The sequence below is a fragment of the Dipteris shenzhenensis genome, chromosome 19 (assembly GCF_047967505.1).
Source record: "Dipteris shenzhenensis isolate YYH24624 ecotype China chromosome 19, Dip_SZ_1.0, whole genome shotgun sequence".
Classification (NCBI taxonomy): domain Eukaryota; kingdom Viridiplantae; phylum Streptophyta; class Polypodiopsida; order Gleicheniales; family Dipteridaceae; genus Dipteris; species Dipteris shenzhenensis.
This window is the reverse complement of record NC_141614.1, coordinates 38,986,344-39,058,432: the sequence shown is the minus strand read 5'-3', so window position 1 is coordinate 39,058,432 and position 72,089 is coordinate 38,986,344. Positions and strand designations below refer to the sequence as shown.

The window sequence follows — 72,089 nt, the reverse complement described above, 5'->3', positions numbered from 1 at the left end:
GCTTGCGGCTTTGTTGGGGCGGTGCTTCCACTCGCTTCATACGTGATTGAAGTCCAAGCTTCACGTGCCAAGAAATCGGCAACTAAATTTTGAGCTCGAGGGATATGCTGAATTTTCACCTCTTCAAATTGTTGGCAATGTTCCAATGCTTGTTGATGTCGTGGAACCAAGCCTTCGTTCCGCACCTTCCACCTTTCACTAACTTGTTCACACACGAGTTGAGAATCTCCTTGCACCTCAAGTTTCTTGATGCGATGTTCTTGCACCTTTTGTAGCCCAAAAATGAGTGCTAAGTACTCAGCTTGGTTGCAAGTACTTGCTGGTGTAGACTTGCTATAACAATACACCTCACCCCCTAGTGAAGTGAGCTTCACACCCACACCAGCAGCGTTGGTCGAAGGTTTGTATGCACCGTCAAATTGGAGGAGCCACGATGTTATCACATCAAGATTTAAATCCGGACATCCCAAGTTTCTCGGTAGTCCAAGATAGGTAGAAGAAGAGGGTGGGGAGAATTCAATACTTGAGCAAGACGTTTAGCACCAAATAAACTTGCAATCCTTTGTTGATAGTTTATCTTTAGACCAAAAAGAATTACAACTTGAAGCTCAAAGGCACAAAGGGTTAATTAGGTACAAAGGGATTCCTTGGTCGAAACATTACCAACCATAGCTGAGCCCTAGAAACCTTTGTAGTGAGATCAAGAAGAAATCATTCAAGACGAGCTTATCCATAGGAATTAATAAGAAGATGCGCCAAATCTCCCCCCAAGCTTGGGGAACATCCCACCCTTCGAAGAATGTCACCCTTTTAATTACCTTTGATGCAGCAAGTAGCTCGATCACCACATAATGAGTAGAATTGAAATCAAAGTCCTCCCAGTGTATCACTAGTTCTTCACCTTGAATAATCCACGGTGTATCATCCGACCCATCATCTCCTTGAGCAATGGATTGTACAATCAGTTGTTGCAGATCGACATGAAGATCAAGAAAGAGATCTTGCCAATTGGTAGCCGTAATGAGCGGAGGACCAAGCACCAAATCCTTGAACTCATCGAGAAGTGACATAAATATCCACCCTCCTTGTGTGGCGTGCGTCCAAGGAGTGAACTTGAAAAAGTTCAAAATCTACGATCTAGTATGAGATATGAATAGAGCACATGAAATGAAGTACTTTTGCTTTTTACAGCAAGAGGAAACTCTCTATGGTTAGAGAGTTACAGTTCATGATATTTCACCATATAAGCAATATCATTACACTTTCATCACTTCCTATTTATTGGCCCATCAGTAAGTCTTCCTTTGTGGAGGTCTTGGGTTCAATTCCCACTCCTTAATAAAAAGAGAGGAGAAGGGAAGAGGGAGAGGATAGGGGCACGAGATCTTTTGCAGAAGCTTGGAAAGTCTGTCCGTGACATGCAGATGCGCCAGAAGACGCAGGAACTCTAAAAAACAGTCGCGATCTATCCGCGACATGCAGATGCACCAACTGCAACCAAGGAGCATGCAGGTGTTGCAATTTTGTAGATGCATCTAGTACGATCAAAAGATTCACCAACCAAAATACGTGCACATGCATAGGAACTACTAGCAGAAGGCACACAAACTAGAGGCGCAGAAGCAGAGAACCGCACACAGAAGGTGCTACAGAACTACACCCAGCTGTAGGAGTAATGAATTGTACGCCACTAGCCATGGAGATTTTGATCCCAGCAGCCACACCACTTCTATTTTCTAGAAAAGAAATGAAGGCATGAGGCTAGACACTAGGCATGGTGACGCTCGAGGGCCATGGGGGAGAGGGAACGTGAGGGGAGAAGTGTGAACATGGGTGGGAAAAAGGGATTAATAGGGGTGGGAATGAAGAGGGGGACTCCAGCACAAGGGGGAAGGGAGAGGGGGAAGAGGAGCATGTACATGATGGGAGGGCGAATATAGAGATGGAGACATCAAGGGGAGAGAGTCATGCTTTATTTGAAACGAAGAATGGGGGAAATCAAAGTACTAGCTAGATGGCTTTACAAGAATGAGCGTGTCCCATCAGCCCCCTCCTTTTATAGCCAAGAGAGGGGGTCTCTCCCAATAAATGCATCCTCCCACATGCATGGTGTGTGTGGAAGAGTCTCCCATGTGGGCTAGGTGGGTACACACTCTCAATTGTGTGCGACAACCCTTTGCCTCATTTTTCCACATAAATCAAACCCCATATCCCAAGTCTAAGATACTCCCTTGGTCTCCTCTCTATTTTATAATTCGTTCAAACATCTAGGAGGACAAGTGGAGGGTTGGCACAAGAAGTCTTGCCACCTCATCCTACTTTCCCAATTATTTAACTTGCATTCTTTGACTATCTACACCCCCCCACATGGGCCTATCCTACATGGAGGGAATAATCCAATATAATATCCATCTCCACCTATTTTATATTACTTATCCCATGGTCCTTGGGCCATGGCTCAGTAAATGTAGGCATGGGGCCGCCTAGGTGGAGGGGTGGCACATGGAGGAACCATGCCACCTTACCATTTTATAATATAATTACCATGGATTATGTACAACACACCTTATGGGTCCTCTTACGTGGAAGGGTGGCACATGGTCATGCCCTGCCACCTCAACCCTGGGCCCTATGCACACCATATTTTATTATACTATTGCCACACATACAAGCTTACGCATATATTTATGCCTTTTACCTTGGTCAAATTTATCCATAACAACATGCAGACCAATAGCCACAAGAGGAAGGTTTCCGTTGAAAGAAATATTTGACAAATCTATTGTAAACCAAACCAAGACAATCCACTCGCCAAGTCAAAGAGCTAAATCATAATCATGCAAATCATAATGATACAAATTATATCATAGCATGACATTAATACTCAAAATTATATTTCAACTGAGGATATGGCAATAGATATCTTATATTTTCCAAAGCATGGAAGGGGAATTACATAGAGCGTTCACAAAATCCTTTAGAGAGAGCATTGGAGACTCCTTATGTAATCTATTTGTGACTAGATATACAATTGTGATGGGGATCTCAGTAAAGAAAGAGCATGATGTAGCCAATCACAAGAACCCTTATGATTTATTATGCATCCCAATGCCATTTCCTCATACACTATTGATAAGAAGCTTGAATGTGGTGCCCAAATCTACTTTTTTTCATTCTCAATGTAAGTATGAAGCAAAAGCTTCCCTGAGTTTGAGATTGAAAATGACTAGTAAGAGACATTGGCAAGGTCAGATAAGAACAGATGAGATATACATCTACTAGGCAAAGCAAATAGAGGGACAAGAACATGAGTGGGAGAGAGACAAGAGAGGATGTGGTTTGATGGATAATATGGGGAAAGAGATTCACAAAGTAGATTAGGTAGAAGCTAGCTAATATGGGAATTCAACCTAGATAGCTAGCCTAATATTGCAGTGGGTAAGACAAGGGGAGGGAGGAGAACTCCTCCCTAGGAAATTTTCTAGGCCTAAGGCTTATTTAGGTAGCATGTAAAGATAAACGCAAGCAAGAAAAGATCAAGTGTAGATATCCATTCCCTAGAGTTAGGCTATTTTTAGATATATATGTCTACTCCTCCAAGGACTCTCTACAATACCATCATATGTGGGATACTTGCTTTCATGCCACATGGCACTCTTCTCCTCAATTCCCATGAATTCCTCTTGAACAACATGTGTTTACATCCGTCTAGCAACAAGATAATCCATTGAGCCCCAGAAGGAGTAATGATACCATGGCCAACCATGAGTAGGAGAATGGTCACTAGAACATAAAATTCAAGTCTCTATCTCATGCCAAGCATAGTAAGCTTAGCAATTTGTGCTCATTGATAAAAATAATATTAATGGGTCCCACTAAGACCCTGAGATGCAATTGATTATGAACCAATTGTTTTTAGTGGTGATGCAAACACCACCAATACCTTGAATTTTCTAGATAACAATCCTCATTGGTAACAGAGGCAAATACATGGGCACTCCTATTCATCAGCTTACTAGTTGAGGGCGTGTTGGAGATAAAGAAAAATGGCAAGTCGATGAAGATGACCAGATATGCAGAGGGGAGTCATGTAAAGCCTTTGAGATCACGTATAGAACGGAGGACCATTCATGAATTCCAAAGCCAGTAGTAGCTGGCATTGACTCCTTTTGTAAGAGAGCGACGTGGTTCCAAAGGTGAATGCAAAATGAACCCTGATCTACTACCACGAGAAGACGTCTTCCATACAGGCTGCTCATGTTGGCTTCTTGGGCTACTTAGCCATCAATGAAACCAACCCATCGCCTAGCTTACTCCCCTAGCGGTGGTATAAATGTAAGGAGAGTCCAAACGTGGGAAGTCTAGTCGTAAGAAAAAACAGACCAGATTCTTGGACTAGATCTTTCCATATAGAGCTCGCAACACTATTATGGGAAAATGTTCCTACATATAGAGTTGAAATGTATCCAAGAGGGCTCACAAATGTTGCAAAATAATAGAGATGCTACTCATGCCTCGTGGGAGACAACCTCTTGGATATGGTGCTCTACCAACAACTTGAGGTGTGCATAATCTGAGCAAGGATGGCAACAAAGGGTTGAGAAGTCATGAGCTCGAAGCATTTCCAAGTAAAATGAGATGTGCTCAAAGCTATCCTAGACCGCAACTTATCAAAGGCAAGGATGTTTGGAACCGAGCTAACTGTGGACCTCCCAACTAAAACTGTTGCGCAGCAACAAAAATATAAGTACCTCAATCAGTAGGAACCCTAGGGAAAGTTGTCATAGATCAAACCTGTTGGTATTCCATGCTCCAAATCATGTTGCATGTCCCTAGGTAGCATATCCAGTTAGCCAGGGCAACATCGCATGTAGTGGATGCTTCATAGTCTCTTGTTCTCAATGTAGAGAGACGAGCATTCGATTCTCCTAGAGTACAAGCTCCTTATATTAGGCCACACATTACCAATGCAATATTCAGTCATCTTGAATCGTGAAGACCTCGAAATGGTCTTCAGAGCCTTCCAAGCTGTTCTGTCTTTGTGAAAGTGGCCAGTCGATTTCCCAGGACTCATGCTACCCTCTACGTAAGCCAATGCAAGTCCTAGTAGATGTGAGAAGCCATGAGCAAGATTAGCAATTGTAGAATATGTGAGTCAATCTCGTGAGCTTCTCATAGGGGTTCCTAAGTAGGTTTTGGATTTTGAACTAGTCCATCAGCTTTGTATCTACACCACCGGCTCTCAAATAACAGACACATCTCCATAGCCGAGCTGCAGAATTAGAGGACTTGCGAAGAGAGAGAGAGAGAGAGAGAGAGAGGTTTCGTAGTTGCATGGGAGTACTAAGGCTCTCATGAAGGTAAACTTAGAAGTCTATGGTCAAGTACATCACGTCAATTAATGAGCAATCCTTGGATTCTCCCTCCACTCTAGATATTTCTCCAACATAGATCTCGAAAGATCTCATATCAATAAATCTTTTGAGCACTTACGTGAGTCAACTCCATAGTGCCATTCAGTAGCTAGTTACTATAGAAAGTCTTCTTTTTCCATTCCCAAACTTTACTCGCCAGCTCCATAATGTGATCATAGGCAGCTCAGCATTCAATTACCCATTTTCAATCTTTTTCTCTTTTGCCAGGAATCCTTGTCACACAATCCACAATATCACATGCCAGTCTATGTACTATTATAACGTACATGTCACCAGGATCATAGTTATTACTAGTCTCACTTCTAGCACTTGCCTGCCTTCAAGGAATAGTATAAGGTTTAAATAAAAATAAGAAAGAAAATAGTTACTAAAAGTTTAAAAAATATTTAAAAATTGATCCCCATATAATCTGCTTTCATATTTTGCTTCCTTCATCCATGTACGAGGGGAATAACATGGGCCTCTCATGTTAAATTAGATAGGACATCAAAGCATGTATGGTCCATGCAAGGGGGGGGGAAATAACATGGCCCTCATGCCTAAGCCATATCAAAAATTAAAGGAGGGTGAAGGTGAGGCATGGTGCTTCTGACACATACTCTAACAAATAGAAAATCGCTTAAGCTCCAAGTAGTGGTCCAAGCCTTTTTAAAGTAATGTGCAAAAAATATACAAAAATCTATTACATTTCTTGTCTCAAACCTTTCTTTCATTGAGGTCACTAACAAAGATGAGGCCAGAGCAAGACCAATTAGATTCTATACATAGTCCCCATGCAACGGATCTACAAAAATCCCCAAGGTGTGTGTGTGATTTTATTTTTCGTTTTTCATTTTTGAGCACTACTCCAAGTTCTTATTCTTATAAAATGCTATAATATCCCTTTCTAGCTTATCTATATCCTATTAACTCAACTCTTATAATCAAAGCATTCCAGTTGTTTCACTTTCTTCAGTGTGGCTATATGAGTACTTGCCCCTTGTGTGTTATTTTGAAATGAGTGTCTCAAAGTTAGTATGCCCTCTAGTTCTTCTACTAGTGAAGCATCCTCATAGTCTTGCATTATGCCTACAAGTTCTCTTAAGTGGAGCTCAATGATGATAGCTTGTTTTACTTATGCCATGTTGACCCTATTTCCACCCTAATTTTGCTGTACTTTGGCTTTTCCATTCATAGTTTTCCCAAGATGGTTAAGTAGTCCTTTGATATAGAACATGTATATATGTATATATGTATGTATGTGCATACATACATACATACCATGTTGACCGTATTGCTACCCCAGTTTGGTTTTTTTCATTTACAGTTTTCCCAATATGGTCAAGTAGGCCTTTGGGGTTAGATATGGGAGTTCTAATGCAAGAGATAGTGTTTGAGATGAATTTTTTCTCTAAAACATACCCTTTGCTGTCTCAAACAAGGTTGGATATTATGAGAATGTGCATAACAAACACAATGAGGACATACAACACTTGGCAAAGTTATCACTCAATAGGGTCACTAAAAACCATAGGCATTGTTATAGCATGGCAAAGGTAAATACACAATTCAATATCCTTCGTGCAAGATTGAATCAAAGTGGGTATCCAATAGGATGTCATAGATAATAAATCAAGCTGCAAATAATTTGTACAACTTGTTTGCATTGTACAAACATGTGAAAAACAATACTGACGACAAACCAACAACTTCCAAAAACTCTTGCTACATGACATGCATGTGAACTGGCCAAAAAGACCCCAATGCTAAATTTTAGGGGGATTCTAAGGGGGATCTAAATAAAAGAGCCTCTATATTTAGAATCCCTCCATTTTTTACTCCTCCATAGGGCCTTCCTTCAGTAGACAAGCCTATCACTTTCCTAGAGAAGGATCTAGATCACTCTAAATAATTGGTCTCCTACACTTTACAACTTAGTGTATGAACTAGTGGTACTATACCATCGGCAAATGACACACTAGGCCTTCTATTTAGATTTAAAGAATTTATCAGACCAAAATAGCTAGTGAAGGACTACTTGTATGACAAAATGCCAAAATTACAAGCGGATCAAGTTAGTGGTAGGAACATCCACTAAAGAATAATGAGGCTATGAAATGCTAAATATGGACCCATGAACCTTCAAGTTATTTGTATGGAGCTAGAATGGAGTAAATTAGTCATAATGGTGCCAAAGCTAGAATGGAGGAAGCCATTTGTCACGGATGCCCAAAATTGGATGTTAAATTGTAGAGCCCTGATCTTTGATACCAATAAGATCTTTTGCCAAAGATGAGAAGTAGCATTATGTAAAAAGTGACTTGTAATTGCCACTTGTAGGGATGCTAGAATAGTTGAAAAATGATTGTCACATTTGCTCCTATCAGCAAAATGAATTCTCATAGCTGCTATTAGAACAATGTGATTGGTTTGAGTATGTGTACTTCTATGCAAGGGATCACATGTCTCCCATACATTTCCAATGCTAGACATCTTCTTCAATACCTGAGGGGCAGTTTCTATAAATGCTAGGCAAGGATATACTCATTCACCCAAACTTGTTAGACTCAGTCCTTTTCAAAATTTGGCACATGATAGAGCATTGCTCAAACATCTACACCCATATAATGCTAATAAACTTTGGATTGAGTAGCGGGAGTAGAAAATTTTCCATCAACCAAATATACCTATCCATCATCCATTTGAGGAATTAGTTGAACTTCAATGTTAGGATGTTGTTTAACATGGCAAAAAATGAACCCCAACTTCCCACGTCAAAAAAGCCTCCTATAAGTATTCCTTTTCTCAATGAAATTTGAGTAGATTGAAGGCTTATAAGGCTTTGAGGTGTGCTTGTAATGAACCAAGATCATTGTTTGGACATTCAAGCTTTTCCATTTTAGGGTTGGGGGCATAAACTATTTGTATAAAGCCGTTTTTGAAACACAAATGAAAGTCTTTGGTCCTAAACGATCTCTAGTTGGGGGCTTAAACTATTTGTATAAACTCGTTTTTGGAATACAAATGAAAATCTTTGGTCCTAAATGACCTCTAGGAGCTCTTCTTCCACTCGATATCATTTTTGAAATTCTTTGAGGGAATGCTTTAGATTCTTGTGTATTGTCTACTTGCAAGTGAGCCCTTCATCCTTGCACATGTCTTGCAATAGTGATTGAAGTTTGTGCTAGTTGTTGTGACTCCTTGCTCTCATGTGCGCCCTATCATTGGCTATGGAGCAAAAGGTGCCAGAAGTGGCTAGGCAAGCAACCTACACTTTCTTTGCAAGGTAGCATGGGTGAGCTAGAGAACCTATGGAAGGACCATGCCAAATTGAGCCTTCGATAGTAGTTAGTGTCTTACAACTAGATGGACTAGTATAGGGTGGGGCTTGCATTGTTGTAATAATAGTAGTTAATGTCTTACAACTAGATGGACTAGTATAGGGTGGGGCTTGAGTTTGTTGTAATAATTGTAGAAATGGATATGAGAGAGAGATATATATAATCACTACTAGTAGATGGGAACATTATGATTCATGAAGATATGGAAGACCTTGTTGAGGTGAAGGGATGCTGCCTTGTAATCTTTGGCTGAGTTGTGACAACACATGGTCTTGATTTAGTCGAGTGCTTGAGCCTCATCATACGAGTAAAGCCTTGTTGCTTCTCAACCTCACAAAATGATATAAGCACTATCTGCTTGACCAAGCTATTAATTCTAGGACCATAAGCTGAGGTAGTTGTGTTCTATTCAAGGCAGTTTCTTTTTCACCCATATCTATTAGATCAAGGATAAAGACACACTTCACAAAGAGAAAATTGCTAACTCCTTGCATTCTTGGACAACCAAGATGGTGCATACAAAATGATCTTACACCTTAACATCATAGGTGTGATCAAATAGCACAACTTTTTTTCAAGATCATTATGTTATGTTTTTGTGCATCCAATAATCAATCTATGATAGTACATGCGTTTTTGGTGATGAACACATTTTCCCAGCTTTAGGGATGGTTGAGCAAGAAGAAACTATAGTTGCTAATGATGAATGGTGGTTGACTTCCAACTTGATGATTGAGTAGTCTTTTTTTTATTTTTGAACGCAAAAAAGATAATGACATTAATAAAGAAAAAAGGTAGAGCAATCCTCGCTAAATGCTATGCTTTGAACGAGCAGCATGAGCTAGAAAGAAATCATTCTTTCTCCTATAATCTAATACCCTCAGTAGTTCAAATTTCAACTCCCTAGAGAGCGAAGCTGGGATAGGGACCTTGTCAAAAACCACAACATTACAAGTGACCCAAATGCGATGCACTACAACAGCTCGGAACATGCTCCACAACCTGAACTGTGGCTCTTTATGCCTCCCACGATCACCCATAAGGGCACTTTTCCAACTAAAAGCAATTGAGATGTGACTCTGAGCCATCCAGTTATTAATTATAAACCTCGAGAGGGACGGGATGACAAGGCATCCCCAAAATAAATGAAAATGAGACTCAACCGCTACCCTACATAGTGGGCAGACTGGTGAGACATTAGCCTTCCATTTTGCAATTCAATCCCAGGTAGGAAACTTAGATACCAACAAACGCCATAGGACAAAATTGAGCCAGAAGGTAGACGTCCAGACACGTTGCCGCACCACCCAGATGTTAAGTGAATCCCGAGGGTCGAAGGGTCTCCAAGCTGGCATTACATTATGGGCAAGACTTCATTCTGGAAACTGATTAAAATCTCAAAGAGTATAAAGGTAAACCCGCTTCCCCCTTTCACTGTCCCAACAATGAAGATCTAGAGAAAGAGAGATAGTGTGGTTAGTTGGCCAAGCAGGCCAAATCCTGCTGAATAAAGAATGCATAGATAAACTCTCCCTAGTAGAAAGGTTTAAGCGAGTAGGCATAAATCAGAACCTCATTGAATCTTGAAGCATCAATTGACATTGAAATGGCTACAAAATGCCCATGAGCATTCTAGGCCATGAAAGCGGGCTCGAGATTAGACCGCACCAAAAGCGCAAACACCACCATGTCCGTGTAGAGGGCAGTTGACAAACACCGTATTACTTGGAAGAGAGAGGTCTTGAAAGCCAGATGGTCCCGTCTGCAACTCCTTAAAGACATAAACATGAGTGCGTCGATGACGAACTAGACCCGAAACAACTGCTAGCTTCCACTGGGCAGAAGCACTGCGCACATTCCAACTCAGTAGACTAACTTGCCTAGAATCGTGCATTATATCAACGATTATCAGCCATGCCTTCCTCCTCATCAAATAACTCCAATAGCGGTGCATAGAGGTTGGTGAAAACAGAAGCCTTCCTTGCCACTCCTTTGATTGCTCGAAGAGACTTAGATTTAGGATGTCAAGATAGAGGCACAGATTTAGCACTGATTGCATGGTGCTCTACCACGTGTTTGTTGGTGGAAGCCACATGTTGTGGTTCATGCGAACTATGGAGGGATAGGTTTACCTTACCAAGGTCTTCCTCTCCAAGTGGAGCACCAACGGGGGAGGGTACGTTGACATATGGTAGCAATCGAACCAAGAATAGCGGCCTGAGTCTACCGATCAACGTGGTTACGATCAGTGCCAGCACCAATATTAGCCATATGCACATCAACAATTAAGGCGTGAGGATTCTGGATGGCCCCACTAGTGTCAGCTGGAGCATGTGAAAGGGCATCATTATGGGGGGTGGGGTTATCCTTTTGTAAACATGAAGGGCAATGTTGTGCAACGTGCCCAGTTTGTTTGCAACAATAACACTCATTAGGAAAAGGCCCAAAGGCAACTTGAAGCACGATTTCCTATCCATTGGGATGAAAAGCGCCAAGTGAGTGGGGGGCTTCTCTCTACAATCCCATAAAATGCATACTTTGGGATAAAACCTTTTGGGCTGCAAGGGAGGGATATATAAAACTCGACCCAATGTACAGGCAATGCCACGAATCTCAAACACAAGAGCAGCTCATGAAGACTGTGAAAGTGAGCCCAAACCGAGCAATGGTGTTGCAATGCAAAACCTTTTCAACAGAGAAGGTGGTGGACCAAGGGAGAGAATAAACCCGATTACCCTTAAACCCAACAAAGCAAGAGAGTACTAGTCATGCTCTGCCATAGTAGCAACATATGTTTGGAAAAAACTGTGGCCAACAAGGCAAAAGTCCTGCAATGAGCATTTGCCTTGATAAGCAGCATTGAACAAGCAAGCAAACTCATCTTCGAGGGGGCTGCGTCCCATGAATAGCAAAAAGAAACCACATGAATGGAGACGATTGTATTCGTGACAGGAGAGATGGGCACTTGAGCTTTAAAAACTTGAGGCCCTGCATGCTATGCGCGCTGTCTCTCGTTAAGATCTTGAAAATCACAGGTGAGACAATCAAGTAAAACAGGATCAACCGCATCATTCCAGTCACCATGTTTGGTCACGTTAGCATAGGAATCCAGCACCTGAGAGACATCCATTATAGCGTCAAAAGCATCAATGTCATCATGGCGAGGTGCCTTAGCTAAAGGATAGTCAGATAGAGTAGTGGATGAGGAAGGGTCTGGGTAGCTATGCCGGCCGAGAGGTATCTTCAAAGGATCCTATTCGCTCTATAAAGTGGGCAATAAAGCTTAGATTGAGTAGTCTTTAATCGTACAACCAAGGAACTACTTTTGGAATGTTTTTTGGAATATGTGGTCGAGAATCTCTCTCTCTCTCTCTCTCTCACACATTGAGCTAAAGTGCGCTCAATGCGAGCTCTTTAGGTTGATTTTATCTTGCATTGGGTCATTGAGTGGCTTAAGGTTTCAAAACTTCTTGCGTGCTTCTCACAAGGGAAGTAGTGGTAATTCCGAACCTATTGTCAATGCTCCTTGGGGAAAGGTGTCGAAATAAGGGGGGTTTCAGATGCGCTAGGACAAGTGTGGTGAGTGTCCAAGTGGACGAGTGCGCTGAGTATTCCACCGTATTTCTCAATCTTCACACGTGCACAAACGAGATTTCGTTGGGGCGATGTTCCTGGGCTGGGATGCTGCCACGTGGGTAGGCCACCTGCATGACCTTGGTCGGGCAGGACGTGAAACCTTTGTGAAAAGGTTCATGATCATGGTCATCAATCATCACCACCACCACATGAACGCCCTCAAAAGGTTCATGATCATGATCATGATCATCATCACCACCACCACCATTACCATCCATCACCACCATCACCATCACCATCATCACCATCACAATCACCATCACCATCCCCATCCATCTTCCTCCACCACCTCTATTTTTCAGAACTGGGTTTTAGATCCTGAGATCATCATGGTAAGTCCCAGATCTCCTGTTTAGTTGCACTGCGTAATCGTTGCTGAAGTATATTGTTACCAGATCCTTCTTGTCATTGTGGTTATCGAGTCTCTCTGCTGCCCGCAATCTGCTTGTTTGGATCGATCGACAATTGCTCAAAATGTGCGACTCGTAGAATTGGATCCATCCTGCCCTCGACTCGATACCCAGTTGGCCCTTGTCTCGAATTTGCACCGTCTACGCTTACCCATTTGTTTTTTTTCCTTGCCGATGACTTTCCGTATCTCTCTTTTTCAGTTCGTCTTTCGTTATGTAGTTTCTTCGAGCAATGCAGGTTCTTTTGGCCGTGAATCGGGCACTACCCGTTCAATTGCGTATCGGGCACTACCAGTAGCACAACTTCAATTGCGTTTTACATGCGTAGCCACAAGAAACGATAAGAGAGAATTTTTAAGAAGCTCGGCCCGAGTCATCTAGTAGAAAGCTGATTTACGCAAGGGTATGCAAATTTAAATCATTAACTCAATTTTCTGTCGGTTAACCGGGTTGCAAACATGGGTGTACGACAGATTCATTTTGTATTGCTGATCAGCCGGCAAGGCAAAGTACGTCTTACCAAGTGGTATTCACCATACTCTCAAAAGGAAAGGACTAAGGTGAGACCAGGGCAATATTGTTGTGCTATTTGGGGAATGGTTTTAACAGCACCTGATTAGGCTTTACCTTTTTGAACACGTACTGACTTGGTGTTGCAGGTCATACGAGAGCTTAGTGGACTCGTTTTATCAAGGGGACCAAAGCTTTGCAACTTCGTCGAATGGCAAGGTCTGAGGGTTGTATACAAACGGTAAGGTTCTTGTTTAGATTGTTGGCGAAATCTCTGGTATCTAAATTACCATTCATAAACATCTGGTCCATTTTAATTTGTTTTGGAAGCAGCCTTGTGTTTGTTTTTCCAGTGCGAACATAGTCGACCGGTAGGTCTTTAGCATGAACTTTGGACTTTTGTTTCCGTGTTCTTTAAACTAACAAACGGTCATCTTATTTATCCGGTTCCCAAAATGTGCAAGGTTGCAACAATCTAAAACCTTGGTGTAAATTATCCTAAACATGCATGAGCCTACTCTATTAGAGAATCGCCTTGCACATATGCATAAAGCGGCAGAAAGACAATTTCATGGAAATTGATGAGCGACAAATGGATGAACGAGAGTAGATTTTGTCCTTTGCATGATGCTGTTCCAAAGCAGGCTGATCGTACAGGTGTGATGTGCTCTCCCAAGCCACGCTTTCTCAGCTTTCTACACTGAAGTCAGTACTCTTTGAAGTGAGGTGCAAACCCCTTCTTATAGTGGGGAAGGGAAGCCCCACTGTTCAAGACTATTAAGAGGTAAGCTTCACAATCTGTTCATGGCAAACATACCAAGACCACACTACTATCATCAGTAATAAATTGTAACACTGACTCGTTTACCATTAAGCATCCATGCATCCTCAATAGATCATGGGGGCCAAAGGTCAACGGCCACATGATTGAGAAGTAAAACAACTATGTGCATCATATTAGAGAAACAGGGTCAACGCCCAACATGTAAACCCCCGCATGAGGAAAGCACAGGGATACGACCCCCGATAGAGGTATAGGGGAAAGACGAGGGATAAACAGCCTGCCACATGGGTAGCACATGGGTGCCATGTGAGCAGCACATAAGATATTTGATTTAGACTCACCCATCTTATTATTTCTGTCCATTAGGGGACAGCCATGGTGTTGACTATCCCTGGGACCACACTTCAGGTATGGCATTTGGCAATGGGACATTATTAGGCCATGCCTGCAAGACTGTTGGCCAATACTGGTCAGTCAGTAGGGCAGTCTGTTGGCTGCTGTTCCAGGTTGGCTGAAAAACGGGTAAGTGAGGTCAGCAGACCCAGAGATGGTGACAGATCTGGTCGGCCACATCAGAGGCATTCAGCCCTCTATAAAGCCCTCCTTTTTTTTTTTTTTTTTGGGGGGGGGGGAGGGTTTACACAATTCAGAACATGTATTCCAGCCTTACGCCAGGCACTAGCAAATGTCATTTGGCAGCAAGCACAGTGCAGCAAAAGGCACCAGCAAACAATAGTTCCGACAGGTCCTAGGGCATAGAGCTCAACACAAGAGAGCAAACACCTAGAGCAGAAGGATAGTTCAGAAGGCATTTCAGGCTCCTCCCTTGTGTGTGTGTGTGCGTGCACGCGCACGCACTGTTAGAAAATACCCAACAGAGGGTACGCACAGCGGAAGACTTAAAGTAATGCCCAGGAGCTCACACAGTGTGCGGTGTGGGTTGTGGAATCACAAACTTCTTTACTTATGTGCATTCAATAGATGTGCAGACTCATCAATAGACAATGAACCGGCCAGATAGAGAAACCACCAAAATATATATTTCTGTCCAAAACTATGGACACAATACAAGAGAGAGAGATCCAAAGTCCCACCAATGGTGTGGTCCTCTGATCTTACCACAAGGTCCTTCTCCTATCAGCTGGCTATTTCTAGACTCGAGCCCGCGTGCTCCACCTGGAGCTTCTGTAGACTTTCCGTCCTTTGACCTCAGCTCCTTGCTGCCCTAGAAAACAGCCAAGGTCTCAGCCTCACACTGAGCTAAGTCTGCAGCAACACTGGTACTCCTTCAGCTTCTGGATGTAGGCCCCAAGGGTTGTGCTCTGCTGCTCCTTTCTGCTCTGCTGGAAGCTGCACTGCTGGATATTGAAAGGAGGCCTGAGCCTCTCCTTTTATAGGCCCTGAGGCCTGGCAAAATTACCGACTGGTCAGCCCTATTTTGGCTGATTCAGTCTGGCTGAAAACCGACCTGGTTGGCTGTCCCTACCAGCCCAGCCAGGGCCCTATATAAGGGACTTCACTAGGCCCTTTTCAGCCTTTGTTCCATGCAGGGACCCAGCCCTCTTGACCAGCCTAACCAAAGCCTGGTTGGCTGGCTCAACCAGCCCCAACCAGCTCTACTGTTGGCCGACCTGTTTGCTGATCTGTCCCGCCATATTCCTGCGCCATCTTTAGGGTATGCTGCAGGCCATGTGCCTACCCACACACCTTGCCAGATAGCTTGCCATGTAGGCACGTGTACACTGGGATACCCTGCCATCTCGTGCTGCTCCAGATATGTCTCTTCCAGGCCAGATCTATGCCATGTATGCATCGCCATCTGCCATGGTCTCGACGCCATGTGTTGCAGCCACTTTGATGCGTCGAGGTACTTTCCTTTTTCTCTCTTGGGCACATCCTGCCCTAGGTCTCCCTCCCCCACGCTCTCCTCATTTGGGGGCTTACAGATGGGGAGGTGACCTTTCCAACACCCCCTCTCACCGACACATCTCAGCCCAATGCCAACACGTCGATGACGATGCTCCAGTAACTCCCTAGTTGTAGTCCTCTGGAACCTTTTGGTGTCGAAATCTTTTCTTGGCTTTTCATCCAGTGGCTCCTGCTCCACCAGGTCCGGTTCCGCTTCCGCACACCATCCTGGTACACAGATCCATCTCTGGTAGCACCTCCTGGCACCACCATCTTCTGTCACATTCCTGCCTTCGAACTCGAGCAATCCAGCCGTCACGATCTTCCAGTTGTCCCCCTCATAATGAGTGAACAACCTGGAGTCTTCCAGGCACCATGCTCTGAGGGTCTGTTTCAACCCGTCCTTCCTTTGGCAAGGTCTGCAACCAATGAATATTTCCAGATAACCTGGACCATAAACTCTCGCTGAGTTCTCAAGCAGGTACTCTTCTGGCTTCAGTACTCTTTGTCCATCACCTTCTAGCAATCTGCGTCCAAGATTTGAAGGAGCACCAATACTTCCCCTTCTACCTTCGAAGAAGGCCAATTCCTTCCAATCTCTTATCACCTGAGACAAATGAAGAGTAGAGTCTATCCACAGCATGCTATAAAGGCTCAAATGCAGAATATCAAATACATACCAGACTGTTGTACTGCCTGAATGTTCGCTCTGAAAGCAAACTCTCATTGAGGCATCCACCAAGCGCTTGTGTAATCCTGTACTGTCCCCTTCTGAACTCCAGCATCCATCTGACCATGAGACCCCAGGGCCTTCCATGGAATCCACCCTCGTGTTAGTGTCAACAGCCACACACCTGGAAGGTACCAAGCGCTCCATGCTGTCCTTCACCTTCACAAAGGCATCTGACTCCTCGTCGACCCACATCTCTATGTCAGACATCCTCACTGTGATTTCTGGATCAACATATCTGGCCTCGGTAACACTCGGTGATGTCACCAGGAACAACTCCTCGATTACCACATTTGCTTTGGCCTCTCCCTCTGAATCTGAGTCAGACTCCTTTTTGTTTTTCAGATCCGCCTTTTTCTTTCTGCAGTCCTTAGCAAAATGTCCTGGCGTATCACAGTAGAAGCACTTCTTCTTATGCTTCCTCTTCGAAGTCCCCTCGTCGTCAGAGTCGTCTTTCTTGGACTTGCCACCGTTAGGCTTGCCCTTTCCTTTGCTAGCGGAATCCTTTGCCAGCATCGCCTTGTCGTCTTTGTCCTTGTTGTAGAGCTTCTCCCGAGCTTCCTCTTGGAGCAGTAATGGACACAACTCCTCAAACGTCAGAGGTTTGGTCCTCTGTCCTGCTGTCACAGCCGTAACAAAGCTCTTGAAACTCTGAGGCAGTCTCCTCAGTACCATCAAGGCCAAATGGCATGAGTCTGTCTTCTGACCAATTGTTGCCAGCTGATCCCTCACCACCTTGACTTTCGTCAAATGGCTATGTACCGTATCTCCTTCTTCCATATCAAGATTGTAGAGTGGATGCTGAAGAAGCACAATCCAAGAGGTGTTGTCCATCTCGTACAGATCCTTCAGGGTGGCCCACGCCTCTACTGACGTCTCGGCCAGCTGGATATGCGGAAGCACGGAGTCTGCCGTAGTCCCTATGATTATTGCCAGGGCATGGGCATCTCTGTCTTCCCAAGCTTCAAGCTCCTCTCTGTCTACTGCCATGAGTATCTCCCCTTTCCTGTCCACCATGTCCTCCGGCTTTAACTCCACTCCCGTGGTTAGCTTCCACAACTTCCGAGCCACTAAATGACTCCGGATCTTCACTTTCCAGATCGAGTAATTAGTCCCGTCCAGGTTTCCAGACTCTCCAAAGTTAGGGATAGTGAAAGAGAGAAAACTGGGGGAGGAGTAAGGGAAGCAGGGGCTGTAGAGGTCGACATCTCTGCTGTTTATACCACACAGCAAAGTCAACCAAACTCAATTTCAGTAAACCAGAACTCTGAACGCACCTGACTGAACCTGAGTCACCCTCTTCTCGCAAGGGCACAATCCTCCAGTCGTGGAAGTCGATTCCCTAGAGCTTTTGAATCAGGGTCGTCCTTCAGCAAGGTCCCTGCCTTCAGGCTTCCACACCTGTGAGCCTCCTACTTGGGCTCTGATACCATGTTAGAGAATACCGAATAGAGGGTACGCACAGCGGAAGACTTATAGTAATGCCCAGGAGCTCACACAGTGTGCGGTGTGGGGTGTGGAATCACAAACTTCTTTACTTATGTGCATTCAATAGATGTGCAGACTCATCAATAGACAATGAACCGGCCAGATAGAGAAACCACCAAAATATATATTTCCGTCCAAAACTATGGACACAATACAAGAGAGATAGATCCAGAGTCCCACCAATGGTGTGGTCCTCTGATCTTACCACAAGGTCCTTCTCCTATCAGCTGGCTATCTCTAGACTCGAGCCTGCATGCTCCACCTGGAGCTTCTGTAGACTTTTGGTCCCTTGACCTCAGCTCCTTGCTGCCCTAGAAAACAGCCAAGGTCTCAGCCTCACACTGAGCTAAGTCTGCAGCAACACTGGTACTCCTTCAGCTTCTGGATGTAGGCCCCAAGGGTTGTGCTCTGCTGCTCCTTTCTGCTCTGCTGAAGCTGCACTGCTGGATATTGAAATGAGGCCTGAGCCTCTCCTTTTATAGGCCCTGAGGCCTGGCAAAAATACCGACTGGTCAGCCCTATTTTGGCCGACTCAGTCTGGCTGAAAACCGACCTGGTTGGCTGTCCCTACCAGCCCAACCAGGGCCCTATATAAGGGACTTCACTAGGCCCTTTTCAGCCTTTGTTCCATGCAGGGACCCAGCCCTCTTGACCAGCCTAACCAAAGCATGGTTGGCTGGCTCAACCAGCCCCAACCAGCTCTACTGTTGGCCGACCTGTTTGCTGATCTGTCCCGCCATATTCCTGCGCCATCTTTAGGGTATGCTGCAGGCCATGTGCCTACCCACACACCTTGCCAGATAGCTTGCCATGTAGGCGCCTGTACACTGGGATACCCCGCCATCTCGTGCTGCTCCAGATATGTCTCTTCCAGGCCAGATCTATGCCATGTATGCATCGCCATCTGCCATGGTCTCGATGCCATGTGTTGCAGCCACTTTGATGCATCCAGGTACTCTCCTTTTTCTCTCTTGGGCACATCCTGCCCTAGGTCTCCCTCCCCCACGCTCTCCTCATTTGGGGGCTTACAGATGGGGAGGTGACCTTTCCAACACGCAGGCCCCCACAAAATCAAAGCTTGTGAAAGGACTTCTGGGAGTGATTTAGACCAAAATGTTCAAGTAGCAAGTGTATGTGCTTCAGCCACGTGGCCAACCTAAGTAGGAAAGATAGTAAAGCTCTGACATGTAAGCACACATGTAAACTAGCAAGTGGATGACAAAAGGTCCTTCTGTTGAGCAGCAGAAGGAAAGAGCAGGCCGATTGGCAACAATTGGAACTTCAGATCTAGCACTTGTGGAGTAGCATCCCACTCTCCACATGGTGTAGGTTGTGAGTTCACATTTTATTCATCTTTGGTCCTATTTCTGAAGATATATACTTAACCTCCCTGTCGCTTTCCAGATCTGAGCGTGAAGGTTTATCCATGCTTATGTGCATACTTTGGGCTTCAGTTCAGTCCAGTGAGTTTGTGACAAGTGTATTTGCAGTTTATTCAAACAGAATCATCTTTTGCCAGAGAACGGGACTTTCTATTAATGTTTGGAAAAAAACCAATTATACAAATCAGCTATCCATGTGGTGCTGATCATGGAAGAAAAGCAAGTAAGAAAAACTGGCAGGCAACCATCCTGTTCACAGAGAACCCAGCTCACTGCCAAGGCAATCTCTGAAACAAGGGCTAACAACCAGGGTGGAGGACTGTACAACGAGCAAATGCCTTGCTCCATGATAATGTAGAAGACACCTGCAGGACAAGTCTTGTAGAAAGGCATGTGCCTCTGCAATCACCCGAGATCCCATTGTTCCTCACTCCCATATGACGCACAAGCTGTAGATGATATCCTGCAAGATGGCAACGAGGGTGGTTGCTAGGGGGGGGTGCTGGCAACCCATCACATAGTATAGAGTTTGCATGTTTGATCGATCCCCATTGGGTATGGTTAATTTCCCTCTCAAGAGGTACTTCTCTTTCTTGTGGAACACTAATGCCTATAACTCCGCCGCAAGGGGCCCACTCTTAAACATTAGGTTGAGACAACTAGTATCTGACTGCATGATAAGTAAAAACTTGATATTAATACATAATAGCATGCAGTTGAATTTTCATGGCGGATCGTTCTTTCCTCCAGGTTTTGATATAGCAGGTCCTCTAAATAGTTTGTAGGTTTGAACGTCCCTGTTGGGTATGGTTAATCTCCCTCTCAAGAGGTACTTCTCTTCACGTGGACACTAATGCCTATAACTTGTCACAGGGGTCCACTCTCAAACTAGTATCTGTGTGCATGGTAAGTAAAAATACATAATAGCATACAGTTAAATTTTTCATACGGATTGTTCTTTCCTCCAGGTTTTGATATATTGTTATTTAGCAGATCCTCTTTCATGGGCTTATGGTCTAGTCCTTGGTTCACTTTCTGAGGAAAAATACCCTTTTTGGGTACAAGGTGTGATTTGAACTTGGTCCAACATGGGCAGCAGATCATATTCCTTGTTAGGGTTTATTTGGAGCAGCCCAAAGAGTCTTTAAAGAGTGCACACACGGTCTAGCTGTGGGGAGGGAAAGAGCCCAGCGATGAGCCTGAGCAAAAGGCACAAGGGCTGCAACAGTGCGCAGCAGCAGGAAAGAAGGGCTGTGACCGTACCTGTTGAGCGCAGCTGTACAGCAGGTTCAGCAGCAGGTACAGGTGTCGTACAGAAGCAGCAATAGAGATCTGGGACTCGCAGATGACCTGCAATGGAAAAGGCCTTATATATGCAGGAGGGCACAGTCTGGATTGGCAGTAGGCTTGTTGGCAGACCCACATACCTGGTCGGCTGGTCTGTGGGCATATGGTTGGCTGACAGACTGGTTGGCCAGTCTGCAGCTGATTTGCCAGTTCTAGGCCATATAAAGGCCTCCCCTGGAGGCATTTGCAGCATTCACCGGTGCAGGGGCTGAGCATTCCATGGATACTCCCGCCTCCAGATCAGCACCTTGTTGGAGAGCATTGTGGAGGGCAGGAATGCCCCAGTGAACCTAGGAATCTATCAGCAGTACCATATAGGGAGAGTGTCCTTGCAGGGAAGAAGTCCAGACGTCTGCAGTACACCTAAGTGCTGACCTTCTCACTGTGAAGTTTTTGTCCATGTTGCCTCTTGCTGCTGATGCAATAAATTCTTTCTATCTTAAGTGGCGTGTTGCTCTATCAGCTAGAAATGCTCTTTTGGGAGAAAAGAAGATGAAATTGTATAGTCTTCAAAAGTCGTCGTAGCCCGAATGAAGAGAATGTGATAATTAGACCTTAAGTGCTAGAGTCTACCCTTCCCCTCAGGAGTGCTGACAGAAACTCAGTACACAGATCTTTGTATAAATGGATGCTCAAGTATGTGTGGGTGTGTGTATATGTATGTGTGATAGCATATGATGATATTATGCTCTACACCTACTGTTGGGCACTGATGATGTTTGGGGATGTCATAGTAGCGAGTTCCTGCTATTCATGACTGAGATAATGCTTTTCAATCTTGTGAGTGATTGTCATGAGATTGAAACTGTACTGTTTTCAGAAAATGCATATAAGCTGCTCTCTATGTCTTTGGGCCTCAAGAAGGCAAACTACCAAATGCCCCTGATCAGGATGTGCCAGAATCTATATAAGTAGGCCAACAGTGCTATTAATTAAATAGACAATTATGTCATCCACGGATCTCGTAGTACACATGGCATTTGAATACAAAGTGATCCCCTGTTTTGGTCTCCTGCATATTACATAAAGCATAGATCTATCTCACATGTGGGATGCCCTCTGCCCGTTCTGTCTCAACCTGTCACATGTGTGAAGAAACCTGAATCTGACCATTCTGCATGTGGGAGATGAATCTGGGTGTAGCCTTGACACAATCCCAGCACTCCTGAAACCTCTGATCTGCAAGCAAACACAAGAACACACCAACGTGAGGAAACTGAGAAGGCTGCTCACCACCCAACCATGACATCTACGAGATGTGATCCCGAATCAAGAGATGTCCCCTCCGAGCCACGAGTTGAGCTACTGGCACGAACTCCCAACCAGATCCTAACCAGCCTGGTTTCCCATACCACCAGGTGGTGCTGTGAAGCCTGGGATCTACTGCTGGGCCTTGGGCTACGCTATGATGCAGGCGCGCGTCCGCGACTCAATCCAGGATCAGACCTAGCACCTGGGAACGAGACTTGCTCCCATCGGCTCACTGAGAACTGAACCTCTGGGCCCCTTATATAGACTCGGGCCCCAAGCGCCAAAAATAGCAAAGACCTCTAACTGGTTCGTACCCCTTGCCACTCAACCCGAGAATCAAGCATGCCTAGCTCTAAGCCGCCCCAGGCTACCTGAGCTAGTCTTGTGTGCCCAGTACATGTCGGATACCAATCCGTGCACATGACATACTTCCCCTCCTCTAAGAACTCACTCCTGAGTTCGCTAAAAAACCCGGGAATGTCCTCTGGAGGTTCTGTAATGTCTCCCATGTTGCATCCTCCTCAACACAATCCTTCCACTTGATTTTGTATTCCGTGATAGTTCTATTATGAATCCGTCTTTCACGAAATTCAAGAATACACTCAGGTTCGTGTGGAATAAAAGTCAAATCTGTAACTTCTATTATTTCTTGAGGAGAAACAAGTTGATCATCCGCACCCAATACTTCTTTCAGTATACTGACATGAAATACTGGATGTACTTTAACATCAGGAGGCAATTCTAGTCGATATGCAACTGGTCCAATTCTTTTAATTACCTTGAACAGACCACATTATCTGGGGGATAACTTCGGAACCAAACCAGTACTTAGGCCCTTGGATTCCTTGGGAATTCACAAATATACCATCGTTCCTTCAGAGAACTCTCTAGGTGAACGATGTCTATTAGCATAAAATCTGTCCCGATCTTGGGCACTTCTAATAGACTCCTTGGCAAACTGCAACATTTCCTGCATGTCTTGCAAGAAGGTCTTTGCCACATCATTTTGGATTCCCTTTAACCCAACCATAACTGGTGACTTAGGTTGAAACCCGTACATAAGCATAAAAGGACTGTAACCAGTATCGAATTTGCACTGTTATAAGCAAATTCTATCATAGGTAGATAATCTTTCCATGAAGATTGTCTCTTAGAAACATATGCCCGAAGCATATCTTCAAGCAATTGGTTGACCTTCTCTGTACTACCATCAGTTTGTGCATGATCTGAGAAACTCATACTTAGAGTAGTTTCTAACTTCTCAAAAATAAGTGTCCAAAAGTTACTTGTAAACTTCGAGTCCCTGTCACTGACTATGTCAGAGGGCAAACCATACAGCTTAAACAAGTGGTCCATAAACTCGTGAGCCAGCTGAACAGCTGAAATAGTTGTTCTAGTAGGTAACACGCATCTTAGGCCAATAAAAGGTACGCTTCACAAGAGACAGAGTCCGATGTATACCCGGATGTCCAGCACTAGGAGCATCATGACACTCCCAGAGAATCTTGGATTGAAGTTCCAGAACATCTTGCACACAAATCTTTCCATTCCGGAACAGCAAGCCGTTCCTAATCATCCACTGACCTCCCGCCGCCTGTACCGTAGGGGGCACAATCCCTGAGTCTTGGTCAACCATGGAGCTCCCATCTTGGACTTTCTGCCAATAAGAACTGAAATGACTATCAGTTGCGCAAAGCCCTCTCAAGGATTGAAATAGGTATGAGAATATTTCTGTAAATGACATAGCATTTACAAACTTGACTCGACTTAAGGCATCCGCCACACTATTCAACGAACCCTTGCGATAACGTATTTCAAAATCAAAATCCTGCATTAATTTTGCCCATCTAGCTTTCCGTTCCCTCAATTCAGACCCATCACACACATACTTGATTGACTGATGATCGGTCAATACAAGAAACTTCGAACCATACAAGTAGTGTCTCCAAACCTTCAGGGCATACACTACTGCATAGAGTTCTTTTTCTAGTGTGGGCCAACGATATTGGGTGTCGTCCAGCTTCTTACTCTCAAAAGCTACAGGTCTGTCCTCTTGGAATAAAGCTGCCCCAATCGCAAAATCACTCGCATCGGCCTCTAAAACATAAGGCCGGGTAGGATCGGGTAATGCAAGAATGGGTGCTTCCTTGATAGAAAACTTCAAGGTTTCAAAAGCCTTGTTCAATGCATCATTCCAAGAGATCGGTTGGGTAGACCTGCGTCCACGACCTTTCAATATGTTTGTTAGGGGTGCCGTGATGTGTGAATTATCACGCACAGACTTCCGTAGAAATACCGTAAATCCTAGGAAAGAACGAAGTTGTTTCACAGTCTGAGGGATAGGCTATTCTAAAACCTTCTGGATATGATCCAGATCAATGCTAATACCTTCAGAAGAAATCTTGTGTCCTAAGTAAATGATCTCCTTCATAAAGAAGTCACATTTACTCATCTTAGCATAGAGCTTATGCTGCCTTAGAATAACTAAGACAATCCGGAGGTGTCCTATGTGATCCTCTAGCGTTCGGCTATATACTAAGATGTCATCTAAGAACACTACAACGAATTTGCCCAGAAAATCTCGGAACAAATCGTTCATCATTTGCTGGAACGTGGCAGGAGCATTGGTCAAACCAAAAGGTAATACAAGAAACTCGTAGTGGCCATACCTAGTTCGGAATGCGGTTCTATCTATGTGTTTAGCATAGATACGGATTTGGTGATATCCCGTACGCAAATCAATCTTAGTGAAATACTTCGCTCCGGCCAAACGGTCTATTAGATCATCGGAACGAGGTAGAGGGTATCGATTGTTAATTGTCACTTTATTCAATTGTTTATAATCTATACACATTCTCTATGTAGTATCTTTCTTCTTTCTTAAGAGGACAGGTGCTCCCCAAGGTGATTTACTTGGGCGAATATAGCCCATATTCAAATAATCCTGTAGCTGTGAAGCTAACTCATCCTCCTCAAGCTGGCTCATCCTATAAGGTGGAACACTAATAGGTTGAGCCCCAGGTACTAAGTCTATGCGATGATCTACTGCCCGTTCTGGAGGTAAACCTTCCGGCAGTTGAGCAGGGAATACATCCATGAAATCATCTAACAACGTTCTCAATTCACGATGTTCAAACACACTTAAATCATTCTTGTTATTAACAGAGACAACAAATGAAGAAAGCGGAATCAAAACACACTGATAGACATCGAAATGGGAAGTGTTTAATATATTCTGAAGCTGCATCGCAAATACAATAGGTCCCTGAGAAGAGGGAATGTTATCACACTGAATACAAAATTGGGTGTCCTTATCCAAAAAAGAAAGAGTATGGTCCTTCCATCCAATCCGAATATCGTGGGTTTTAAACCACTCTATTCCGATTAACAAGTCCACATGCTCCAAGTGCATGACATAGCATGTAAGAGCCGTTGTGTAATCTTGAATCCGGATAGAAAGCGCTTCAATCTTGCGATCCCAAAATTCCTTCCTAGTTGGAAGTTACACCTCATAGGTGTGATCGCTAGGTATCGTGGACAGCCCCATCTTCTGCACAAGTTTGTAATTAACAAAGTTGTGAGAGCTGCCCGGGTCAAAGAGAATGTGAACTTTTTGGTCCCTAACTTCTTCATAAACTCGGAAAAGATCATGGGAACCAAATAACGAGGTATTAAAAGTGCAATTACAAGAAAGTGGGCCGGTAATGACATTTACAGAAATACCTGTCATCGAAACTTGATTAGCTCCCTTAGCTTTGGTACCCGGACCCGCCTGGAGCTTCGGTCCCGGCGCTTGCTTCTGGTTCTTGCGCTTAGGACAATCATTCTTAGTGTGGCCCCGCTCCTCGCAGAAGAAGCAACACCCTTCCTTCTTTAGCTTCAAGGTACGAAGGAAACAGGCACGACCATTCTTCGCCTGAGTCAAATGTTTCTTGGAGGCGTTGTCTATAGACTTCGACTCCCCGGTACCAGTGGTAGACTGGAAGAACTTCCTCTTGTTCTTTCCACCCATGTCGGCAATTGTGGTTCCCTTTGCGCTGGCCATGGGATCATCATAAATGCGCGCTAATTCATGGCCTCTTGCAACGTGGTACACTTGTTGTTCTTGATCTGTAACTTGTACGAGTGAGGCAAATTATCCACAAAGAAACCTAACAAGGTCACTGGATCCATCTTTGTAGCTGTGGTGTGCAAATCCCGAAACCTCTGAAGATAAACCTCAAAATTCAAATTCAGCTTGGACATATCGAGGGCTTTGAGCTTGCCTACGATATCATAATCTTCCTCCTTCAGAAACTCTTTCCTGAAGACCCCTTCGAATTCTATCCATGTTGCAGGCTTGGGTTGGAGTTTCTTCCACCACAATAAAGCCTTTCCTGACATAAACCCAGATGCAAGCTGTATTTTCTTGTCATCTGGATAAGGGTGAAACTGGAAGTGTACTTGCCACTTGTGCAACCAAGTGTCAACAACCTCCTTGGTACGAGACTCCTGGTCTCCAGGGAAAGGATATGGAGTAATGTTCGGACCTAACACTGAAGCCATGGCATCCACATGCGTGAGCGCCTAAACAGTGCTAGTCAAAAGTGTGAGTGTAGTTTGAATCCCTTGGAGTTGTTGTGTCAACCCCGTTTGATTCGTGTTAACCTGCTCAAACTTTCCATCAAGAGCAGTGGTGAATTCACTGAAGGCTTTTTTTCGTAATCAGATCATCGTAGAGACCCTGGTCATCCTCCGCATGGTAGTTCATATCTTGGTCTCCCATCGCAAGCTCAGGGTCTACAGAATCAGCCATAAAGGATGTGGAGTGAAGGAGCTCATAAGGCCAAAGGGAAAGGAGAGAGAGTCGTGAGGAAAGGAGGGGGCAGCAGAGAAAACGGAATCCCGAAGCAGGCAGCAAACAACGATCTGCCTGGAGATTTCGTTAGAGGGGAGAGCGTGGAAGCAGAGGAGCAGCAAGGTGGCGAACTGGAAGACTATGAGAGAATGGCTGTTCCAAACTCAGAAGGGTGATATAGCAGCCTGAGCTAATGGGTGGTACTAGGTGAGGGCAGGTGGATGGTTGGCTATGCGCACTCATGGACTGCGAACCAGAGCAGGCGAGATGGCTGCCTGAGCAAAGAGCGCCATACTCCAGGCTTATAGCAGCCTGCACGCCAAAAAAAACAGACCCCTACTTTTAGTAGGACTTTTGCTTTTTTTAGCTTTCCAAGCCCAAATTTGGACGCAGCTTTCCCTAGCCTGATTCGCGCCCAAGCCAGTCCCTCGAGACTGTCATCTGCTGCGCACCTCCATCCTCACTCCAGCCATCAATACCCGCTCCCTACTCTCATCCTGAAGGTTGCCCATGGCCTTCCATTCCGTCCTTGGTCTCTGCTTTTATTCTGAAACTCGCTCCTACTTCTTTCCTGCGCCAACTCCTACGACTAACGAACTGCTCCCAAGCTCTTCCCCTAACTGATGACCTTTCTCATGGCCTCTCTTCCACTCCACCCTGCTACTTGCGAATTCACCCTTTCTCTCTGTCTTTCCTTCCTTCTTTCCCCATCTAACCGCCACCCTTAACCATGAACCATAAGGCACGTGTAGGGTAATAAACATGAATTTCGAAATTAGGGCATACCTGGAGGAAAAAATTGTCCAAAATTCTTGGAACAAAAGTTCCTACCTCAGGAGTTGGCTCTGATACCAACTGACACAATCCCAGCACTCCTGAAACCTATGATTTGCAAGCAAACACAAGAACACACCAACGTGAGGAAACTGAGCAGGCTGCTTACCACCCAACCATGACATCTACGAGATGTGATCCCGAATCAAGAGATGTCCCCTCCGAGCCACGAGTTGAGCTACTCGCACGAACTCCCAACCAGATCCTAACCAGCCTGGTGTCCCATACCACCAGGTGGCGCTATGAAGCCTGGGATTTGCTGCTGGGCCTTGGGCTATGCTATGATGCAGGCGCGCGTCCGCGACTCAATCCAGGATCAGACCTAGCACCTGGGAACGAGACTTGCTCCCATCGGCTCACTGAGAACTGAACCTCTGGGCCCTTTATATAGACTCGGGCCCCAAGCGCCAAAAATAGCGAAGACCTCTAACTGATTCGTATCCCTTGCCACTCAACCCGAGAATCAAGAATGCCTAGCTCTAAGCCGCCCCAGGCTACCTGAGCTAGTCTTGTGTACCCAGTACACGTCGGATACCAATCCGTCCACATGACAAGCATGGCGGTTTGGTAAACCCCTCCTTTGAGAAGAAGCTGAGTTTAACCGAAAGCTTAGTAGGTGCTAACCAAGTCTTGTATGTCTCTTCAAGAGATCCTCTCTGATTACCTCATTCACCTCCTGGTAGGTGAGCAGAATGAGTGGAGCCTCAACACTATACTGAAACGGTGGCATTTGTCCATCTGTAGTCCCAAGCTTGCAAACCATTTGTGTGTCCGAGCATAACAACTCCAAATGCTGGTGGAGGCCCTCTGGTGAGGAGAGTAGGACCACATCATCTGTGTATAATGGGGGAGGGGGAGAGAGAGCGAAAGAAAGGAAGATGTCTTCGGGAGGCCTCACGGCCTATTAGACAAGGTACAATAAGAAAAGAAACTCATACAAGCCACTATGGGCTGAGTCAAGGGCTCGCTAGGACCCTTGTTGAGTGCAACACTAAGAAACTTAAAGAACTAGAACTAGAACTCAAAATTAAAAACACACAAATCCTGAGAGAGCAGAAGATGTGATGGACTTTCAACTATGATCTTGATGCCATGGCAGCCTTTCGGTGGGACACGAAGAGAAAGAAAGAAAGGTGTATTACGTCTTCAGGAGGCCTCATGGGCCTATGAGACAAAGTACAATATCAGAATTATGCTCAGAGCTACTACTGGTCGTTGTCTCATTCCACTGATCCATGCTCCCCTCATGTCGTCGATTTTTTTCTCTAACCCAACATGCCTAGGAGCAGTCTCTAATGTGAAGAAATCTATGATGTGTCACGAGCTTGGTTTATCCCTGTCTCCTGCGGCACTGCTCTTTGTGATATGACACAGAAGGATCTCTCTATGTCTCATCTCTATCAATAGAGATTGACGCAGACTTGGTCCTCGAAGTGAATCAGACGGAAGAGGCCGAAGCCATGTCCCTCCTGGAAGAGGTAGTGATAGCGTCCTTGGATCTCATAGTAGACCAAACAAGTACATAGGAAATGCTCCTTCGTCTCTATCTCCTCTAGAGTGCATAATCTGCAAATCCGTTGCTACTTGGGTGTACCTGTGGCTCTCCCTGTCTCAATCCTCTAACTGATGGGATGAGACCCGCATCTGTCGAATGGCAATCCTCAGGGCATTTGAAACTCGCCTGTCCTTCAAATACAGGGGTCTGATGATAACTCCTTCGACACACTCAAGAAATGGTCGCGATAGAATCGCATCTTGGTGGGGAACTCCTGATTCCCTCCCCAAGTCCGTGATATATAAAGATGGAGTAGGTCCAACTGTATAATATGGTTGATCTCATTGCATGGGACCAGGGGATCAGGAGCATAGAATGCCTTGTCTGTAAAACCATTTGGAGATGCGTGCATACCAGGCCATACGAACCCCACTCTTTACTAGCCATATAGATGACTCCAGTGCCACCCTCGGTAGCCTCCCTCTAGGTAAGGCCCACACCCTGTGAAGATAGGTGATCATCTGGAAAATGGCATCAATCTCGAGCGGTGTCATGGCAAACTCTGCCTGTATGATCTGGTGGGGGATAGAAGGCTTGCTCCGAATCATCTTGGATTCCATGCTCACCCACAACCTCTCGAAGCATTGCCACTCAACCACAATCATGTCACACCTCCCCGAAAGGTGCTGCGTACATGGCTGTCGGCCTCACCAACGTATCAAATAGTCATCCCTTCGTTGCGGGGTCTTGAAAATTTGCCCTAGTGTGTCTGAGGCAAGAGTGAGGTTTGCATCATCTCTCATGGGGGTCACTAGCCCGCGGGATAAGTGGCCCATGTATACTGCATCAAGGGCATGATTGAAATGCACCTGCAGCTGGGTGGGGACAGGTGGTGGATCACGTACTATGTCTGGCAGTGTAATCAAGACGCTAAATGACAAGTATGAGTGGTCTGCGCCATGAGGGGGGGGAGGGGGGACTATAAAGTCCTGTACCCGTGTCACAAAAGGCGGTGAACCCATCAAGTAGTCCACAGTACCACTGCCTCCTCCATGTGCGAAACATGTAAGCCCTCCAAACAATGGCTATCGCTGAAGATCATTTTATATGATCAGGTCGTGGATCACTCCCATCTCCAATAGATGTCTCCGATACCTTGTCACATGTGGTGCATCCTTTGAGTGTCTCACTATCCCAAGCTCTAGTGGGTCTACCTCTGGCACTTGGAGGGAATCTGACTCAAAGTCAAGCACCTCCACTTGTGTTGGATTAGGGTTTGGTCACATCCCCACCTGTGAGCCCCCAAATGAGGAGTGCATTTGGGGGATGGACCATAGGACAATAGAATGGGTCATGGAGCTGTCACATGGGCTGCCATGTGGGCAGTAGAGAAAGGGAGTACCTGGCAGAGAGAAGCCACCATGGAGGGCATATCTGAGACAGAGATGTCTAGAGGCTGTCCATTCTCGGAAGGGACAGAAATGCGCAGGGTTTCAGCAAGCAAGGGTAATGACTCAGCAGATGACATCAGCTAGGGCATGGGATCTGTACAGAAGATTGTGTCAGCAGTACGGACAGGTGTATGGACTGTTTGGAGCAGTTTCAGAGGTCTGCAGGAGCCCGGCAGGAGGTGGAATTAGCAGGAGAATAAGGCACTGATTGCGGCTGTTGGGCAGCGTTTTTGGGGCAGCATAGGGACAGATTGAGGCTCCTAACAGCCTTGGCCAGTGGCTGGATGCCACGTGGCCAGGCAGGCCAGCAAGAACCTGCAAATAAGGGCGCAGTGGGGCATATATAGAGCTCCCCCCCCCCCCCCCCCCCACCCCCCACCCCCCCCGGTCGGCTGGTGGGGGGGAAACCAGTCAGCCCTAGTGGGCTGGCCGGTTGGTTTTTTGAAGGGGGCTCAGCCCCTATATAAGGGGCCTTTGGGCCTCGATAAGACATTAATTGGAGCAACCACTGAAGAGCAGAAAGGAGCAGCAAGAGCAGCAGCAGTGGGGCATATCCAGGAGGTGAACCAAGATGAGAAGCTGCAGATTTAGCTCAGCAAGGGCTGCCCACCTAGGCTGATTACGTGGTCAGCAAGGTGGAAGGATCACTGGACAGAGAGTCTGCACAAGCTCAGAGGAGCACGCGGGCTCTCAAACATCTGGAGGTGCCAGGCAGATAGTAGGAGGACTTTTGGTAAGTCGGAGGACCACAGAAAAGGGGGTAGGGGCAGATTAGAGGAAGAGGATAGAAGAGCAGAAGGGGGAGAACATAAGGGGAAGAAGGAAGGAGAAGGCACTAACCCCCTTCATGGTGGAACCTTGGTAATATGTGAGAATTAGAGGGGTATTGAGGCCCCCTTGATGCGCAGGTGACACGTGGATACAATGAATAAATCCCATATACAATGGGATCATGAAAGGGACTTGGTATAAAATAAAGAAAGAGTAATACCCTCCTTCAATCCCGCTGGCCTTTTGCTGGGGGCTGAAGGAGGCTGAGCGTGGCTAGGAGGCGGGGGAGTGGGACCTTCCGTACTCGGCGCTTCCAGTGGTAGGCTGCCATGTGGCAGCTACCCTACAGTGGTATCGGAGCAGGGACGGGCTGCGGACTGTGGTGTGAACACTTGGCGTCTGTGCAAATATGTGTGGCGGCTGACACTGACTGTGTAAGACTGCGATGGCAGCTTGAAAGGTGTGGCAGTTTGATGGCGGCTGGCATGGGAAGTGATGACCCGCGTCAGTCTGCATGTTATGAATTGAGATCTGTCCAGCGATTTGAGGGTTGACCTGGCCCTGTGTGGGTGGTCGCCATTATTAGTCTGATCCTGCCTATTCAGGGGTGATCAGAGTTTCTTGGTTGCTCAGGTTTATTCATGGGGTTAGGCCCATGGGGGGGTGTTGGAAAGTGTGTGGTCCTAACCCCCTTCATGGTGGAACCTTGGTAATATGAGAATTAGAGGGGTATTGAGACCCCTTGATGCACATGTGACGCGTGGATACAAGGAATAAATCCCATATACAATGGGTTCATGAAAGGGACTTGGTATAAATAAAGAAAGAGTAAGACCCTCCTTCAATCCCACGGGCCTTTTGCTGGGGGCTGAAGGAGGCTGAGCGTGGCTAGGAGGCGGGGCAGTGGGACCCCCCGTACTTGGCGCTTCCAGTGGTAGGCTGCCGTGTGGCAGCTACCCTACACATGAGAGAGAGAGAGAGAGAGAGAGAGAGAGAGAGACAGGGTACGTTGCAAGTAGGAGGAAGGAGGAGGGAGAGTAGATAGGATTAGATGTCACATTAAAAGTACATTGCACATGAGGGGAGGGTACTTATATAGTACTCCTTATCCCCTTTGACCTCTCTATCTTCCAGACACCCCCAAGTACTAATAATCCTACCCCCCACTAACTTTGCAAGCTTTTGGCCTTCATTACAACCATTCCCGCTCAATATAATCTTGCCCTCAAATTGCAATTGATAGTTAAACTCCCTGCTGTAGAATAAACATGCTCACAGGCCACCTGGGTCAAAAGGAAAAGTCCGATAGTTCTTTGCCATAGATGTTGTGGTACTTCCTGAGTCACGTAAGCATTTATCTCATGTAGCATGCTCATCATGAAGAAGCTCCACAATCACATAGCCATTGCTGGTCTTCATGGAGTATACTTTGCATGTGTCTTTATGCCTTGCTGTCCCTTTTTGCCCACATTGGGAGCATTCCTTGCTTTTCCATATATCCACTGAATCTCTGGCCATGTTGTCTTGCCCAAATACAACAAACTGAAAATCATCTTCATTATAGATGCTATACTCAGGTTCGAACAGTTCCATAAGTTCTTTTGCTTCCTCAACATTCCAGGGGTCTTCAGTCCTCACATGTAAGTTCTTCAACCCTGGGCTGTACCGCGGTAATTTACTTCTAGCCATGACAGCCATGAGGTCTTTGAAGGCTGCCTATGAGTAGGGCTCCTAAGATGAAATCCTCATCTTCAACCAGGTGTGGGCATGGTGCATGCCATCATGAAGAATCTTGCCCTCAGCATCCATTGGATATAATCTGAAATATTCTTCCAAAGCTGAGAGCCATTCTTCCCGCTTATCTTAGACCTTAGACGGTAGGCCCATGTAAGCACAGTGCAGATTTGACAAGGGAACATCAATGTCCCACTCACCCCCCAAACCCATGTGCGTATTGGGCATATGGCATCCTTTCACATAAATCTGTCCAGGCTGCATATTAGAGGCCAACTTCCCTCATGGGGATTGTACTGAAACACAGCTGAGAAATAAATGCTAGAGGGAAAGGCTCTCCCAAAAGCATCCTTACGAGGCAGTAGTGAAGACTGGCCTCTATCCCCTGCACGTAACTCAAGGATATCACCCCCTTGGAAGAGTCACTGGTTGAAGTCTCCGGCTGGAATTTGCCATGGGCGAGATCATAATGGACTGCTCATTAATAGGCTTCCCACGAATTGAAGGATCTGGCTGGTTGTGTAATATGTACTCTGCCTGTTGCCCAAAATCCACCTTGTGTGGGGTCGCAATAAAATCTCCATGCATTAGTGTACCTTGGTGCTCTACCAAATAGGGTGTGGCATTATCGTGCCCTATAAGTGTTAGAAATCGACCAATAGACGGTACACACAGCGGAAGACTGATAGAATTGCCCAGGAGCTCACATAGTGTGGTGTGGGGTGGAATCACAAACTTCTTAAACTTATGGGCATAGCATAGGTGTGCAGACTCATCAATAGACAATGAACCAGCCAGATATAGAAGACACCAAAATAATATATTTCCGTCCAAAGCTATGGACACAATACAAAAGAGGTAGATCCAGAGTCCCACCAATGGTGTGGTCCTCTGATCTTACCACAAGGTCTCCTATCTGCTAGCTATCTCTAGACTCGAGCCCGCGTGCTCCACCTCGAGCGTATGTAGACTTTTTGTCCAAATGATCTTCTCAACCTTGCTGCCCTGTGTGTCAGCCTAGGTAGGCAGCCCTCTGTGAGCTAAGTCTGCAGCTCCTCAGCCCAGTTCACCTCCTGGTCATAGGCCCAATTGGTTCTGCTCTGCTGCTGCTTACTGCTCCCTGAAGTGCTGCTCCAGAAGATATGAAATGAGGCCTGATGCCTCTCCTTTTATAGGGGCCGAGCCCCTTTGTCAGGTTGACCGACCAGCCAACCCTAAATGGGCCGACTGGCTGGTTGGTTTGCAGCCCTAACCAACCGACTGGTTGGCTGCTTTCCAAGACCTATATAAGGGCCTCTTCCAGGCCCTTTTGGGCTGCTGTCAGGCCCCAAGGGCAGCCCCCATTCGGCCCTACCCTTGGGCACATCTATGGCCAGGTGGCTGGCCCACCATAGCCTCCACCTCTGCCCCTTCTGTCCTGCTGGTCCTGCCCTTGCCCAGGCCTGTTCCAGCCCTCAGAACCTGCTCCAACAGCTCTATCATGCTGCCGTACTGCAGCCGTACTTTTGCTGATGTCACCCACCATGTGTCGCCATGTTCAGGGCCTGTTTGCAGGCTATGACCCTGCCCACTACCCTCTCCACTTGGCCCGCCATGCAGGTGCCTCTTGTCCGGGATACCTCTCTCTATTTGATTCTTGCCCACATGGCAGCCATGCTGCTGCTCATGTGTCAGTCTCTCAAACCCTAGGTTCACCCCCCCATGCTCTCCTCATATGGGGGCTTACAGATGGGGAGGTGACCTTTCCAACACCCCCTCTCACCGACACATCTCGGCCCAATGCCAACACGTCGATGACGATGCTCCAGTAACTCCCTGGTCGTAGTCCTGTGGAACACTACGATGTCGAAATCTTTTCCTGGCTTTTCATCCAATGACTCCTGCTCCACCAGGTCTGGTTCCTCTTCCGCACACCATCTTGGTACATTGGTCCATCTCTGGTACCACCACCTCTAGTCACGTTCCCGCCTTCGAACTTGAGCAATCCAGCCGCTGCGATCTTCTAGTTGTCCCCCTCATAATGAGTGAACAACCTGGAGTCTTCCAAGCATCATGCTCTGAGGGTCTGTATCAACCCGTCCTTCCTTTGGCAAGGTCCGCAACAAATGAATATCTCTAGATAACCTAGACCATGAACTCTCACTGAGCTCGCAAGTAGGTACTCTTCTGGCTTCAGTATATCTTGTCCATCACCTTCTAGCAATCTGTGTCCGAGATTTGATGAAGCACCCACACATCCCCTTCTGCCTTCAAAGAAGGCCAATTCCTTCCAATCTCGCATTACTTGAGACAAATGAAGAGCAGAGTCTCTCCACAACATGCTGTAAAGGCTCAAATGAAGAACATTAAGTACATTCCAGATCGTCGTACTGCCTGTGTGCTTGCTCTGAAAGTAAGCCATGCACCTCATCGAGGCACATACCAATAGCTTGTGTAATCCTATATTGTCCCCTTCTGAAGTACATCATCCATCTAAACATGAAACCCAAAGGCACTCCATGGAATCCACCCTCGTGTCAGTATCAACAGCCACGCACCTGGCAGATTCCAAGCACTCCATGCTGTCCTTCACCTTCACAAAGGCATCTGACTCCTCGTCGACCCACATCTCAATGTCAGACATCATCACTGTGGTTTCTAGGTTGGCATATCTGACCTTAGTAACACACGGAGATGTCACCAAGAACAGCTCTTTGATTACCACATTTGCTTTGTCACCCTCTGAATCTGAGTCGGACTCCTTCCTTTTGTTTTTTTAATCCGCCTTCTTCTTTGTGCAGTCCTTCGCAAAATGACCTGGCATGTCACAATAGCAGCACGTCTTCTTCTGCTTCCTCTTGGAAGTGTCCTCATCATCAGAGTCGTCCTTCTTGGACTTGCCACTTTTAGGCTTGCCCTTCCCTTTGCCAGCGTAGTCCTTTGCCAGCAACGCCTTGTCTTCTTTGTCGTTGTTGTAGAGCTTCTCCCTAGCTTCTTCCTGTAGCAATAATGGACCCAACTTCTCAAAAGTGAGAGGTTTGGTCCTCTGTCCTGTTGTCACAGTCGTAACAAAGCTTTTGAAACTCCGAGGTAGCCTCCTCAGTACCATCAAGGCCAAATGGCACAAGTCCACCTTACCAATTGATGCCAGTTGATCCCTCACCACGTTGACCTTCGTCAAGTGGTCATGTACTGAATCTCCCTCATCCATATCAAGGTTGTAGAGTTGATGCTGAAGAAGTAAGCCGGGATGTGTTGTCTATCTTGTACAGATCCTTTAGAATGACCCACTCCTCTACTGACGTCTTGGCCATTTGGATGTGAGGAAGCACAAAGTCCACCGTAGTCCCTATGATCAATGCCAGGGCATGGGCATCTCTGTCTTCCCAAGCTTCGAGCTCCTCTCCGTCTACTGCCATGAGTATCTTCCCCTGTCTATCCACCATATCCTCCGGCTTCGCCTCCACTTCCGTTGTCAATTTCCACAGCTTCCGAGCCACTAAATGATTCCAGGTCTTCACCTTCTAGATCGGGTAATTTGACCCATCCAATTTCCCCGACTCTCCAAAGTTAGGGATGGTGAAACAAAGAAATCTGGGGAGGAGGAAGGGAGAGCTCGACATCTTTGCTGCTAAACCACACAGCACAGTCGAACAAACTCAACCTTCAGTAGACCAGAACTCTGAACGCACCTGACTAAAACTGAGTCACCTTGTTAGGGGGACGTGATGGTGAAGTGATTAAACTAACCGCCACTGAATTTGGCCTAAGGGTGCCAGGGGCATTAATTAATGTCCAAAGGATACCTATGATTGAATGTGTAACAAGTGCAACTCCTAGTGCTATTAGCTTGGTCCTATTCTCTAGGGTCATTGGTTTTGTTCACTAGGGTCATGTTTTAAAAAGTGACCCACTAGAGGTCCTATTTACTAGGGTCACTGGTTCTAAACACTAGGGTCATGACTTAAAAAGTGACCCCCTAAGGGCATTAAATTCCCACGTCCAATTTGCCATGTGTCCTGAGTGTGTGCATGCTTGGGCTCTATGCTTGACTTGTGGCGCTTGTGTGTCCCATCTGGAAGCACTTGGAAGGTCCTGGAGCCCTACCCTATCCTACCCTGCTGTTCTGGGTCTTCAGCCCTACCTTAGGAGTCTTTTGGAGAGTGTGGCAGATTTTTGCAGCTCTCCGTTTGCTGGCTGAAGACGTTTTTGAAGATTTCTCCGCGACATATTTTCTCCCGATGGTGTTTCGTGCTGCTGGCATGCTCCCTGAGCCTGGGTGTCTCTAATTTGGGCCTTTTCTGAAGCTTTTCTGGACATTCTTTGCGACATAATGCTTCCTTTTCATTGTCTGAGGCCATATTCCTGATCGCCTATCTCCTGGCTCCTGCCTGGTGCTATGCGCACTGAATTATGAGGTTGTGAGCTGGAATCCTCGCTTTGGTGGACGAATTCATGGTGGATTTGTTGCTGATTGCTGGACGACTTCTCTTGTGACCTTTTCTGGTGTTGGAAGGCAGTCAAGGACAGCTCCCTCCTGCCCGGGTCTGCTATTTGCTGGTCGACCATCCTTTGAGGCTGTTTCGAGCTGAAACAGGCACCATTTGCTGGCCAAATTCTTGTCTTCTTCTTCTGTGGACTGCTACTCTTTCTGAGTTTTGGAAGGTTGGATGCTCTGCCATTGGGCTGGAAGAGGATTGGGGCATTGGTTGTGATACTCTATTCCTAGGGAAGCTGTGGCAAGCTTTGGACTCAGTGATGGCTTTGATTCGTGTGGATGCATTGCTTGGCATGATGTTGGGTTATTCCGCTTGTGATATGCTTGGCTACTGGAGGGAACCAAGAGGATAGCAATGGGAGTAGGTCACTTGCATAACCACGGGTTGTCATTGTACTGGGTTGCACCTGCGGGTGAGTTCAGGAAGGGAGTCCCTTGTAATTGAACTAACCAGTGAAAAAATAAATACCGCAAGGGGCGCCAAGTGTTGGGGCCAACATGCGTCACTGTGTATGCTTATTGAGTAGGGGCATTCTAGCCTCCCTTGTTTTTGTGATTCAGTAATGGTATGCTGTGGAATTGTATGCTCCGAGTATTGTGTTTGGGCAATGGCAATTTTCACGGGGGCATGAAATTCTAAGTACTTTAATGTACTACAAGACCGTGACAACTTTGGTTGTAAAAGTCCAAGCATGGGCTTAATAATGTGTAATTAAACGCGGCATGGTGCCTAGCACATAAGCGTAATTAATCGCTAGGCCCAAAGGCATTCCAAGGAATTAAAAGAGTGGTTGTTGGGAAATGATGATGTGGCATTTTTAATGGGCCCCCTAGAGGGCCATGTACCCCTTAGAGTTCCAGGTGGCTCTAGTGCCTTCTACATGCTCCTTTGCCATTCCTGGACCTTCTTGGGCCTTCTAAACTTCACATGTGTGGTTTTCTCTCTCATCTTCTCCCTTTGTTGAGATTTTGGATTGGTTTTTCAGGCTCCTTCAGTTGAATTCCATTTTTCTTCATAACTCCTCACCTGTTTGGATTCCTCGACTTCCGTTTGGCCCGATGGCTTCCCCTCTGCCTCCCCTTCGTAGTGATATGCTTTTCCCTCCGTGCATTTGGTAGAACGGGCAGAGCTGAGCACTTTTTTTGTTGGTCAAATTTGCAAAAGTGGCTTTTTCTGGACCTTTTTGCTTCTACTGCCTCCTGGGCCTCTCCTCTTGCAAAGCTATAGCTTTTTGTTGAATTTCGAGTGGTCCCACGCGCTGGTTGACTGGTTTTTCTTAGTTTTGGAGGACTTTCCGGCAGTGAAACTTCTCCAAAACCTTCTCAATGCATTCCTCTCTGAAGCACGCATCTTTTGAGCCCAAGAACTCCCATTTCTTCGCAACAGAAGTGCTGCTTTTCGCATTTTTCAGTGGAATTCTTTTTGGTCGGCTCTTGTAAATGCTCTTTCTTCATGCCTTTGCACTCCTCTTTGGCTGAGAATGCAATTGGGCATTGGCTACTATGTCCTTTTGGCGATTGAGGACTTGGTTCGAGTTTTCAGGACTTGGTGAGTTGTGATTTTGCTGCTGCAATTTCTTTTTGCCATAAGCTATTGGTTGGCCTCGTGTGCCGCCTTTTTCTTGGCTCACAGGTGCTCAGGCAGTGTTACATGAGTCATTCTTTGGTTGGGTACTTTGCTGATTTTATTTTGGAGCTTTGAAAAGCTTTGTGAATGCCATCTGGAAACCACTCAAAGAGAGTGCAGCTGGGGTGCATGTGATTGCATCTGGACAGCCAATTGAATTACACTCGGAAAAGAGAATGCCTTTGGGTTGAGCCTATCGGTTAAGTACACTTATGTGATGGTGTTCTATGCTTGAAAGCCTTGCGAAGGCTTAGTGAATTGGGGCTGCGTGCTCAGTTGCAGGGAAGGTCTCCTAGATGCAACTTGTAATCATTTCACTGTGAAATATAAAGAAATACCGAAAGGGGTGCCACGGTGTTTGGGGCCAATCGGGTGCACTTGTCTATGTTTGTTGAGAAGGGGCATTCTAGCCTCCATCCCTTTTTCAGTGGTTTTGTTTGTGAACAAATGGGTAAATGCCAAATGGTGATCATGCAATGGTTAATGGTTGTGATATATGCTTTGTGAGCTGTAAATAAGTGCTGAAGTGATTAAAGGTTTAGTTCCACTGCTCTCTGAGTGATTAGAGGCCGGTTTCATTGGTTCCATTGCCGGGATACCACACACTCTTTCTCAAGAGGTGGGCCTCGGTAGTTTGGTGGAAGGATATCTTTGCTGCACTTTTTGACAGCTGAATATTACAACCATAAACATGGTGAGTACCCATGAGCAAGAGAGGTCCACAATTCCTCAAAGGGGAAGGCATGAAAGCCTTAATGATCCAGCTAGTGTACAGCTGTAGGGAGCACAACAAATGCCTTTTGAGCAGGCCACACATGAAGCTACAACTAAGCTCAACGGTGATACTAGTTCTAGCAATGAGTCAGATGATGCTACTATGTTGAATGCAGAGCTTGCAAGTGCAGTGACTGCTTTGACTCAGCTGGCTCAAAATTTGGTTTAGATTGTGCAAACAAATGCCAAGAAGAAGAAAAAATCAACAAAGCACAAGCACGGAAAGAGTGAGTACACACATGCATCAGCTTCTCATGGCGGACCGCACACTCATGCATCAGTTTCCCATGAGGGACAGCCATAAAAAATGACTCAGAAAGTAACTTCCAAGAGAGAGGGATCACCCAAAAGAGCACTTGAGAAAGAGGTACAAAAAGTACAGCCAGTGCAATAGTATGAGCAGTCAGCACAAGGCCTTGGTTTGGGTACTTCTACTCCTCAAAATAATAATGTGCAGTCCATAAATGTGGCTCAACCACCTCAGCCATATCTGAATATTTTGGTACAGATTCTATCTTTGATGCTATCTTGATTTCACAGCCAATTGGGCATAGAAAGCAAGCCATGTATGACAATGTGGGAATGCAGCCAGGCATGCAAGCCACATCATATGCTCCCATGCCTAATGTTCAGCCAAGCATGGCTCTCCCTAGTGAAGGGAATACTGCAAATATACAGCCATGTTGGGACAGCCAATATCAATTGTATATAAAGAATTTAAGGATGGTGGTTCTCATGTCAAGTTTGATACATATAATGGAGTACAGGACAGGTACAAAGCCCTCACATTCCTTCAACAATTTGATGCTGCATTTCTTGGGGGTTTGTTTACAGAAGCATCCAAGATGAGGAAGGTCGCCACATTTTTGAAAGGCAATGCACTGAAGTGGTACACCAACCTTATGCTTCATGGAGATGCACCTGCTACTTGGCTGGAATTTAAGCAAGTGTTCTCTTCTACTTGGCTTACTTCAACTTTTGAAGTTGAAGTACTTTCACACTAGCATGACTTGTCGTACAAACTCTGCAAGAATCTTGATGATTACACCTAGAGGTTTTGGGATGTTTTGCTGCCATTGAGCTCTTACATGCATGTTTCTTTGAAAGAGCAAATAGAGAGGTACTGTTGTGGATTACCTAGTGAGCTACATGATTATTGCATCAAACCCAAGGTGGGTTCTATGACTCAATTAATTGAGAATGCAAGGACAGCATATGCATGGATGCAGGAGAAGAATTTGGGCTTTATGTGTTAGAATTATAGATATAATTCAGCAGTGACCAATGTAATTTAATAAGCTAGTTAGGGGCACTTTTCCCTCTTTAAGAGGTTTTTTCCCCTAACCGCAGTTAGTTCACTAACTATGGTTAGTGACTACTAAGGTTTTGTCACTAGGACAAAACCTTCTCTCTCACTCATTGAGTTGTACTCTTCACACTCTTCTATTGCAACTCAGCTTTCAGCTTTCAGCTCTCCAGCTCTCACTCTCTTGCTCTCTCTCTCTCTCCATTTTCTACAGTTCTGTACCTGTATGTACAGCTCACTGTCATCGTCCGTACCAGCACGTACGCTCTCCGTACTGTCATCCGTACTTTCGTACTGGTCTTGCTTCCGTACAGCAGGTAGTCCTTTGATTTCGTACATGAGAAACTCGCAGGTGATCTCTGGCAAGCACATTTTGTAGACAGCCATTGTTTGGCTCAGTTTTTTGGGAGTACATTTGGGGCATTTGGTTTGTTGCAGACATTGCAATAAATACCAAGTGTTCAGTGTTTCATTGACACTGAAAGCAGATGCATCCGTAGAAGAAACATAACTGCAAGTCAAAAATGCATAAGTATCATCATTACAAGTGGCTGTACTATCCCGAGCATCTGGAACAGCCAGCCTAGAATCTGAAATGCAAGATAAAAAGGCATAATCCTGTCCAATAAAGTTGGCTGCAGCATCCCCACTGTCAGATGCATGAGGAGCTGAATCTGAAACAACCATACCGGAGCTGTTTTTCTTCTCTTTTGCAAGCCTTTTCCTGCATTCTGCAATGTGATGACCTGGCTTTTTGCAGTAGTGACAAAAACCCTTCTTCTTGGGCTTACTTGCATCATTTTTAGCCTTTTGTGAAGGCTGTCCTGACCCATTGGAAGACTGATTCACTGATGTCTTTGCCTGTCCCTTTGTTTTTTATTTAAACTTTGAGAGCATGGCTTGTTCACTTGCACGTGAAGCCAAGTTTTTCCTGGTCTGCTCTTCCTGAAGCAGAAGTCCTATCAACTCATGAAAAGTGAGAGGATTTGCACCGCCCCTCAATGATAAGTTCAGCGAGGTATGATGTTACGCTCTAGCTGAGGTAGCATGACCTCGGAAGAATCAGTCGACATTTCCCTTAAAGGATCTATCTCTGTAATTTATGTGTTTGCGCTTTATGTAAATGATCGGGAGGGATTTAATGTCAAGGTCCTAGGTGAGGGTTGATAGCACCAGACTAGGTGGATCTAAGGCTAAGGGCCTAATGCAAGAAATGTGCCTAGGGGCAAAGTAATTAATGCATCCCAGGAGAGGGGTGAAATGTTGCATTAGGAAGGCCCTATAAGGATGACATGTGGCATCTAGATCCATCTAGGGAGATGGGGCTTGCTGAAGTTAGTGAGAGAAGGAGATGGTGCATACACGTATATTGTTTTTGAATTCTCTGATGAGTTCTCACGCTTCAGCAGGATTTGGCTGGGTGGAAATACTTGGTGCTTCTCCCGTGATCTCTAGTACAGGAAATAGAGAAATGTGTTAACAATTGGTATCAGAGCCCAAGGTTGCGAAGGGGAAAGGTGTGGAGCGTAGGGCCTTGAATAGGCGATGCGTTGATCGCAACGATGCTGACGCTGTGCAGTGTACTGAAATACGGAATGAGGATTGATTCCTTTGGTAGATCGACGTACGCAAGCAAGTATTGAATGACAGGGAGGTCCTTCGACGTGGGCAGTCTGTGATTGACTGCGGATCAACAGAAGGCTGGCTGGTCGACGAACAGTAACGGGCGAACGGTGGGTGAGAGTCATCGATCATACGTGGTGCTACGTCGACGGACGTAGCTGGTGACGGATCAATCTTCACGGCGCTCACGTGGACCCACGAACGGACTGATGCAGTGATTCGACGAAGATAGCGTGGGGTTAGCTGGTTCGTTGGCGCAAGAGATTAGTCCGTGGACTGGGAGGATTATCGACAGGAACGGAGAGTAAGGTTCCCGTAACCCTGACGGAACAGGGACTGTTGGTAGGTACGGCGCCGATCAATTAAAGTGGAGATTGCAAAGGCTTTGGCCAGAACTGTCGATGCACAGTCACAAGGCCTTGCTGGGCCACGGGTGGTGTTTAAGGAGTTTTACATAAATGATCGGACCTGACGGAGGTTCGTTGACGAAGGTCTTCGACTGCTGGTTGTGTTCGGTGGTCTTTGGTAGAAAGTAGCGTTAGTTTGTTGTGGTGACCCTGCGGGAGGCTATTCGGTGCATAGGGAAGCCCGTGGAGAGCTGTTGGTAACAGTAATCGACTGCTTCTTTGGCGCATATACAGTCAGAGTACGGATGACTAGTGAGAGCTGATAGCAGGCGTACGTGCAGGCTACAAGCTGCGGGATTCGAATTCCAGGGAGCCTTTTATCTATTTTCCCTTTTGGTTTTCGTTATTCCTGTTTGTCAGAAGCAAGATTTTGTGTTAGCAATTGGTATAGCAAGGACAGATTATGCTTGAGGATATGCCTGTGTGCTTCAGTTGGAATTAGATTGCAGGAATTTCCCTAGTATAGGGAAAAGCGCCATCTGTGATATATGCCTGTGTCAAATACGTAATTAGTGTGCATGTCAGATTGCAGGAGTTCCCTAGTATAGGGAATTGTGTTCAGAGTGTCAATTTGTGATTACAGTGTTCTAAGGGTGTTTAAAAAAAAAAAAAAAAAAAACCCCAAAACAAAACACCTATTGATTTAAATGGAAGCAGAAGAAGGGGCTTCCAGGAGGGACCCTGGTGAATCAGGAGTCCGGCCGACCCAGCAGGGATCGCGCCCAGTAGCTCACACTTTATCTGGCAGAATTGCATTGCTGGAAGATGCCTTGCAACAGTTGTTAGCGCAGCAATTACAAGCTAATGCAGGGCAGTCCGAGCTTAGGAGAGCGATACATAGTATGTCTGCCAGACCTTCTCGAGAGGAGAAGGGAAAGGCTCCAATGGAACCGGAGTCTAGTGTCCATACGGTCGAGCCTAGGAAGGCTAAAGTGCCCATTATTGCCAATTACAGACCGGAAAAGTATTCTGGTCGGATGAACGACCGTAGCTCCGATGTCATTGAGACCTGGCTACACAAATGGGACGAGGCGTTCGCCATTTGTGAGATCAGAAATGACATCAAAAAGATCCGCGAGGCCACCCACATGTTTAGTGAGGCAGCGGATCGGTGGTGGATTAAACAACAAAAGGATGGCATAGCATCCACTACCTGGGAGGGGTTTAAAAGAGAGTTTAGGAAACACTTCTTACCTCCTGACGAGGCATCCCGAGCTTGGGATCAATATAGGAACCTGCGTCAGAGAAATTTATCAGTGGCAGAATACACTGATAAGTTTCGAGAGAGTGTAATGAAGGTTGACGAACCCCTGCCTCAATCAATCCAAGTGAAAGATTTCATATTTGGATTGAATGACCGAATAAAAATGGAAGTTCGGGCTAAGTACGCGAACACGCTAGATGATGCAATAGCTATAGCCTTGAACTACGAGGATGCCAAGGGCAGCAAGCCAAGTGGGTTTGCACAGGTCGGAACCCAGTATGGGTATCCGAAGAAATCTGGGTTTAAGAAGAAGTGGACTAGTAAAGGGAGTGGTTCGCAGCCGAGTGGTCAAGCCAAGCAGGCGAGACCGGCTGAAACTCCTAAACCAAGTACCACCATTGGAGTGAAGAGAAAAGTAACTCCAATGGCAGCCCGGGCTTGGTCTAAGTCTCCCTTGAACCCAGAACAAAGGGAAAAAGCGAGGAGGGAAGGCTTATGCTTTGGTTGCCTTCAACCTCATCAGTGGAAGGATTGTCCACGTAATAAAGATCGTCGGATGGCTGAGATGGTGATCTCAGAGTGCGACGTGGAGATGCAGGGAAGTCCCAGAGCGGAAGAGATGCAGATTCAGCTAGCGGGATCTTCTCAGAGGTTAGTACCTTGTTTGTTATGTGTGTCTGTTACTAAGTTAGTGACGAGTGCACCTGATAACATCCTATCTAAGCCCGCAGCAACGGGGTATACGGCCTTTAATGATACGGAGTTAATTAAAATGAAAGGGCAAGTAGCCAGTCATGATGTCATTGTGTTGTTTGACTCTGCGTCAACTCACAATGTGATTAACTCCAAGCTCGTGAAGAGGCTGAAATTAAAGAGTCCATCTGACTATGCGTATACAGTCAGGATGGCTGATGGAAGTTCAACTGAAGTATGGGACCAAAGGGTTACCCAGTTGGAGCTTCAGATTCAGGACTATACTGAGAAGCTTGATTTTGAAATAACCAAGCTTGCTCATGCGGATATAGCCCTGGGAATGGCGTGGCATTCTAGGAAGAATCCAGCCATTGATTGGAAAAAGCACGTATATCAATTCAAGATGAATGATGTGCTTTATGTCTTGCGAGGTGGAAAAGATATACCTCAGGGACCGTTGGTTTCCGTAATGGAAATCAGAAAGGCTCAAGTAGAGTTTTTATACCTTTGCACCGCATCGGTAGAGTCGGTGAATGATTCGTCGGCTAGTACTGATGTTACGCAAAGTGGTGAGATGGCCAAGCTGGCTAATCTTATAACAGAGGAGTTCTCTGAATGTTTTAGGGATGAACTACCTTACGGGTTACCTCCAGAGCGGAAAGTTCAGCATAAGATTGAACTGATCCCGCGGGCAGAACCTGTAAATAGGCCTCCCTATCGAATGAGTTTTACTGAAGAAGCAGAGGTGCGTAGGCAACTGGAAGAATACCTCAAGTTGGGGCAGATTCAACCAAGTTTCTCACCTTTTGCTTCACCAGTGATATTAAAGAGGAAAAAGGATGATACGTTTCGCCTCTGTATAGATTACAGAGCATTAAATAATATCACTGTTAAGCACAGGTATCCGATGGCTCGGATTGATGATTTGCTAGATGCATTACATGGAGCCGTAATTTTCAGCAAGATAGATCTTAAGTGCGGCTATCATCAGATCCGGATTACAGCCGAGGATGTGCATAAAACCGCTTTTAGAAGCAGGTTTGGTCATTATGAGTTTTTGGTAATGCCCTTCGGACTTACCAATGCTCCAGCGACCTTCGTCATGCTTATGAATGATTTACTACGTCCGTATATCGGAAAGTTCGTAGTACATTTTATTGACGATATCTTGATATTCAGTAAAAGTGTTACTGAGCATTGTGAACACTTAAGGATAGTGTTCAGTACTTTGAGGAAAGCCAGTCTTTACGTGAATAAAAAGAAAACTATACTGTGTATGGGTAGGCTTGAGTACTTAGGATTCATAATTACTCCACAGGGGGTAGAAATGGATCCAAAGAAAGTGGCTGCGATACTGACTTGGCCAATCCCTCAGAGTCTGACCGCGTTGCGATCATTCTTGGGATTTGTCCAGTTTTATAGAAGGCATATCAAAGGATATTCCGGAATAGTATCGCCATTGACTGATCTGACCTCAGATAAAGTACCTTTTATTTGGGGACAGAATCAACAAGAAAGTTTTAACACCATAAAACAAGCTGTGGTCTCAGGACCGGTGTTAAAAATAGTTGATCCCCAGAAACCGTTGTTCCTAGAAACCGATGCAAGTGGCATTGCGGTAGGAGCAGTCCTCCTTCAAGAGGGAAGGCCAGTAGCCTTTGAAAGCAAGAAGCTTTCTCCCTCTCAAAGGAATTGGCCAACTCATGAATTGGAGTTGTATGCAGTTATCCATGCTTTGAAAACATGGAGGCATTATCTGTATGGTTCAGAGTTTTATGTGGATGTGGATCATGATACTCTGAAACATTTCTGTAAACAGCCTGACTTGAGGGGCCGCCAAGCTAGGTGGGCAGAGCTCATGCAGGAATTTAATCTAACGATTCGGTACCGAAGAGGAAAAGACAATAAGATAGCTGATGCGTTGTCTCGCATTATGCACAACCTGAGTTTCACGGTATTAGAGAGTGCTCTAATGACCGAGATCAGAGAAATTCAGAAGGTGGACGAGTTTGTCCAGAGCTTATGGCCTAAAGCTCATGTGTTAAAACCCGGGGAAAGTGAAAAGGATGACCTGGCATCCAGAAAAGGCCAAACTTATGCAAGATATACCATAAGGGATGGTATGCTAGTTAGAAATGGCAAGGTTGTAGTACCTGGTCAGAATGATCTCAGGCTGAGAGTCATTCGACAATGCCATGATAGCCCGTGTGCGGGACATCCAGGAGTCGAGAAGACATATGATCTCGTGAAGCGAGATTTCTTTTGGCCAAAGATGAAAAAGCATATTCATGAGTATGTGACACGGTGTTTCTCGTGTCAGGTAAGTAAGGCCGAGCGGGTGAAGCCACCCGGACTTTTACAGCCCTTGGAAATACCACTAAGTAAGTGGGAGAGCATTTCCATGGATTTTATTGTAGGACTACCTGCAACGCAAGGAGGGTATAATTCTATCCTTGTGGTGGTTGATCGTCTAACCAAGATGGCTCACTTCATTCCGACTAGAGAGTCTATTAGTGCCCCGCAAGTAGCGGATTTGTTTATTAGACATATATTCCGTCTGCATGGATTACCTAGATCCATAGTGTCAGACAGAGATGTCAGGTTTACCGGTCACTTTTGGACAGCGGTATTTGAGACACTAAGGACTGAGTTGGGAATGAGTAGTGGGGATCATCCTGAGACGGATGGTCAGACGGAGAGAGTCAACCAGACTTTAGAGGATATGCTGAGGGCATATGTGTCATTGAGGCAACATACATGGGACAAGTGGTTGCCATTATTGGAGTTTGCCTACAATGATAGAAAACATTCATCTACTGGGTTCAGTCCGTTTGAACTGAACTATGGTTATAGACCAGCCAATCCGACTATAGTTGGAGTACCTCAGAAAGTGCCTAGTGCCGCGAACTTTGTAGTTCAGATGCGGGAGATGCTAGCACTTGCGAGAGCTAATATCCGCCAGGCTATGGATAGAGCCAAGGTGTATGCGGATGAAAATCGGTCTATAAGAGTATTTGAAGAAGGAGAAAAAGTTTTTCTCAGAATTCCTTCGCACTCGAAGTCGTTGACTTCAGGAGAGTGTGCTAAGTTATCACCTCGATACTGTGGGCCGTGGTTAATTCTAAAGAGAATAGGCAGTGTAGCCTATAAATTAGAATTGCCACAGGGGTGTAAGGTGCACCCGGTTTTTCATGTTTCACGTTTAAAGAAATTTTTACATACTGGTGACTCACTAATCGAAGGTGTGGTTTTGTTTCAGGAGATAGAGGATATTGCAAAGCGCAAACCAACAAGAATCCTGGACCGAGGAACAATGCAAATACGAAATCGGAAGATACCCACGGTGTTGGTTGCATGGCATGGTCAACCTCTATCCGAAGCTACCTGGGAGTCCGTATATCAGTTGCGGAGAGTGTTCCCAGACTTTATCATCGAGGACGCTGATGTCTGAAGAGGGAAGGAATGTTACGCTCTAGCTGAGGTAGCATGACCTCGGAAGAATCAGTCGACATTTCCCTTAAAGGATCTATCTCTGTAATTTATGTGTTTGCGCTTTATGTAAATGATCGGGAGGGATTTAATGTCAAGGTCCTAGGTGAGGGTTGATAGCACCAGACTAGGTGGATCTAAGGCTAAGGGCCTAATGCAAGAAATGTGCCTAGGGGCAAAGTAATTAATGCATCCCAGGAGAGGGGTGAAATGTTGCATTAGGAAGGCCCTATAAGGATGACATGTGGCATCTAGATCCATCTAGGGAGATGGGGCTTGCTGAAGTTAGTGAGAGAAGGAGATGGTGCATACACGTATATTGTTTTTGAATTCTCTGATGAGTTCTCACGCTTCAGCAGGATTTGGCTGGGTGGAAATACTTGGTGCTTCTCCCGTGATCTCTAGTACAGGAAATAGAGAAATGTGTTAACATATGAAAGCTGAGATAAGACTCAGGAAGAGAATTCAGAGTGGTTGTAATCATCTCTGAATCAGGAATAATTCCAGAGGGAGTAGTTGGTACCATCCAACTTGTCTTCCTGTGAAAGACCACCGAACTGGAAGTCATTCTGATTTTGATGGGCCATATCTGAGAAAGAGATTTAAGCAGATAACAGAATTCCCTTACTGGGAATGAAATGCACAACTCCCAAAAAACACAGCCAAGCACTGGCTGTAAATGCAACTCAGATTTCTGCACTTGCATTGTCAGAAATCTGTCCAAGCATCAAAAACTCTCCAGAATATGCCAAAAGTGCTGCAAAACACTTCAAGAAAGGCAGTATGAACTGAAAACTCCAGAAATTGCTCTCCCAACACAAAAGCCCCAAAATAGGCCTGAAATTACAACCGGAAAGGGGCAAATTGATCAAAAGCCCTAAATGTTGCAAGAATTGCGCTCTGTCTGCAAAAGCCCCAAATTTCACTGCGAGATTGCAGTGTAATTACAAAAGCCCCAAATTTCTTCAAGAAATTGTACTGCAGAACTGAAAGCCCCAAATTTCGAGCTTGAAATTGCAACCAGAAACAGGCAGAAGTACAGAAAGCCCCAAATTTTGCAATTTCAGCAGAAAGCCCCAAATTTCAGACCAAATCTGCAATGTTTGCTCCAAGTGTAGCTCCGAAACTACAAAAAAAGCCCACGCAGCAGAGTACCAGATAATCTTAAGGCATAGTCATCTTCCCTGTCTCGGACAGCACATTTGTCATCCTCAAAGATGACCTGAAATCCAGCTTTGTTAAGAGTGGACACTGAAAGAAGATTTTTGGTTATACCAGGCACATATAAGACATCTGAAAGTCTGAAAATTGAGCCATCAATGGCAGTGAGCTCAACATCTCCTGTGTCATGTACTGAATATGATGAGTTGTTGGCACAAGTGACTTTCTTACCAACGGGAGGTGGATGCAAGGAAGTAAAAAGACACTTCCTAGAAGTGATGTGCTTGGAAGCCCATGCTCTTGCAGTTTCTACCCCTACAGCTGCCATGCAGAATGCAGAATTATGGCATGCCCGATATGGCCACATGCATTACAACAGCTTGATGACACTTCAGAAGTATTCCATGGTTGATGCATTGCCACCTCTTGAGATACCTCCTCCACATGTCTGTGAAGGGTGCATTTTAGGCAAGATGCATAGATTCCCCTTCAAGAAGGATGGTTCAGTTAAAGCTGTCCGCAAATTACAGCTTATACATAGTGATGTCTGTGGTCCCATGAGGACTCTATCGTTGGGGGGTCATCTCTACTTCGTTACATTTATTGATGATTACTCCAATTTCACTTGGGTTTTTGGGCTGAAACGCAAATCAGAAGTGTTCACGGTGTTTAAACACTTTTCAGCCATGGTTGAAAATGAAACCGGACTCAAGATACAGACATTGCGCACAGATAGAGGTGGGGAATACTTGTCTGCAGAATTTGATGCTTTTTTGAAAGGCAAGGGTATTGTGCATCAGTTCACAGTCAGGTTGACCCCTCAGCAAAATGGCAAAGCTGAGAGGAAAAATAGAACTCTCATGGAGATGGACAGATGTATGCTGAAAAGCAAACACATGCCTCACAAATTCTGGCTTGAGGGCTTGATGTGTGCCAATTACATTTTGAATCCGGCTCCCACTAAGGCTTTAAAAACAAAAACTCCTTATGAGGTCTGGAATGATAGAAAGCTTTCAGTGGATCACTTCCGAGTCTTTGGATGCCTTGCTTATGCTCTTGCCAGTTGAATTTAGGCAGAAGTTGTCAGATAAAGCCATTAAGTGCATATTTGTTGGGTACAGTGCAGAAAGCAAGGGGTACCGTCTCTACAATCCTGCTACACGCAAGATCGTAGTAAGTAGAGATGTGATATTTGCTGAAAATTCAGCTCACACTCAGGCTGAATTTCAAATGCCTTCTTCTTCAGAGGATGTCTTTGAGGGGTTGCTACCCATTGCCTTGTGTTCCCCTGCTGATATTTCTGATGCAAATCAGAATTTACAGCCACCTCCAGATGCTTTAGTTCCGCCACAGGATGTCTTGCCCCCTTCTCAGGCAGTGGAACAGGTGGTGCAGCAAGAAATTGCAGACATACATGCAGCAAAAACAGTCCCAAACTGGCTGTTACAGACTCTCAGGGAGAGTAAAATTGATGCTCCGTTACCTGGCAGGACTCGCAGTGCAGCAAGACACATGGAAGGTGCTAATTCAGTGGAATCAGCATATGCAGATACTCTTCTTGATGAGGAGGAGCCTGCCACATTCGAAGAGGCAAAGGACAATGTGCATTGGATGAATGCCATGCACGATGAGTTGCAGTCCATTGCAAAAAATCAGACTTGGGATGTTGTAGACTTGCCACCGGGTAAACATGCCATTGGCACATGATGGGTTTTCAAGGTCAAACGGAAGCCAGATGGCTCCATTGACAGATATAAGGCAAGGCTGGTTGCTAAAGGCTATGCTCAGAAAAAGGGCATAGATTATGAGGAGACATTCGCTCCTACATCCCGGATGACCACCATCCGATCAGTTATTGCAATGGCTGCACATTTTGAGTGGAATGTTCATCAGTTGGACATAAAAACAGCCTTCTTAAATGGGGACTTGCTGGAAGAGGTGTATGTCAAACAACCTCCAGGCTTTGAAATTACAGCAAATGCACTTCAAGTATGCAAGCTCAACAAAGCTTTATATGGGCTGAAACAGGCCCCTCGTGCATGGTATGCCAAGATTCATGCCTTTTTGACCAGCAAGGGGCTGCACAATAGTCCTACTGAGAGCACCCTCTACATCAAGATGGATGGGGGTGAAATTTTAGTCATCCTTCTTTATGTCGATGACTTACTGCTCACAGGGTCCAATGAAGACAAAATTGCAGATTTCAAAGCTGATTTGCAGACCAACTTTGACATGTTAGATTTGGGGCTGCTTTACTTTTATTTGGGGATCCAGTTCTCTCATGAGAGACGTGGCACTGTTATGTCTCAGTCCAAGTATGTTCAGAAACTCTTGGACAGATTTAACATGCATGATTGTAAGCCCATAGCCACTCCCATGGAGCCGGGGCTGAAACTCACAATGCATGATGCACGAGAATTAGTTGATGCCACACTTTACAGTCAGGCTGTTGGATGCCTCATATATCTCTGCAACACTAGACCTGACATTCGGTTTGCAGTATCTCAGGTGAGCAGGTACATGCACAGCCCAAAAACTATGCATTGGCAGGCAGTTAAGCGCATCTTCCGTTATTTGTAGGGCACGAAGTCTTTTGGCTTGCTATTTCCCAGGGGGTGACTTGCAGATGCATGCCTACAGTGATTCAGATTGGGCTGGTGATTATGATACTAGGCAGTCCACTAGTGGCAATTGTTTCTTTTTGGGTAAATCTTGCATTTCCTGGCTGAGCAAGAAACAATCTACAGTGGCTACCTCATCATGTGAAGCTGAGTACAAGGCAGCTTTCACAGCAACAGTTGAATGTGTCTGGCTGCGACGTCTATGTAATAAAGCATCATATTTCAGCGTACTTGATTTTTGTCAAAGAGGACAGCCAACCAGTTCAGGAAGACTCTACTCTTTCTGCTTTAGATAGAGAAAGGGCTGCTTTTATTGTAGATTTTCAGGATTGTTTCTTAGATGCACTTCCTCAAGAATTACCTCCCAAGAGGCCCGAGGATCATCAAATTGATATAATTCCAGGAAGCTCACCGCCTAATATACCTCCCTATCATGTCAGTAAGGCACAACAGGAAGAGAGAATGTCACAAGTGAAGGAACTCTTGGAAAAGGAATTAATACAGCCAAGTTATTCTCCTTACTGTTTCCCTGTGCTGCTTGTGCAAAAGAAGGATGGCAGTTGGAGAATGTGTATTGATTATAGGGCTTTGAATAAAGTTTCCAATTCCACGCATTGATGATATATTGGATCGGTTGGAAGGTTTCTCAATGTTCAGTCGTATTGACCTTAAAAGTGGATACCATCAGATAAGGATACGGCCTGAAGATGTCTACAAGACTGCCTTCCGCACTTCATTTGGCTTATATGAGTTCCTTGTGATGCCTTTTGGTTTGACTAATGCACCTGCTACTTTCAATAGAATGATGGACAAAATTTTTAGAGCACACAGAAAGTTTGTGGGCACTTTCTTCGATGACATCATTGTGTTCTCTAAAAATGAGTAGGAGCACAAGAAACATCTCACTATTGTGTTTCAAGAGTTGAAAAGACACAAGCTATTAATAAACACCAAGAAAAGTGAGTTCTTTATGCATGAGATCCATTTTCTCGGTCATATAGTGTCAAAGGATGGAGTTAAGATGGATCCTGCAAAAGTTGAGGCCACAAGGAGTTGGCCAATTTTGAAAAATCTGCATGAAGTCAGAAGCTTTCTTGGGTTGTGTTCATACTATCGGAGGTTTATAAACTACTTTGCAGAAATTGCTTCTCCCTTGCATGCTTTACAAAAGAAAGCTGTACCGTTTCGGTGGGGACCAAAGGAAAATGCAGCTTTTGAAGAGCTGAAGCAAAAGTTGTGTTCTGAACCCGCTATTATCTTGCCAGATCTTGCAAAACCCTTTGGTGTAACTTGTGATGCATGTGGGAATAGCATAGGAGGCACTTTGATGCAGGATGGCAGAGTGGTTGCATATGAGAGTAGAGTTCTCAAAGATGCTGAATTGTACTTGCAGACGTATGAGAAGGAAATGTTAGCAGTGATACATGCTTTGACCACATGGAAACATTACCTTCTTGGAGCTGATTTTTATGTGCAGACAGATTATCAGTCACTAAGATATTTTCTCACGCAGAGAAAATTATCTGAAAAGCACATGAGATGGGCTAACTTCCTCTCAATGTTTCATTTTCAAATTGTACATGTGCCGGGTAACAAAAATGTCGTGGTTGATGCACTTTCTAGGAAACCACAGCCTGAAGTAGTCTCCAAGAAACCCAGTGTTTCAGCAGTGAGCATTGCTTACAACAATGTGTTAGATGTGATGAAAGATCAATATGTTAATGATGCTGATTTTTCAACTATTTATGATCAGCTTTCTAATGGTCAAAGGCATGATCACTATATGTTGAAAGAGGGTTTCATTTTGATGCATGGACGACTCTGTGTCACTAATCAGATGTGACAGAAAGTCATAATGGAAAGTCATGCTCCTCCATATGCAGGACATAGGGGAATTACAGCAACAATTACAGCAGTGGAGCAATACTTTTATTGGCCATCTTTGAGAAAAGACGTGGAAGAATATGTGAGAACATGCATGGTTTGTCAGAAAGTAAGGTTTGATATGCAGAAGGCACCTTGGTTGATACACCCTTTGCCAATTCCGGATAGACCATGGCAAAGCATAGCTATGGATTTTGTGTTTGATCTTCCACGTACTCCTACTGAACATGATGGATTGTGGACAATAATTTGCAGGTTTAGCAAACAGCATAGGAGGCACTTTGATGCAGGATGGCAGAGTGGTTGCATATGAGGGTAGAGTTCTCAAAGATGTTGAATTGTACTTGCAGACGTACGAGAAGGAAATGTTAGCAGTGATACATGCTTTGACCACATGGAAACATTACCTTCTTGGAGCTGATTTTTATGTGCAGATAGATTATCAGTCACTTAGATATTTTCTCACGCAGAGAAAATTATCTGAAAAGCACATGAGATGGGCTAACTTCCTCTCAATGTTTCATTTTCAAATTGTACATGTGCCGGGTAACAAAAATGTCGTGGTTGATGCACTTTCCAGGAAACCACAGCCTGAAGTAGTCTCCAAGAAACCCAGTGTTTCAGCAGTGAGCATTGCTTACAACAATGTGTTAGATGTGATGAAAGATCAATATGTTAATGATGCTGATTTTTTAACTATTTATGATCAGCTTTCTGATGGTCAAAGGCATGATCACTATATGTTGAAAGAGGGTTTCATTTTGATGCATGGACGACTCTGTGTCACTGATCAGATGCGACAGAAAGTCATAATGGAAAGTCATGCTCCTCCATATGCAGGACATAGGGGAATTACAGCAACAATTATAGCAGTGGAGCAATACTTTTATTGGCCATCTTTGAGAAAAGACGTGGAAGAATATGTGAGAACATGCATGGTTTGTCAGAAAGTAAAGTTTGACAGGCAGAAGGCACCTCGGTTGTTACACCCTTTGCCAATTCCGGATAGACCATAGCAAAGCATAGTTATGGATTTTGTGTTTGATCTTCCACGTACTCCTACTGAACATGATGGATTGTGGACAATAATTTGCAGGTTTAGCAAACAAGCCCACTTTGTGCCAGTAAGAAAGAAAATTACAGCAGATCAAATGGCCAAATTGTTTCTGCAGCATGTCTTCCAGTATCATGGGATGCTTGAATCCATAATCAGTGATAGAGATACGAGGATGACCAGCCTCTTTTGGAGAGGGTTGTTTGAAAATATGGGCACTACGCTGAATTTTCCGTCATCTTTTCACCCTCAGTCTGATGGACAATCAGAGCTGGAAAACTCTACCATCTTGGATATGTTTAAATGTGCTATGTCTCAGACCACAAAAGCAAATGGGAGCATTATTTGCCTTTGCTGGAATATGCTTACAATAATACGGTACACACATCCACAGGTAAAGCACCTTTTGAAATAGTGGAAGGTGCCAGGAAGATACCGCCCATTTTGCATACAAAAGAGAAAGTCTTCGAAGTTGATCGTTTTGTGGAAAGCCTTGAAGAGGCTTACAAGAAGATCAAATATGCCTTGCAAAGAAGTCAGGACAAGCAGAAAAGAGCAGCAGATAAGCACCGCAGGGAATTGGTATTCACAGAAGGTGATTGGGTTTTGCTGCGTTTTTAGAAGGCAAGGCTGAAAAATAAGAAAGGCAAGGAAAGGTTGTACACAAAGCTGAACATGCGTTACTTTGGTCCTTTCCAGGTTTCTGAAAAGATAAACGAGGTAGCTTACAGGCTAAAGTTGCCTCCGCATTGGAAGATACATAATGTCTTTCATGTGAGCTTATTAAAGCAATATCATGGAGATATTCCCGAGGATTTACCTGATGAGGTGTAGCCTGAAGTGGAAGAACATGATGAACTTCTGGTCCCAGAGCAGATTCTGGCACACATAGATAGAAAGCTCAAGGGTAAAGTTATCCGTCGCTACTTGGTAAAATTTTAAAATTACCCATCACTTGATGCGAAATGGATGGAGGAAGGTGAATTGGTAGATTCACCTCGGATATTGCAGCTTAACCTTGATGCTTTCCAATTAGAGCCGACTGCGGTCCGGGCTCCTACAGGTAGTTCAGCAGAGCGAGCGTCTGGAGCATTACCTCGTGTTTGAGAGGGGGGTAGCACCTCCACTCCCTGAGTACAGACGGGCTCACCGTGATTTCATGAGGTCGCTTGATGACACTGTATGTTTCATCCGAGATACTGAGCTGACAGTATTTCTGCTGTGAGACTTCATGATATTGATGCATCTTGACTATTGATCTCCGAGGATCACATAGATTTTGAGTAGTGTATATGGATGGATGCATGCCTCTCCTAGCCATATTTTCACTGTCTCTGTATACTATAGTTGCGGCTTTCTTGTATACTCTTTTATGCTATATTTCATGCTCACTTGTGTTTTGGGGCAGCAAACTGTGGTTTCCTGTTTCAAGAGAGGGGTATGTCACGGGGGCGTGAAATTCTAAGTTGGGGTTTAGAATGATTCGGAGTAAGCCTTCAATCCCACATGAGATAGTACAGGTATAGTTCGCCATGACACCTCTCCAGGTTAATGCCCGCTTTCAAACAGTGACATTCATCCACAGAGTTTGGGACTTGTCACTTACCTCACTAGAGACTACCAAGGCATCCAAACGACTAACAGAGGGCAGAGCACATACATGGTATGCACATATATCCATATCGTTTGCTAGGCACGGTATTCAGATGGACAGGCTTCCCCCATTCCAGTACAGCATGGACGCGTCACCTGAGTCGATCGCACAAGATGAGAAGGGCTAGGTGGAGATGGTATCTCTACCATCTCCACCTAGCCCTTCCACTAGAGGGCCAGAACTGGAGATGGTATCTCCACCTAGCCCTTCCACTAGAGGGCCAGAACCTTGCTGTGGTTGTCCGTGCTGCATGAACTAGTTGATAGAATGGAAAAATTTCTTGGAGAATGGAATACTTTTTTGGCAGTAAATTGAGCATGAGAAAGGGTGAGAAGTTCTTTGTTGGGTGCTATGTTGCATGGATGACTGCAAATTGTAGTCGCGTGTCAAAAGCCTATATTTTGTGCGATTAACTTATATCTGCAGAATTGTATACAATATTATATGCATGTTTGATTTCAAACATCATGTAATCACGAAGCACTGGATTGTTAGGCATACAGTAGGCCGAGTTACATTTAGCATAGCTGAACAAGTAAAAATATGCACATCATTAATCGGTGGGCACAATGCAACTGTTCAGTTTTACATGTTGTCAACATGAGCTGGACTTGAGCGAGTGCCTAAAGGCCAAACTTATCTCAGACTACACTAAAGATGTACCAATTTTAGGAGGCCATTTCACCATACCTCACCAAGGCGGCTCATATTTGCCTCATTTATTTTGCTCTCTCCCAGGCTGATGCTCAAAGCATACCAAAGATGTTGGTTAAGCAAACCAAAAACACAGATTGTCCCATGTACAAAATGTCCCTAGATAGGTGGAATAATCGGTATGCACGTCGGTTTCATTTAGGATTTGAAGGATCTGGTAGAATTGGACAAGGAAAGTCAAGAAACAAGTATACTATTGGGCTTGTCCCCAAAGCTCAAAGCTCTATGATTCCATGACATGGAACCCACTGCATCAGCTCTGACCACATAAAGACCATGTACCACACCCGGGAAAGGTACCATCAGGAAATAATGATGATACCAGGTCCAGCCATCGCGGAAAGTCATGTGTGTGTGTGCGTGCGTGTGCACGCACACATGTTGTTGTTGAAGAGCTTAGATTAAGCTTGGCATTGTAAACAAAAACCATAACACTTAAAATCAAACAGCCTTCACTTAATAAAACACTTATCATTGTATTGCATGCCTATTTTATGGCAATGTTATTGTTTGAAGCCTTTCGCGCGCGCACACACACACACACATGCACACACGACTAAACCAAGCATTCAAGAGACTTGTGTTTTGGCATTCTGACTATAGTTCTGTTGTTTTTGCACTGTCTAAACGAAAATTCAATGCCATGCTTGCTTTTGTGAATATATAGAAAGCTAGCTTCAATGCTGGGTTGTCTTGTCTAATGTGCAGTTGTGTTGTTTTTTGCAGGTATGCCAGCTTATATTTTTGTATGTGCATTGATTCTGATGATAATGAACTAGAATGCCTTGAGGTCATCCATCATTTTGTTGAAATTCTTGATCGCTACTTTGGTAATGTGAGTATTTTGGCTATTTTTGTAATATTGGTATTGAGAAAGTTTTAAAACTGAAGATGGTTGTAAAACACAACTAAATAGGTTTTGGTTTAAGGTCATATTGGCAATTGGAGGTTCTCAAATCATTTAGCACGAAAACCAAAGAAGTGTTTTACTGGTGCAGGTTTGTGAGCTGGATTTAATTTTCAATTTTCACAAGGTGAGGCTTATTTTTGTACCTGGTGTAGCTTTAGTTAAATATTGCTCTAAATCATATGTACTTTGTGCCATTCAAGCATGCTTTTGAATTTGTTTTGACATCACCTTCTCCACAAAAGAGTCTGCTGTCATAGAGTGCTTGGATTACAGATTCCAGAACAAACTCTATACAAAGTTCTATTTGCTGTGCTGTTAGGCATATTATATTCTGGATGAGCTTTTGATTGCTGGAGAACTTCAAGAATCAAGTAAAAAGTCCATAGCACGGGTGATTGCTGCACAGGTGACAAATTTGTCCTAGTTCCATTTTCTTTTTTCTTTGGGCAAATGTTTCTTGTAAAGGTGAAGATGTAACTGAGAATTTTTTAAATGAGTTTGGGTCACCATCAACAAATTGAAATGTAGGCTCTATCACGTAAAAAATGCAAAAGTGTAACATCTTTAAGCCATGGCCCTGGTGGTACAGCTTGCTGTCCTCCTTGTATTTAGGTGTGCATTATGTGGATATATTACAGTTCGTCTCTAATGTAACAGTAACTTATTATAAGGCCCTTTGTATCCATGTCTTTCATGTATGTTAGTAGTGTGGGGGTCCATCCTTGGATGCCATAATTGTTACTCCCAACTATGTACATATTTGTGATTTGTAAACTTTCAACCAACTATCGTGAGATTCATTTCTAAAAACCAACACATAATGACGTGTGATGGATATTTCTTCCTCTGCTGATATTCTAGTAATCTTTCTAGCTGCTAGTGTATTTTTCCAGCTACGTTTCTGAGCAGTTATGGTGTATTTGAGGCATAAAAATTAGAATATCTTGTCTTCACAAGCCAGGGTTGTGTAAGTCCTTAGGTGCATAGCTTCCGGGGCGCGTAAGAGGTGAGCTTTGAAAGAAATTTAAGGTGCACGCTAGATCTGCCACATTAGATCTGTCATGTTAGAAATTTAAGGTGCACGTTAGATCTGTCACATCCCTGCCCCCTACCCCCTAAAATAAAAGAGAAGGGTGAGGGGAGGAATATTCATGTAGCATATAAAGAAGTATAGGAAACACCTAAAACATCCTTATTTAAACTTAAATAGTCATCAAGGAACCATGAGATAATTGACATGCATCATTATACATACATGATAAACTTGAAACCTCGCACCATATAATTACTGCAAATATTCTCTCATATGTTCTCTCTCTCACTCCCTCTCTCTACAGACGAAGCACTTGGTCGTGCGAACCGCCTCCTAGATGCTTGTTAGGCTCCGTAGTGTTTAGGAAAATAAGCCTTCCTAGTACCTGCAACAATTAATTAAAGTGCACTACCATGGCACCCATTAATTGTTAGTGCTTTGCATGCAAATAACACATTGTGGACTAATTCTAGTCATGGTGGGCGTCCCCATTGAACACATGTGCACATATAATAAATATATATAAAAATATATTTATTCTCTGGTTGACCGGAGTCAACATTCTTGATTATAATTAAGAGGCTTTGACCAAGGGTCGAGGTGTCTTTATTATAGTCAAGTCTCTCTAACCGAAGTTGGCACAACTCTCCAACCAAAGCTGGCACATCTTGGTTAACCGTAGTTAACCCTCTTGGCACATGCCAAGTCTCGTCGACCGAAGTCAACACTCTCTGACCGTAGTCAGCTTTGTGGTTCTCTGGTTAACCGTAGTTAACCCTCTTGGTAATAAACCAAGTCTCTCTGACCGGAGTTAGGCTTACTTGACCAGAGTCAAGTATCTTTGATCATAGTCAATTCTTTGACCATGAAAGGAACTCTTTGACCATAATTAACACATATGAAAACTCTTTAATTATGATCAGATAAATGGTCAACTGTACTTTGACGTAGGATATTTACATTGTGGTGACATCCCCTGGGCTTTTATTCAGTTGACCTCAACTGAAAAGCTTCCTTGTAAACATCCAAAAGTTGTGGATGATCGGACCACTTGGCATCCAATGCCGTATAATTCTTGAATTGTACAATATACCTGTAAAACTCCTTGCCTTGAGGGCCTTTGCGTACAGTATGGTACACAATGTGTTCTGGTTGAAGGACCTCCTCCAGCTCATCCACTTGTGGTGGATCCTCTGATACTGGCTCTGTAGGCTCTGGCCCTTGGAATTTCTTTAGAAGACTCACATGGAATGCATTGTGAATCCTCCAATGCTCTAGCAATGCCAACCTATATGCAATCTCATTTATTCTTTTTGTAGCTCTGAAAGGGCCATAATATCTGGAAGATAACTTTGCATACACTTTCTGTTTGCCTTTAAGCTTGCGGAGCCTAGCTTTCTCGAACTTTAAAAGTACCCAATCCCTTCTTGAGATTTAACTCTCTCCTATGCTTATCTGCAGCTCTTTTATGCTTCTCTTGAGACCTTTCAATTGCTGTCTGGACTTGGCTATAAGCTGTCTGGAGGTCTCTCACAAACTGATCAGCTCCAAATATTTCATCCTTGGTCCTCAGGATAGATGGCAGAATCACCTTCCCATAAATGACCTCAAAGGAGGCTTTCCTTGTAGAGTTGTGTACTGTATTATTATAAGCAAACTCTACCAATGGTAGGTACTTTTCCTAAGTGTGAACCTTGGTTACCCACGTAGCATTTCAGCATGTCCAATGCTATAGATTTTGCTACTTCACTTTGACAATCTGTCTGGGGATGGAAAGAAGAAGAAAAATTCAAATTCGTCCCCATATTATCAAATAAAGCTCTCCAGAATAGACTGGTCATTCTGGGATCTCGATCACTGACAATGGACTTAGGCATACCATGGTGCTTAAAGATCTGTGCCATGAAAAGCTTAGCCATATGATCTGTCTTTATGGTTTTGCGAACTGGAATGAAATGAGCTTGCTTGCTGAATGTATCAATGATAGTCTAAATCCCATCATTCCCTGACTTTGATCTTGGCAAATAAAAAATGAAGTCCATTGCAATACTTTCCCACGGTGCCTGAGGCACGGGAAGAGGCATAAGTAGGCCAGGTGCCTTCCGTCTATCATACTTCACTTTTTGACACGTAAGGCATTCAGTAACAAACTGATGTATATCTTTCCGCATCCCTGGCGAAAAGAAATATCTCTCTAGTGCTTGAGTTGTTGCTGTAATTCCTCTATGTCCAGCATAGGGAGGTGCATGGCATTCCTCCAAAATCTTTTTCCTCATCTCTTGGGTGATGCATAGGCAGTCATCTTTCATTAAATACCCATCTTTTAGGGAATAGTGACTGGTGGACTGCCCCTCTTGCATTTGCTGTAAAATCTTACTAAAATCTGCATCATTAGCATATTGTTCCCTCATATCTTCCAGGTCCTGATGATAAGTAATAGTCACATTGTTGACCTGGAGTCTTTGAGACAAAGCATCTGCTACTCTGTTCCGAACTCTTGGAGTATGGACAATCTGAAAATGATACATTGACATCATATTTGCCCATTTCATATGCTTCTCGGATAGCTTTGTCTGAGTCAAAAAGTATCTCGGACTTTGATGATCTGTCTTAACTGTAAAATCTGCACCCAAAAGATAATGCTTCCATGTATGGATGGCATGAATTACAGCCAATAACTCTTTCTCATAGATTCCCAGATATCTCTCTGCATCCTGGAGTCTCCTGCTCTCATAGGCCACTACATGACCATTCTGATGCAATGCAGCCCCAACACATTCCCCACAAGCATCACAATCCACATTGAATGGCTGATACAAATCTGGAACTATTAAGATTGGTTGTGTGGTCAGCCTCTCTTTGAGTGTGGTAAAGGTTGTCTTTTGAGGAATTCCCCATTTGAAAGCTGCATTTTTCTTAGTAAGATCATGGAGTGAAGCGGCTATATCCGCAAAATGCTTGATAAATCTTTTGTAGTAAGAACACATGCCTAGGAAACTTCGAACTTCATGTACAATTTTCAGCTCTGGCCATTCCTGAATGGCACGGATCTTTGCTAGATCCATCCGTATCCCATCTTTGGATATTATATGTCCCAAATAATGGATTTCTTCCAGGAAGAATTCACTTTTCTTGCTGTTTGCATAGAGCTGATGATTTCTCAGCTCTTGAAACACTATAGCAAGATGTTCCTTGTGCTCTTCTTCGGACTTAGAAAAGACAATAATGTCATCGAGGAAGGTATCAGTGAAGTGTTTGTAAGGTCGGAAGATACGATCCGTCATCCTATTGAAAGTAGCTGGGGCATTTGTCAATCCAAAAGGCATCACCAGATATTCATACAACCCAAAAGTAGTGCATGCTGTCTTTTGCACATCCTGAGGGTGTATCCTCACTTGGTGATAGCCACTCTTTAAGTCAATCCTGCTGAAAATTGAAGCTCCATTTAACTGATCCAGCACATCATCAATGCGTAGAATAGGGAATCTATTTTTGATGGTCATTTTGTTCAGTGCGCGGTAATCGACGCACATACGGAATGAGTCATCTTTCTTTTGTACTAACAGTACAGGGGAACAAAAAGGAGAAAAACTGGGCTGAATCAGCCCCTTGGACAACAAGTCTCGCTGCCAGGAATGAGTTCTATGCTATGATCCTCAGGTCTCTCAGGGGGTAGCTCCCCTGGCAAAGCGTGAGAAAAGCAATCTTTAAAATTTTCAAGAAACTGAAATTTATTCTGATCTGCCTCACTTATTTCAGCATGCATTTCCACATCTCTCTCTTTTGCAAAAATCATGTAAGCTGAAACTGCAGACTTTATTTCTTTTCCAATAGAACTATTTGATACAATGTGAATAGTTTTCCCTCTATTCCTAGCAACCACACGATGTACTTTGCCCTTATGTACAAACTCCAGCACTCTTTCAGGAAGAGTCAACTACACTGCCTTGCGATGAAACCAAGGCATACCCAAGACTACAGCATGATGTTTCAGTGGAGAAATGAAGAAGTCTTCTTGATCCACATAACTCTGTACATGAAGACGGAGCTTCCCTATCAAGGGAGTGACTGGCACAGGGTTCCCACAGAACATCTGGTCGGCATCCAGAGCCCTACCCAACTCCTCCGTCTTTATTTCCAGCCTCAGGGCTAGATCCTCTGATATAAAGTTATCAATAGCCCCTGGATCAAATAAAATCAGCGCTTGCTGGTCTTTGACTTTTCCCGAGATAGCAGCAATTCTCGTTCCTCTGGGTTTGAAACATGACCCAATATGTCAGGAATTCCTCCTGCCATAGGCTTTTGTGGTTCCCGTGGCTTCTCTGCCTCTTTTCCCTTCGAAGTTGAAGGCTTTTCTGGGCACTGGGTAGCCACATGCCCCTCTTTGCTGCACCTGAAGCATTTACTCTCTTTCCTGAAAGTTTCAATCTGTTCAGGGGTAAACTGTGCTCTTCCCTTATAGGGCTTTTGCACCTGGTTTCCCCTCGGCTTTTGAGGCTGAAATCCCCTCTTCTGAGCCTTGGGAAACTCTCTTGTTTCAAACTTGGGGGTCGCTGGCTTTTTATCCCTCGGTAACCCTACTTGTAGTGAAGGCACACTAGGATCCTACATGTACATGAGACTAACCACATTGGCTGAATGCATGAGATCTGATATTTCTTTAATATCTTTGGTGTTCACTTGGGCCTGTATCTTTGGAGTGAGTCCTGCCCTGTACTTCGTGAGTTGAGTCTTGTCAGAAATATTCTTGAAAGGCGAAACCTGCAAGTATGCGTCCCAAAATTTCTGGTTGTAAGACTCAACTGTATCTTGTGCTTCCATATGAATGCTTTCCCAACCCAGAAGGACATGATCTAGAAACTGTTTGGGAATAAACTGTTTATAGAAAGCTTTTTTGAAGTCCTGGGGGCTACATAGTTGGCTGTTTTAGCTATCCACCATGCACTGGCTGTATCAGTCAAGTATAAACCAACCATACGAAGCTTTGAGGACTCACTGAACTTTTCCAGGCTAAAGGCAGCATCAAACTGCCTTATGAACTGCATAGCCTTTTCAGCTTGGCCATACTGGCCATTGTAAGTGACAAATCTTACACAGAATTTAATGGCAGTCATTCAAAGTCCTTGTCGGGACTCTCCATTGAACACAGCGTCGCTCATCTGCCTAGGTGCCTCTGCCTTCTTCTTTGGAAATACTATGACTGATAGTTGCCAGCACTCGAAATGCCAAGTTAGCCCGCTGCTCTCCACGGGCCAACATACTCCTTTGCTTGAATCGTCACCTTCTTAAGGAAGAGGGTGAGCCTATTGCTTTGATACCAATGAAACCTTATAATTACTGTAAATATTCTCTCATATGCTCTCTCTCTCACTCCCTCTCTCTACAGATGCACTAGGGCCCATGACAAAACGTCGGGCTGGCCCCCCCCGAAGGTTTTTATTCATGAAGAGAGAAAGCTGTTACAAGAGTTCAGCGTAGAGCTGCTTGATACAAAATCCCAACGTGAATCAATATTACAAGAGCTTCAAGCTCATTTCAAATTAGCAACATGCCACTTGTCTAAAATCTAGTCTAAGTCCTATTACATGCCACTAAGGGCAACTCTGGAGTCTTCGAAGTACTTGGTCACGCGAACTGCCTCCTAGATGCTTGTTAGGCTCCATAGCGCTTAGGAAAATAACCCTTCCTAGTACCTGCAATAATTAATTAAAGCGCACCACCATGGCACCCATTAATTGTTAGCGCTTTGCATGCAAATAATACACTGTGGACTAATTCTAGTCACGGTGGGCGTCCCCACTGAACACATGTGCACATATAACAAATATATATATAAATATATTTATTCTCTGGTTGATCGGAGTTAACACTCTTGATTATAATTAAGAGGCTTTGACCAAGGGTCGAGGCGCCTTAATTATAACCGAAGTTGGCATATCATGGTTAACCGTAGTTAATCCTCTTGGCGCATGCCAAGTCTTGTTGACCGAAGTCAACACTCTTTGACCATAGTTAGCTTTATGGCTCTCTGGTTAACTGCAGTTAACCCTCTTGGTAATAAACTAAGTCTCTCCGACCGAAGTCAGGCTTACTTGACCAGAGTCAAGTATCTTTGACTGTAGTTAATTCTTTGACCATTAAAGGAATTCTTTGACCATAATTAACACATATGAAAACTATTTAATTATGATTAGATAAATGGTCAACTGTACTTTGACTTAAGATATTTACATTGTGGTGACAAACTACTCCATGATCCATAACAATGTAGGCTTTAGTGCAAAAAGAAAATACTCCAGGATGTTACATGTCGCATTTCTGTGTGACTCATCTGGGACTCTGCATAGATGATACTACACTGCTAGTCTAAAGTCTAATGCATGCCAGGCTCCAGCAGCCATTGTCCATATCAAGCCACGGGGCTCATATGTATACAAAATATAGGTATTATTAGGCAAACTCAGTATTGCCACAGTTAATGTCTACATCAATGTCCTATCAAAGGACCCATGGTCTGATGTCAATTGCCCTTGTCGTCATCAGTTTTTTTTACAAGGCTCATGTTAGAAAATGAGGTGCTCATGTGGGTTTGGGACAAAAAGCTGGGCGACCATGGCATTTAATTTTTTGGGGAAAACTCTATGTTGATTGCCAAAAACTGCCAAACGTTGACAACCTGTATATTTTGATTACAAATCCAAAGGGGGTCATGTAGCATATCAAATCAAATGGTAAGACATGGTTTAGATGTTTAACATGTTTGTTGTAACTTGTACAATTTAATAAAGCTAGATGCATCAAAATAAGCATTTTATGAGTGTATGGCTATTTTTCTTCATGAAGTTGAGAGCGTGATTGCCCATTTTAGGCTATCATTTCTCAATGGCGAGGATAGTAGGATAGCCCAATAGGCGCTTGTTTCCAAGGGGGTCTTTGAAAATAAAACCACTGGTTGTCATACTCGGGGTCCCTGGTCTGATCAAGCTACAACTCTGCCTTCTGCATCTGATTATTTTCGCTTGTTCATCGAGATATGTGTAAGATGATGTAAGATTTACTTAGATAAGATATGTGTGGAGAGATTTGGTCAGAATATAGTTCTCGTCTGGCAGGTTTAACATCTGTAAATTTCTGGACACAATCATTATCTTTGTCTTTGATGTTGAATATACTGCAACTGAAGAGAACATGCTTGAGCAAGCTGCAGCTTGGTTTATACAAAGTTGAGTATGAGGGGTAGATTTCCTTGCCTTCTAGCCTCGCTTACTACATGTATCGCAGAATAGATCTTTATGAATTTTAGTCTTTTTCCATCCTCAAGGAATTCCAAGTTTGGTTGCGAATGGATGCTAATAAATTGCATGCTTTTGTGGTGATCGAGCTGATGACCTATCTATGGTGATAATATTGCAGGATACTCTGGTAGAGAATGCCAAGGAGCAAGCTAATTCACTTTCTAACATAATAGCCCAAGCAACAAAGTAGCAGCATATCGAATTTCAGTAAGTAAGATGAGCCTGGGCCATGTACTCACCTGTCTTCTTTTGTAATGAGGCCATCCATGATGTTTTCCAGTAACTTGCCTTTGTGTGTGGAGGCTCCCAATCGGATATAAGTTTTAAAACATTGTTGGCACCTCGCCTAGTCTTTGGTTGGAACAGCTTGTATTACGAGCATGTTAGGGCATTCCAGTGTCAATTTGTGTAACATGAATGATACTTGGTTTTCTTGCAGAGTCCTGAAAATATGCAAAATCTTTGGATTGAGAGTTGTGGCCTATCGTCAATTCGCATGTGCTTACTGCTCATTGTTTCCTTTGACTGAGCTTGCTTTGGGCAGGTTTCAGTTTCCACTTCTAAAGGAACATGAATTTATTAAATTAGGTACAAATCTTTGATAATTAAGTGACATAGCATTTGCTTGTACGTTGGTTCAGCTTGACGGCCTTGTGAACATCAAATAATATGGAGGGCTTTTCATTTTTGAAAATTAAGTTTGTTTTTTTGGCATCATAATACAGTATGAGAGCATGATGGAAAAAAAGGCTAGCAGAAATGACGAATTTTAGAACAACTTCCAAGCATGGAAGTTTAGAATGACGAATTTACTTAAGGAAAAAGGCTATTGGGAGTTTATTACTGGAGCTGAACAAGAACCAGTTATTCCTAATGTTCTCAATCAACAGGAGTTATAAGCATTTAAAGGTTGGCATGAGAGAGCTAGAAAAGTTATGTATTGGCTGTCTATCAGTATTTCAGATTCCTATGATTGTGCATATTCAGGATGCAAGCACGTCGAAGGAGGCGTGGGATACTTTGACAAAAATGTATAGCACAAATACAAAAGCCAGAAAAATGCAGCTCAAGCATGAGTTGCATAACGTGCAAAGAGAAAATATGAGCATCAATGACTATCACATGAAGGTGAAGAAGATTACAGATGCACTTGCTTCTATTGGGTCGTCAGTGGAAGATGATGATCTAGTTTCTGTGACCTTGAATGATCTAAGAAAGGATTATGCACAATTTCGGACATCCATTGTCATTCGTGAGAATTTTTCTGATTTTAAGTTGTTGATTGTTCTTTTAATTCCTGAAGAGCAGAGAAATGGTGGTGCATCTTCTTCAGGAGGAACTTCAAAAGAAGCTGTCTTCTACTCAAATGCTGGCACTGGCAGAGGCAGAGGCAGAGGCAGAGGCAGAGGCAGATGTAGAAGTAGAGCAGGTCGATTTCGAGGCTGTGGTAGAAATCAGAATATGCAGCAAATTCAAGAAAACCAGTCCTATGGAGGAGGACGTGGTAACTTTAGAGGCAAGGGGAGCCAAAGAGGTCATGGTAGATGGCAAAGATGTTGGATGACATCCTCGCAGAAACAGACCCGAAAAAGGAGAAAAATAGCTGCAACGAGGACATGCTTTGGTAAAATGAATCATATGGTTAAAGACTGCTATAAAAAGCAAAATGACATCATGACTGAAAATTTGTAGCAAGGCAATTATGCATCCTCTAGTTAGACATGGTGATGACAGAAATGAGCATCTGTTTATGGTGTATAGTAGACATGGTGATGACAAAAATGAGCATCTGTTTATGATGCAGCACATGATCAATTCTGTGATAAGTGCAGAAGAAAGAAATGATGTGTGGTATGTTGACTCAGGTGCGTCAAACCACATGACAGGTCATGCAGAATGCAAGAAAAATGAAAAGATTAAGATTTATGGAGACTGGTGATGATACTGCACATTCTATTGTGCAGATTGGTAAAATTCCTTTGTCTATGCAGGATGAAAAAAAGAAATACCTATCTGATGTATTTCATGTTTCGAATATCACCAAGAACATGGTTTCCGTTGATCAAACGGTTGAGCAGGGCTTACAGGTCAGATTTAATCCTCATGGATGCTTTGTTGAGGATATAAAAAATAAAGGTCGCTTGATATCAAAAGGAAAGAAGAAGGGCATGATGTTTACGTTGGATGCGGACATGCTTGGATTGAGTGCATCAATGTTTGCACATGGGACCGGTGTAGTTGTAGATATTGATATCTGGCATAAACGCATTGGTCATGTTAATGTACAACGACTTAAATTATTGCAAGTCCAAAATATTGTTGCAGGATTGCCTAAGTTCAAGGTTGCAAAAATGCATAAGGTATGTGAAGCCTGTCAATTTGAAAAACAAGCAAGGAAACCATTTTCTAGACATGTTCAAGAGAGTAAAAGGCCATTGGAATTAATCCACTCTGATGTGTGGACTATTAAAGCTGCATCTATTGAAAGCTGTCATTATTTTGTCACTTTTATTAATGACTACAGCAAAAAAGTTTGGGTGTATTTTATGAAAAAGAAAAGTGAAGTGTTTGGGCATTTCAAAGCTTTTAAAGCTATGGTTGAAAAAGAAACAGGCATGCAAATAAAATGTCTAATGGAGGAGGAGAGTATCTCTCAAATGAGTTTGTAAGTTTTCTGCAAGAGCATGACATAAAGCAGCAATATTCATGCAGTCATACCTCATAGCAAAATAGACTCGCAGAAAGGAAAAACAAGCATATTGGAGAGGTATCTCGTGCCATGCTCAACGAAAAAGACTTGTCATATTATTATTGAGCTGAAGCAGTTGCTACAGCAGTCTACATAATGAACATGACTTTCACTGCAGCAATACATGGCATGACGCCAGAGGAGAGGTACACTGGTAGAAAATTAGATATTTCTCATTTGAAAGTTTTTGGTTGCATTGTTATGTTTATGTGCCAGATGAGTTGAGATCCAAGTTGGATTCAAAAGCTGAGAAGTGCATCTTTATTGGTTATTCTCTACAGCAAAAAGGGTATAGATGCTATAACCTTTCTACTCATAAGTTTAGAGTGAGAGTAGTCTACATAATGAACATGACTCCCACTGCAGCAATACATGGCATGACGCCAGAGGAGAGGTATACTGGTAGGAAACCAGATATTTCTCATTTGAAAGTTTTTGGTTGCATTGCCTATGTTCATGTGCCAGATGAGTTGAGATCCAAGTTGAATCTAAAAGTTGAGAAGTGCATCTTTATTGATTATTCTCTATAGCAAAAAGGGTATAGATGCTATAACCCTTCTACTTATAAGTTTAGAGCGAGCAGAGATGTTTTTGATGAGATGAGCAGCTGATATAAATCAATAAATGTGATTGATGATATAGATGCACAAAATAGTAATGCTGCACAGAATTCACAACAGCAATTACAAAATATTAGTGGACCTATAGTGTCCTCTAGCAGTGGTTCACATACTTCGCCATGGACAGGCAGATTGAGATCAGGAGGATCTCCTCAAAGCAATGCAGATAGTGGTATGCAAGTATCATAAAAAGAAAAAGAGAAAGTAGATCAGCCCATGGTTGATGTGAATGCAGGTCACTCTTATGTGGATGGTGAATCCAGTGGCTCAGAAGAGAGCCTTGATGATGAGTTGGATATTCCTTTTGTTGTTACACCTGGAGTAAGGAAGACAAGGGATGTTTTGAGAGCATTTGGTAGTGAGCCTATTTTGTGCAGGTCTACCAGAACTAGGTATCCTATGGATAGATTGAAATATGATGGATTTATAGCCATTCACTATGCCTATATGGTCTAAGTGATACATGAACTGGAATCCACTTCTTTTGAGCAAGCCATGGGAAAAGAAAAATGGGAGAAAGCCATGGATGCCTTGGAAGCAAATGCTACATGAGAATTGGTGTCTTCACCTAAAGACAAGAATGCAATTGGCTGCAAGTGGGTTTATAAGGTGAAGCATAATGCAGATCGTTCTGTGAACAGATACAAGGTAAGATTAGTTGTCAAGGGGTATGCACAGACATATGGCATTGATTATGAAGAAACATTCAGTCCGGTTGCAAGGATGGCAATCGTAAGAGCAGTCATTGCTATGACTGCATCAAAGGGATGGTCTTTACATCAGATGGATGTAAAGAATGCTTTCTTGCATGGTGATTTAGAAGAAGAGGTCTATATGGAGTAGTCACCAGGTTATGTTTATGCTGTTCATCCTGAGTTTGTTTGTAGGTTGAAGAAAGCCTTGTATGGCTTGAAGCAAGCACCCAGAGCATTGTCTGATAAGATGGGAAAAGAAAAATGGGAGAAAGCCATGGATGCCTTGGAAGCAAATGCTACATGAGAATTGGTGTCTTCACCTAAAGACAAGAATGCAATTGGCTGCAAGTGGGTTTATAAGGTGAAGCATAATGCAGATCGTTCTGTGAACAGATACAAGGTAAGATTAGTTGTCAAGGGGTATGCACAGACATATGGCATTGATTATGAAGAAACATTCAGTCCGGTTGCAAGGATGGCAATCGTAAGAGCAGTCATTGCTATGACTGCATCAAAGGGATGGTCTTTACATCAGATGGATGTAAAGAATGCTTTCTTGCATGGTGATTTAGAAGAAGAGGTCTATATGGAGTAGTCACCAGGTTATGTTTATGCTGTTCATCCTGAGTTTGTTTGTAGGTTGAAGAAAGCCTTGTATGGCTTGAAGCAAGCACCCAGAGCATTGTCTGATAAGATGGGACAATATCTTGTTACTATTGGCTTTCAGATTTTCAAGGCAGATTTCTCACTTTATGTGAGAAAAACAAAGAAAGGCA

The 72,089-nt window shown here is 44.2% G+C and overlaps 1 protein-coding gene across 2 annotated transcripts; it reads left to right on the top strand.

Moving 5' to 3' along the window:
* Positions 1-12,877: 12,877 nt before the first annotated feature.
* Positions 12,878-67,947, top strand: LOC147890452 (AP-1 complex subunit sigma-1-like). Of its 2 annotated transcripts, none has more exons than XM_087390522.1 (7): positions 12,878-13,361; positions 13,461-13,552; positions 58,738-58,846; positions 59,010-59,045; positions 59,241-59,327; positions 67,368-67,460; positions 67,689-67,947. In XM_087390522.1, the coding sequence occupies exons 1-6, from the start codon at positions 13,260-13,262 to the stop codon at positions 67,437-67,439; spliced, it is 498 nt and encodes a 165-aa protein (XP_087246648.1). In that variant the 5' UTR covers positions 12,878-13,259; the 3' UTR covers positions 67,440-67,460; positions 67,689-67,947. The 2 variants fall into 2 exon arrangements, with proteins under 2 accessions (XP_087246648.1, XP_087246647.1); XM_087390521.1 differs by having other exon boundaries at positions 12,879-13,361; positions 67,368-67,456.
* The last annotated feature ends 4,142 nt before the right edge of the window (positions 67,948-72,089 follow it).

Excerpts from the sequence above, each read along its gene's own strand:
- LOC147890452 (XM_087390522.1), top strand. The coding sequence starts at position 13,260 with ATGGGTGTACGACAGATTCATTTTGTATTGCTGATCAGCCGGCAAGGC. Across the intron at positions 13,553-58,737 it reads CTGAGGGTTGTATACAAACG|GTATGCCAGCTTATATTTTT; the intron begins GTAAGGTTCTTG and ends TGTTTTTTGCAG. Across the intron at positions 58,847-59,009 it reads TTGATCGCTACTTTGGTAAT|GTTTGTGAGCTGGATTTAAT; the intron begins GTGAGTATTTTG and ends TTACTGGTGCAG.